The sequence below is a fragment of the Panthera leo genome, chromosome B2, assembly GCF_018350215.1.
Source record: "Panthera leo isolate Ple1 chromosome B2, P.leo_Ple1_pat1.1, whole genome shotgun sequence".
Taxonomy (NCBI): Eukaryota; Metazoa; Chordata; class Mammalia; order Carnivora; family Felidae; genus Panthera; species Panthera leo.
In genome coordinates this window covers 47,118,186-47,190,274 of record NC_056683.1, presented here as the reverse complement: position 1 = coordinate 47,190,274, position 72,089 = coordinate 47,118,186, and the positions used below count along the sequence as shown (strand labels likewise).

Here is a 72,089-nt window from a genome sequence, read left to right as displayed (position 1 = left end):
AATAACAATAAAACAAGCAGAAATAATTTCAATTGCTTTTAAAAATTTTTTACTTGGTAAATGATAGTCATTAAGTTTCATTTTGTGCTTTAGTACTATAACAGACATATAAGTATGTAATTAATTAATTTTGAGCCATTTTGTGCTTTATTCTAAACATGAGAAAGTAGAATTCTAGAAAATTTGTTATTTATCAATATCACAAATAATAAGAGAACTTAAGTTCAGACCTCCAGTTTTTAAATATTTGGTATTTTTTTTAATTTTTAAAAATGTTTTAGTTTATTTTTGAGGCAGAGAGATACACACAGACACTGTGAGTGGGCAAGGGACAGAGAGAGAATCTGAAGCAGAATCTGAGCTGACAACTCAGAGCTCAATGCGAGGCTCAAACTCATGAACCGAGAGATCATAGACCAGAGCCGAAGTTGGGCACTTAGCTGATTGAGCCACCCAGGCATCCCATACATGCAGTTTTTAAATCCACTAAGGATAAGTATTATTTGTATTATATCACACTGCATTGAGTTAATAGGTTATTTGAGTTATTAGCTTCATTGAATTATCATATATTATATAAATACATACTCATATATATCATATATATTCACTTTGTCTTCTGCATAATAAATGAATAATAATAAGGGAAATGCCAGTCGTTTGAAAAAAACATGATAAAACATTCTATATACATTATATTTTCATTGCATAAATAAACTATTGAGCATATACATAACAAAAATAGACTTGAAGGATATGAATTAACTGTCAACATCAATTGTGTTGGATGCTGAACATACCAGTAGTCATTAGTGACATTTTACACTTTTTATTAACACCTTTTTCTTAGTTTGTACTTACATATAATAAACTTCACAAATTAAAAAGAACTTTTGAAGAGTTTTGATATATGTGTGTATCAGAAAAACATCATAACCTCAAGATAATCAACATGCGTATCACCTTAAATGTTTTCTTTGTCTTTTATTTAATCAATTTCTCCCCTTCTGCCATGCCTGAAAAATCACAGATCTGCTTTCTGTTACTGTACATTTATCAACATTTTCTGGATTTATGTAAATGGAATTATATGTGCTTTTATTTGTCCTACTTTTTTGCTAAAAAAATCAGAATTTATTTCTTGTTGCATACATCAGTAGTTTGATTTTATCATTCCTGACTAGCATTCCATGTACAGATATACTATAGATTTGTTTTTCTTTTTATTCGTTCATATATCTATGGATATTTGATCTCTGGCCAGTTTTTGAATATTAAAAATGATGCTACTGTGAATATTCATGCACAAGAGTTGGGGTTGATCCATGCTTTTATTTCTCATGTGTAAATACAAAGTATGGATGTGTGGAACATATGGTAAGAATAATTTTAACTTGTAATACATTGCCAAATTTAAGAGATTCTACCATTTAAATTCCCATGAACAATAGATGAGAATTCCAGTTGCTCCTTACCCTCACCAGCACTTGATATTGTCAGTCTTTTCAATCATAGCCATTCTAGTGTTTGTGGAGCAGTTTCTCCATGTGCTTTTAACTTGCAAGTTTATGATGTCTAATTATGTTAAACATGTCCCATTTGCTTACTGGCTATTCTACATCTTCTTTGGTGAAATGTGTGGTTCAAACATTGTTTGATTTGGTTTGTTTTTGCTTAGCTTCTTACTGTTGACTTTTTAAGAGTTTGTTGCATATTCTAGAAATTAGTATTTGTTTTATGTAATATAACCTCTTTATATTGTTTACAATAGTTTCTTCTGGTCTATGACTTAAGCTTTTACATTGTTACACTCTTTTAACATTTATTTATTTTTGAGAGAGAGAGAGAGACAGAGAGGGAGAGAGACAGAGAGACAGAGAGAAAGAATCTGAAGCAGGCTCCAGACTCAGCTGTCAGCACAGAGCCCAAAGCGGGGCTTGAACTCATTGACCATGAGATCATGACCTGAGCTGAAGTTGGACACTTAAGCAACTGAGCCACCCAGGTGCTGCAGCAATTTTACATTTTTAACAGTGATATTAGAAAACATTTTTACTTTTCACTAAGTCTACTATATTAGATTTTATTTCACAGTTTTCTTTGTATCTTATATTTAGATGTATGATGGTTTTCAAGTTAATTTTCATATGTTTTGTGACATAAGGGGTGAGAATGATTTTTTGAAATATGGCTATATCCAATCGTTTCAACCTCAATTGTTGATATTATCTTTGCCCCACTGAATTGCTTTAATACCTGTTTTGAAAATCAATTGACCAAATGTGTGTTCATCTATCACTGTACTCTTTATTCTGATACATTGTTCTATATGACTATTTTTACTCCAATAGCACAGTTTCTTGCTTATACAGCTTTATAGTAAGTCTTGTACATCAGGTAGTATAAGTTCCCCAGCATTGTTCTTTATGTCAAAATTGTCTTGGCCTTATTCAGTGCTTGGGATTTTAATATAAATTTTATTTTTTTCTGCTTTTAATTTTTTATTATGAATTATTGACAACAAACAAAAAAATAAACAATGTATCAGAAATACACATTCACCCATCACTAATTCTATCAAATCATACCATGTGGTTAATTCTTTAATTTTAAAAATACTCAATTACTGCAATTGTTGAAGTTTTTTCTTCTATAATCCTACAATCCTAAAATATTTTTTTGTTTTTTTATTGAAAAATCAAAAGTTTACTCATTTCCCCAAAAAACACCAATGCTCAGTCAAAAATAGAAGCTGCTGAATTGCCTCGTGTACTAGAGCCCGTATTATCATTCTCTTGATTTGTCTGTGTAATTGAGTAAAGTTACATTTTTCTGATTGAGAATTTAGAACTAAAATAATCCCGTGGGCATACAAAAGGGAAGATTTGTGAACCAGATGTGTTGACTACTACAGCATATCTTACAAAGGAACATACTTCTTGTATGTTCTAGAGCCTGTATTATCATTCTCTTGATTTGTCTGTGTAATTGAGTAAAGTTACATTTTTCTGATTCAGAATTTAGAACTAAACTAATCCTGTGGGCATACAAAAGGGAAGATTTGTGAACCAGATGTGTTGACTACTACAGCATATCTTACAAAGGAACATACTTCTTGCAATATATCATGTGAAGAATTGAATCATGCCAACAAAAAAGTACCACTTTAGCTCTTAGGTACTCTGATTTGAAAATATAACTTCAAATTGTCTTCCTATTTCTTTGAAGATTTTAATGACACCACAGAAAGTGTAAAACAAATTGTTGATATCTGTCGAACATTGCTTCTGCTCCATTCTCTCTTTGCTTCGTTTGTGGGACCCCAACCCAGATTATGCCAGACTCTTTAACCATGTTCAACATTTCTAACATGTTTTTCATGTTATATTTTTTCAGCATTAGTTTTTAAATTTTAAATTTTAATTTGTGTCTTTTTTTCCTTTTTAAAAAAAATTTGGTGATTTATATTTGTCTAGAAAACTATTCTTTTTTTTAAATTTTATTTGTTTTAATTTATATCCAAATTAGCAGTATAGTGCAACAATGATTTCAGGAGTCAATTCCTTAATGCCCCTTACCCATTTAGCCTATCCCCCCTCCCAACAACCTCTCCAGTAACCTTCTGTTTGTTCTCCATATTTAAGAGTGTCTTATATTTTGTTCCCCTCCCTGTTTTTATATTATTTTTGTTTCCCTTCCCTTATGTTCATCTGTTTTGTTTCCTAAAGTCCTCATATAAGTGAAGTCATATGACGTTTGTCTTTCTCTGACTAATTTCGCTTAGCATAATACCCTCCAGTTCCATCCATGTAGTTGCAAATGGCAAGATTTCATTCTTTTTGATTGTCGAGTAATACTTCCTTGTATATATATACTACATCTTCTTTATCCATTCATCCATCGATGGATATTTGGGCTCTTTCCATACTTTGGCTATTGTTCATAGTGCTGCTATAAACATTGGGGTGCATATGTCCCTTAGAAACAACACACCTCTATCCCTTGGATAAATACCTAGTAGTACAATTGCTGGGTCATAGGGTAGTTCTATTTTTAATTTTTTGAGGAATCTCCATACTGTTTTCCAGAGTGGCTGCACCAGCTTGCATTCCCACCAGCAGTGCAAAAGATATCCTTTTTCTCCGCATCCTCGCCAACATCTGTTGTTGCCTGAGTTGTTAATGTTAGCCATTCTGACAGTGTAAGGTGGTATCTCAGTTTGGTTTTGATTTGTATTTCCCTGATGATGAGTGATGTTGAGCATTTTTTCATATGTCGGTTGGCCATCTGGATGTCTTCTTTGGACAAGTGTCTATTCATGTCTTTAGCCCATTTCTTCACTGGATTATTTGTTTTTTGGGTGTTGAGTTTGATAAGTTTTTATAGATTTTGGATACTAACCCTTTATCTGATATGTCGTTTGCAAATATCTTCTCCCATTCTGTCGGTTGACTTTTAGTTTTGCTGATTGTTTCCTTCGCTGTGCAGAAGCTTTTTATTTTGATGAGGTCCCAATAGTTCATGTTTGCTTTTGTTTCCCTTGTTTCCTGAGACATGTTGAGTAAGAAGTTGCTGTGGCCAAGATCAAAGAGGTTTTTGCCTGTTTTCTCCTCGAGGATTATGATGGCTTCCTGTCTTACATTTAGGTCTTTTATCCATTTTGAGTTTATTTTTATGTATGGTGTAAGAGAATGGTCCAGCTTCATTCTTCTGCATGTCGCTGTCCAGTTTTCCTAGCACCACTTGCTGAAGAGACTGTCTTTATTCCATTGAATATTCTTCCCTGCTTTGTCGAAGATTAGTTGGCTATACCTTTGTGGGTCCATTTCTGGGATTTTAATTTTAATATAAACTTTAGAATCAGATTGTAAAATTCTGTAAAAGGAAAAATCTGCTGGATTTTGAGATTTTAATTGGCATTGCATTGAAAATATATTATATATACATTTCAATTTGTATAAATAACTTCTTAAAAATTTTTTTTACCATCCATGATATCTCCCCTTTATTTAGATTTCCTTATTATCTTAGTAATGTTTTATTGTTATCGCTATTGTTAGAAGGGGGCCATGAGCCAAGAAATATAAACAGCCTATAGAAACTAAAAAACACAAAGAATGGATGCTCTCCTAGACACTGCAAAAAGAATTCTGCTCTGCCAAAACATTTATTTTAGACCCTTAAATCTCTTTTTGAACTTCTGACTTCCAGACCATAATTTGATAAACATTAAAAAAATTTTTAGACTACTGATTTTGTCGTAAATTGTTATAGCAGCATCAGGAAAGCAATGCGTATGATGAATTTCATTGATTAATTTTTGTATATTGACAAAAAATTGTATTTTGAGGTTGCACAACAGTATATCATGATATTTTAACCATTATGTATTATGGTATTTGGCATGCTTAAATTATGTTAAAAATATTAATCTATAATTCTGAGAGGTATTGAACTACAGATTTTTTTTTTTTAATGAAAACTCTTTGGGAGGGTTTTGTATCAGAACAATTTTGACCTCCTAGAATATGTACCAAAGTCTGTCTTCAGTTATCAGGAAGCTTATATAAAATTAATATCACTGCTTGGGGATCCTGGGTGGCTCAGATGGTTAAGCATCCAACTCTTGATTTCAGCTCAGGTCATGATCTGAGCTGGTGGCTTTGAGCCCTGCGTCGGGCTCTGTACTGACGGTATAGAATCTGCTTGAGATTCTCTCTCTCTCTCTCTCTCTGTCTACCCCTCCCTTGCTTGCGCTGCTTGCTGTCTCTCTCTCTCTCCTGCTCTCTCTCTCTTAGGATATATAAAAATTTTTAAAACATAAATAAATAAATAAATAAATAAATAAATAAATAAATAACACTTCTTCATTAAATGCTAGATTAAATTTAGCATAACTAGTAAGGTCATCTAAGCAGAAGTTCTTACTTGGAATGTTTAAAATTCAAATAAAGTGTTTTTATGGGGTGCCTGGGTGGCTCAGTGATTTAAGCATCTGACTTTGGCTCAGGTCATGATCTCACAGTTCGTGGTTTTGAGCCCTGTGTCGGCTCAGTGGTGACAGCTTGGAGCCTTGAACTGGCTTCTGTGTGTGTCTCTCTCTCTGCCCCTCACCCACTCTAGCTCTGTCTCTCTCAAACATAAATAAAAATTTAAAAATATGTAAAAATAAAGTATTTTTAACATGTTTCGTCTCTTTATTATTTCTTCTTGAATGAACTTTAGAAATTTAGAATTTCCAAGAAATGTGTTTGGCTTATCTAGTGATCAAATTTATTGCATACATTGGTTTATATTGTTCTCTGTGTCTTGATATTAAGTGTGTTATGTTTCCCTTTTTAATCTATTTGACAAATTCTCGCCCAGGACTAGTTTTCGTCATTGATTTTTTCTATTGTTTTTTTAAAAGTTTCATTTTTTTTTTTTTTCAACGTTTTTTTTTAATTTATTTATTTTTGGGACAGAGAGAGACAGAGCATGAACGGGGGAGGGGCAGAGAGAGGGAGACACAGAATCGGAAACAGGCTCCAGGCTCCGAGCCATCAGCCCAGAGCCTGACGCGGGGCTCGAACTCACGGACCGCGAGATCGTGACCTGGCTGAAGTCGGACGCTTAACCGACTGCGCCACCCAGGCGCCCCTAAAAGTTTCATTTTTTTTCATTTATTCTGCTCTATTATTCCTTTCCATCTATATGATTGGAATTTAATTTGAGGTTTTGCTTATTGGTTTGCTTATTTGTTTCTTAAAGTGAAAGTAAAGGTCATTTTGATTTGATCTTTTTTCTAAATAATCAGATACTCTCGATATCTACTTGCATACTTATTTAGTGACATCCACAAATTTTGGTATCTCATTTTTTCCCCTTTTAACTCATAATATTTTTTAACTTCCCTCTGATAATTTCTGTAAAATAATTATTGGACTTTTCTGCTCACCACTCAGTATTATTGATTGAAAAATAAGCAACTTGTCATATTGTAGAATGGATGTGCTAGCCAATTTTATGACATATTTTCATTAATATGTTACAAATTCCAACTGTGTCCATTTTAAAAAGGATACAGATTTTCTCTGGTGTAACTGTACTTATTAGAGATTGTAGATTATCTCTACTTCACAAAGAAAAATAAATAGGATCTACAAGATATATTTTAGTTGCCTATGTTTGGCCTTATTTCCTATGGACTTAGGTGGTCACCATCATATTATATCCTTCATTTCAGATAATATGATAAATATTCTGTATCCTGGACACTAGGAAAGCTGATTTAAGGAGTCAACTTTATAAAGAAAATTTATAAAGAAATGCATATACTGTGAAAGGGACTTGAAGAAATCAAATACTCATTTCACTTACATAGAGGAGTATTTCAACTATAGACCAGGAACCTTGAATGGACTTAAGTAGGAATTATCCTTCAGGATTCCATTATGATTCCTACCATATTTTTCATGTTTAATTTTTTAAATAGGAAGTTTTTTAAAAAAATAATGTCAATTAAATTCTTAACTAGATGATTAAAGAGAAAATTAGAAATAATAAATGATTTTTTTTCAGGTGAAAAATGCTATTAAAAAAAGCATTTCCCTAAATACCACTATTATTTTAAAGAATCTGCTAAATATTTTCAAAATATGTTTTTAAAATCCAGGCTTTTTATATTTGCTTCGTTATTATTTATTAAAATATTTCACAACTTTTCCTATTTCCTATTGATATATAATATGCATAGAATCACATTAGACATAATAATTGTAACTCGTTTAGAAAATCCAAGTGAAGTTCTATGAGAAGAGTTGGTGCATAAGGTGATGAGCAATTTCAAAGTGTAACATTTTGCCAAAGTCACAAAAGGGACACATCATATACATTAAAATACTGGTTTAATTGATACATTCATCTGCTGGCATTGAGATGCTGTTTTTATGACTAGAAAAATCTTAATTTTGCCATACTTTTAAATAATATAAGAAAGAATGAGCTGCCTCTCAAAAGTATCTCCCAGAGGGGTCCTCTGGGTGGCTCAGTCGATTAAGCGTCCAACTTCAGCTCCTGTCATGAACTCATGGTTAGTGGGTTTGAGCCCCGCATGGGGCTCTATGCTGACAGCTCAGAGCCTGGAGCCTGCTTGGGATTCTGTGCCTCCCTCTCTCTCTGTCCCTCCCCTGCTTGTGCTCTGTCTCTCTTTGTCTCTCAAAAAAATGAACATAAAAAAAAAAAACGTATCTCCCATAGTTATCAAATGCTTTAAATTATGTCCTTTGTCCCAAAAACTGCATTAAAGCTTTCTCTTGCCCTACAGATCTCCTTTGTGGAAAATACAAATACCCATCAAAATAGTTCAGAAAAGTCTATATGACAAAACATTGATCACAAAATTGAGAATAACTCTAAAATTATTAATTTTCTTTCAGGGTGGCAATAAAATTTTTCTTGTTTTCGCCTGCTGTTGTCTTCCTGCCTGCCTGATGATAAGAATATGTGCAGATTTTATGTTCCATTATTAGTTTCAAGGTAAAAATAAGAGTTAACACTTAAATAGACCTTATTATGCTACAAATACTGTTTGGCATGAGACACACTATTCACCAATTCTCATAAGTGTTCTATCAGCCAACTTCTCCTTGTCTTATTCTGCAGTTGAAGGAACCAAGGCAGAGAGAGTCTAAGTCATGTATCCAAGGTCACACAACTTTAACAGTCTGGCTCTACAGGCCCATGTCTATTTAATAGAGCTCCTCTGTCTAACACCAAAGTGCTAAGAAACTCAGAAGCTACTTCATTACCAACTGGTCCATGAATTTTCCATGACTAAATGGACAAAAATACATCACTTTTTTCTTCTCTGAGAGGATTAGTATTTATCAGGTAAATACGGTAGGCTCAAACTCACAAACCATGAGATCATGACCTGAGCTGAAATCAAGAGTTGGATGCTTAACTGACTGAGCCACCCAGGTGCGCCTACAAAACATATTTTTAAGAGAAGCTTCAGTCAGTAGTTTTAATAGAGAAATGACTGGTATTTATACTTTCAAATGCCAAATAAAAAAGAATAAATTAAAAAGCCATTAATTATCTGGATGCAAGAAAATCCACCATGTGTTAGGTTATTGGATAGATTTTGAAGATTTCATCATTCAACTCTTCCCAAAACAGGTGGCTGATGGAGCTCTTGGCCAATCCCCCAAATCTTACAGTAACTGGAACGGGACCCCTTGATGGTGTTTCTCCCTACAGAAGAAACAGAGGCCCAGAGGAGGTAAATAACTTCCCCCCAAATTATACAGTAAGTAAAGGACAGAGCATTAATCCCAACTCAGACAGGCTAGCTTCATTTTTTTTAAGTTTATTTATCTATTTTGAGACAGAGAGAGAGAGAGAGAATGCACACATGTATGCAAGCAGGAGAGGTGCAGAGAGAGAGGGAGAGAGAATCCCAATCAGGCTCCATGCTATTAGTGCACAGCCCAACACAGGGCAGCATCTCATGAATGATGAGATCATGACCTGAGATGAAATCAAGAGCCAGATGTTCAACCATGTAAGCCACCCAAGTGCCCCTAGACTAGCTTCAATCTTGATGTACCCTAGAACAGTGCTTCTCAAACTTGAGTGTGCTTTAAAATCACCTGAAGAACTTTGTTAAGTCACAGATTCCTGGGTCCCACTCTCTGAGGTCCTGATTCAAGAGATCTGGGATGGAGACCATGCCAGTGTCTCAGCTGATTCTAATGCTGCCCGTCAGTATCATCAGTGTAACAAACTTTAAGTTGTAGAGGCACTTCATAGCTGTCTTCATTGGGCAGGTAAATATTGGCAAATCTATATTCCAGTTTCTTTGTATCCCATACAATGGGAGAGAAACTGTCTTTTCACTCTACACCTGCTATGTAAGTGGAATAGATGATATAAAACAAAAACAAACTGAAGGAAGTGCATGTCGTTGATTAGCCTAGCATTTATTATCTCCTCAAAGTATCACTTAGGTTTTGGGATCCTAAGGCTGCTTCCTTAACCCTAGACTGTCATAGACCAAGATTAGAAATAGTGCAGACTCTAGATGGTGACTCTGAGGGACTGTTTCCTCCCACAAATGACAAAGGGGAGAAAGCAAGTGAATAGAAAAATACTTCACAATTTATTCCTTGGTCATCTTAAAAGCCAATGTGTTATTTAAACAAACAAACAAAATAAAACCCAATAGTGATCACAAGCATTTTTGCATTGTGAGTGTTGTTGCTGACATGCATCTGGTGCTTATTAAGAACCTTATTACAGTCACTCATTTAATTCCTTCAATAATCCTGTAGGGTAGATAATATATTATCTCTGTTTTACAGATTATAAATCTGAACCTCAGAGAAATTTGGTAATTTATTCAGTCGTTAAGTATTGGAACCCAGACTCCAGTGTAAGTAGGCCAGCTCCAGGGATCCTGCTCTTAACTACTCACTTCTCTTAGGGCAAAGGGTTTAAACTGTTGGGTTTTCAGACGAATGAATTAGTGTGCTAGGAGGTGCCATACAGTAAAAGAATAAAAGGACAGTATAGTTCAGAAACCTTAACATTGGGGATTAAAGACAAATGCAAAGAAAACATTAGGAAATAATAAAGGAATGAATTTATTTAAGTGGTAAGGTGCAAAGGTAGGAAAGATCAATAAGATGATAGATTAAGTGCACAGTAAAACTGAGTAGCATTGTAAAGGGAAAAAGAGACCTGAGTTCTTCAAGGAATAATGCATGGGCATGGATATAAAGAAGCTGATAGAATTAGCAGCAGATAATTAAAGGAACAGGAGTAGAAATGAAAAGGCAAGCTTAACTGCCAGGCAGAGGTTAAAAAAAAAAAAGGAAAAAAGATCAATACATAGAGTTAGGAGGTGATAAAACAGAACCATCCATTAAGACCAGATTTCATGGTTTACTACAACCATAAATACTCACTTGTGATTTTAAATATGGTTGTATCACAAAAAGGAGTTTCATACTAACATTAATAGAAGTAATATGAACAGATCTTTTTTAAAGATATGTGAACTGCGAACTATATAATGCATATTATAGGTAATTTGTCCAATAAGATAATCAGACTCTGATAGAGATTAGCATGCATGATATTTATTGGTGGAAGCTCTCCAGTTTTACAACTTCTTGTGGAGGTAGTGAGAGAAGCAAGATTGGGCACGTGAGGAAGATGACTTAGGATGGAGTCAGAGACCTAACAACCCCCACAGGAAGACACACAAAAATATATATAGCTTGCCATTTATAGTTCCCACTTCTACCTGTCTTGAATGTGGATTTCTCAAAGGAAGGGATTACTGTCATGGATAAGGGCAGTTTTAAGAGCGGGCAGACAGTATAGCTGTCTGTGAACATGGCTTCCATTGGCCAGAGGAGTAAGTCTTGCAGAGCAGAGAGGGACCCACCTGGGTAATGTGTCACTCCATGCATGGATGCAGTCATCTTTGAGCTAGCCGGATAAGTCCCAACACATAATCTACCAAATAAATAAATGCCAAATAAATGATACCCTGATCATAATGGGCATGATTTCTTTACTAGTGAGTGAATGAGTATTATTATTGCCAGGAGATCCCATCCCTGGATGGGGTGTGTTCTCGCATCTCTACTTTTCGGTTACATATAACCAAGACAGAAAAACGTCCTTTGTGTGAAACAACTAAAAGCTGCAAAGCCATGATATTGTTCTGCGCCAGGCTGTGGAGTTATTAATTCATCTCATGACTTAGAATATTCAGTAACATGAAGGGTAATCCTGGAAATGAGCACAAGATGGCAGCATACACATACGATAGCTACACTGATTTGACACCAAGGAAAATAAGGAATCTCTGTTAGATGAATATCCTGAACTTATTCTAACGAATAGATGGATGACTGGCATGAAAGGTTATAGTAAAAACAACCTGCACACTTTATTGGGAGTATGTTTCAGTCCTTCAAGGGGACATACTCAAAAAGGGGATGAGAGCGTTGGATTATTTGTCCCACATCATCTGATAGAGAAGTTCTACCTTTCATCTTACCTATAGAATAGCTGTTGCTGACACCCACCTGATAACATCTGTGCCTAAGTTTTCTTGTTGGTAGATGGGGATAATAATATCAATACCTCCCTCGCAGAGCTGCTGTGAGGGTAAAGTAAGAGAAAATATATACTGAATCTATAACCGATCCTGGTATGTTATATTAGCTATTAATTTTTATTCTGTGCAATTTTCCAATGAGATGTCTGACACCATACTTGCTTCTAATCTAAGCTGTCATTTACTAACTGCATGTGGCAGAAGGTTTAGCATGTCACACTTGTATTGCATGTGGTACCTCATTAAGTATTTGGAAAATTTTGGGGTGTGAAAATGGGTCACATTTACAGATGCAGAAACTGAGATACAAAGAGACTGAATATTAATGTGTCTGGGGTAAAATTGCTAATAAATTACTACAATGGATTGCTAACCCTCATCTGATTCACTGGAAGCGTCTCCTTTGAATCTTTACTGCATCTGAAAGAAAAGCTACATCTGTATGTTACTACCAAATTCCCAAATTTTGATTTTGTGAATCAATCGCTGATACATGAAATTGAAATGTTGTTCTTCTTCTTCCAGTCAGAATATTTAAGAATCGTGTCATTATTTAAAAGTTTAGCCTGCACAACTGAGCATCCTTTTTGAGTTTGCATTACACCACTTCACTTGTGTCGAAGACCTACATTACTACCCATTTTCACTAACTAAAAGAAATCCAGAGGATTTTCCCTTTACCGAAAAAAAGACAAGAACTGAAAATAACATTCAGCATTCATTTTGCATTAACCCTTTATGAGGCAGCTCACACCCCAAGTGGTGAGAGTAGCACCTCCACGCTCCTTCCTGGGAATCACATTCAACATTTCAGCATCAAGCTGCCATAGCTCTGAACGTTGTCTATGAGCATCTGGGCTTTATCTCCATTTATTACTGTAGATGCACCCTACAGTATCAGAAAATCCTAGGAGAGGTTATTTTTTAGGTCTGGGGATGCTCAATTTTTTTTTCCATATAAATTAATGGTAATGCTTCCTCCCTTTATACCAGTTTGGCTTACAAAAAGTTTCATAGTAACTCTACTTTCAGGTATCAGAAGAAACCTATATTGCTGGAATTGAATTTTTAGGGAAAAAAACTGGAATCTTATGGAAATTTTAATAAGACTGTGTGCTTGGTTTTTAATCTTCTACTGTAGAGTGGAGTGTAAATGCACAAAATTCCAGAATGTTGTCTAAGCAGTGTGAACTAAGAACAACACAAAGGAGTGGCAAGCTATAAGTAGGTAGGTGTATGGCGTTTGAGCCAAGTCTTGCTCAAAAATCACCAGCAATTAAGTCACCTGCCCATGATGAAGTCAGCCATCCAGTATTTGCCTTTGCACCCATTCATGACTATGAATGTGACCTAATACACTGTTTCATTGTTTTTTTTTTTTAATTTGGGTATTTAAATCTTATAGGTCTTGATCAACACAAAAGAATCTAAAAGAAAAGTCTAAAAATGACAGAACGCTTTGAGTAATGCAATGATGACAAGATTGATGACAGATAGATAGTAAATTACCACTCTGTATAGTTTTCTCAGCTGCCCATGATATCACTGTGGGGATTTCTTTTGCTTTGGGAAATGTGAGATATGCAACCATATTAAGCTGCCCATAAGAACAATTTTCAAGGCTGTAAAATGAGCCCATCTCATGGCAATGTGAAGACTATAAAAGTAGGTATTTACTGCTTAGTTCCAGAAAATCCATTAGCATTTTCTATGTAAGCACTCTTTAATAACTTTTTCAAGAATATTTTATTATAACATAATACAAAATTTACTGATGTAAATTTCACATGTATATGTTATTGGGCACCTTAGCCCAATATTGCTGAAGATCAGTTTCCAATAGCCAAATAGAAAACTAAATTGTTTTAGTCACTCACCACAAAAGAATTTTTTAATACTGTATACTTGAGCATACGTCACATGTCAAGTGTTTATTTAAAATTTTTCAAATTTACTATGGTATACAGCACATAGATGGCTTTCCCACTCCCTCATTTACCCACCTTATAAATACACAGCAGAAAAAATGAGCTCTTACAAAACTTTAGAAAGTAGCATTGTGTGCAGAAGCCAGAAGACTGATGTCTTTATAAGCATCAGGTTGTTAAAACTTCCCACTGGGTAACAATAATAAAACATAGCATTATAAAAATTTCACTACTTTAGAATTTCAGCAGAAGCATGATATTCCAAACCTTCTCAGAGCAAAAATGCCTGGAGTCTGGATGAAAATGGAATAAACCTTAATAAACGTATTGAAACCACTTCCTGCTTCTGTGGTTAACAGAAATGGGCACTGCTGAGGGACTTTTCACCAATCTGTATTTTAAAACCATACAAGTGGATATTTAGCTATGCAAATATCCATGTAAGTGACACGCAGTGTATCTACAGAAAATTACATACCTGAATATACAAGCACTACTATAAATTATACGATAACTAAAAGCATATCTGGTGCCTTGATACGTAGTGTTTTATTTTTTTTACATTGTTCTTGGCAGTTCCATCCTTCACTATTTAAATATTTGATACATTTACTGAAAAATAGGTTTTTGACCTATTAGTATTCCTTTCTGAAAGAACAGAATGTACAAATTAATAATAATAATAATAATAATAATAATAATAAAATAGAAATAATTTCAGTTGCTTTAAAAAAATATTTGGTAAATGATAGTCATTAAGTTACTTTTTGTCCTTTAGTACTGAAACAGACATAGAAGTATGAAATGAATTAATTTTGAACATTTTGTTCTGTATTCCAAGGATGAGGAAGTTGATTTTTAGAAAATGTATGACTTATCAGTGTCACAGATAATAAGAAAACTCAAGCCAAACCTCTAGCATTTTAAATCCAGGATTAGTGTTATTTTTATTATATCACAACTGCATTGAGTAACATTTATAAATATGTATATGTTTATACACATGTTCATATCTGTATGTATTTATACATTTCTAAATATGTATAATACTGTCTAATTTGTTTTATCTCATAGTTGGTGTGCTTTATGTCTAATATTTAGATCTATGATGAATTTCAAGTTAATTTTCATATGCTTTGTGAAATAAGAGATGAGACTGGTTTTTTGGTGTATGGCTAAGTAACTGTTTTGGCTTCATTCGTTGCAAAGGTTATCTTTCCTCTACTGAATTGCCTTGACACCTTTTTGAAAATAAATTGCCCACATATGTGTTCATTTATTAATGGACTCTGTATTTTGATTCATTGATCTACATGACTATTTTTATTCCAGTAGCACTCTTTCTTATTTATATAGCTTTATAATACATGTTAAAGTCGGGTTGTATAAGTCCTCTAACTTTATCCTTTTATGTCAAAATTATCTTGGTCTTACCCATCCTTTGATTTTCAATATAAATTTCAAAATCAGGTTACTGATTTCTAAAAAAGAGGTACTCTCCTAACATTGGGATTATTGTTGGTGTTGCAAAGAAAATCTGTATATACTGGTGCAGTATTGAGTTTTACCATCCATGATATCTCATCTTTATTTAGGTCTACCTCAATATCTCATAGCAGTATCTTATGTACAGGTCTTGATTATCTTTTGTTAAATTTATTAATAAGAATATCATATTTTATGCTATAATACTTAGATTATACAATTTCAATTTCTGATGAGATGGGGCCAGTATATAGAAATATCATAAATTTTTGCATATTGATATATATTTGTAACCTGTCTAAAATCACTTATTAATTCTAGTTGCTTTTGTATATTGGTTTTGTAGGATTTTCTGTATAGATGACCATTTTATCTGCCAATAGGTGTTTAACATTTACCTTTTCTATGTCTATGCCTTCCCTCCAGTTTTACTGAGATTTAATTGGCATATAACATTGTATGCCTTTAAGGTATATAACATAATTATTTGATATGTGTGTGTTATATATATTTTTTCTTTTCAAATTTTTATTTTATTTTATTTATTTTTTTATTTTTTTTAATGTTTATTTATTTTTGAGACAGAGAGGGACAGAGCATGAACGGGGGAGGGTCAGAGAGAGGGAGACACAGAATCCGAAACAGGCTCCAGGCTCCGAGCTGTCAGCACAGAGCCCAACGCGGGGCTTGAATTCATGGACCGTGAGATCATGACCTGAGCCGAAGTCGGCCGCTCAACCGACTGAGCCACCCAGGCGCCCCTCAAATTTTTATTTTAAATCCTAGTTCATTAACATACAGTGTAATATTAGTTTGTTATAGAATTTAGTGATTAGTCACTTATAATCACCCAGTGCTCATCACAAGTGCCCTCCTTAATATCCATCACCCATTTAACTTATCTTCCCCACCTCCCCTCCAGCAACCCTCAGTTCGTTCTCTAGCTAAGAGTCTGTTTCTTGGTCTGCCGCTTTTTTTTCGCTTCTCTCTGTTCATTTGTTTTGTTTCTAAAATTACACATATTGGTGAAAACATGCCATATACATATTATGTATGTATATATATAATAAATATGTGCATATAATATACATATATATCTATGCATAATATATGTATTATATGTATAATATACATATTATATGTATATGTATATATGTATAATATACATATTATATGTATATGTATATATGTATAATATACACATTATATGTATAAATATACATATAATAAATATGTATATATTTATATAATATGTTTTCATATGTATACATATGTATTCATACATACATATATGTATTCATATGTAGACAGATATACCATATATAATATATATATTTACTACATAAATTTAGTTAACAACCATCACCTCACATAGTTACAAAGAACCAATCATTTATTTAAAAGCCCTATTCACAGATTGTCCGGTACATTATGCTTTGGACTAGTGTAATGCCAGGCTGATTCAGAAATTCTCAAAACTAGTACTATAGAAATGAATACTAATATACTGAGAAATCATTAATTAAGAAATACTCTATATTACTATTTATTAATTTTAAATGATTAATTCAAATTGCCTATAGGTATCCAAATTCTATATTTAATGTGATAAATTCTGTCTGAAAAAAGACTAATTAGCAATATTCCTGTAACAGGCAAAATTGCTAGAAACCTATATAATACCAATTCACCAATTGTTCAAGCAGAAATTGTTACCCTATGTAACATTGTCAAGAAATAAATAATTCCATCAGCCAGCAACATGCTGAAGAAGATTAATTAAACAGCAACAGTGATGCCATAAATATAGTAATATTTTAACTGATTCTTTTTAAGTTCTAAGCACTTTTAATATATGTGGGAAAAAGAACACCACAATGACCACAGGCACATATTTGTTCAGGCTCCAAGATCTCTGAGAAAACTCAAGATCATAAGGTCAAAAATAACCTGAAAGGACTTGAGTGAATTGTCCTTGGGAAATGTGGTCTGTTCTTTAGCATGCAGGTAGAGATGTTTTGCTTAAAGGAAGCCAGATGTGTGTGTGTGTGTGTGTGTGTGTGTGTGTGTGTGTGTGTGTGTGTGTATAGCACAGTGCATTCGCTCCCTTGTCTTTGCTTCTATCGTAAAGATTCTTATCCGAACATAGGTATCTTCAAGACTGCTCTCCTATGCAAGGTACATATGATAGCTGAATCAGATGTACATTGTTGACATGCTTTGCTAAGCTTCTGTTGTTAACCATTGCTGATTTGTTTTTCCTGAAAACGTATATAAGAAGATGTACAATAAACCTCGGTACCTCGGGCTGTTGGCTCCGGGTGTCCTGTGCCTCACTATACTGTCATCTCTTGTTCTCAGTTCCTTTGCCACCCCAGGTCCATGGCCCATTGAGGTAGACAAATATACAAAAAGTTTGCTTTCCATAAACAAGCCTATAACGCAGCAGAAGAAATGGAGACACAGAGGTAGTAAACAACATCCCCATAATCATACAGTTATTAAATGACAGAGCAATAATTCCAACTCAGACAGTCTAACTCCATTCATAATATACCCTGGGACAGTGCTTTATAAACTTGAGTGTGCTAAGAATTACTTGAAGAACCTGGTAAAGCACAGATTCCTGGGCCCCACTGTCTGAGATCCTGATTTGGGGAAGTCTGGGGCAGAGACCACTACAAGCTCCCAGCTGAAGCTCATGCTGCCAGCCAGCATTGTCAGCATAGTGAGCTTTAAGTGAGAGAGGCGTTTCATAACTGTCTTCATTGGGGAGCAGCCCAGAGGCTAGACACTCACCTGAGAAGCAAGATGTCCAGATTCTAAGTCAGGGGGTGCTGCCAGATAAACAAATATTGACAAATCTAGTTCCCAGTTCCCTTGCACCTTAAAAGATAAGATAAATGGTCTTTCCACTATAAACCTGCTGTGTGAGCAGATTAAATGCTATAAAACAAATTTAGGGCAGGCTCAGATGTACCAGGTGATTAGCCTTGTATTCATTATCTCCCTGAGGTATCCCTCAGGTTTTTAGGCAATCTTATCCTGGTTCCTTTAACCCTGGATGGGCCTAAAGTATAAGGATTAGAAACCGTATAGGCTCTGGAGGTGATTATAAAAGACACTTTCTCATGCAAATGACAAGAGGAGGAAGCAGTTGAATGGAAAAATTATTTTGAAATTTATCTCTTGGTCATCTTAGTCTAAAAATTACTGGAACAAAACATTTAAAATCACTAGCTATCATAGGCATCATCGTATTGCAAGTATTGTAGCTAACACACATATGGTGCTTACTACTGACACTCTTCTAGAACCTTATTCCGTTAACTCATTTAATTTCTTCAATAATATTATAGGGTAGATAATATATTTATTTTACAGATTATAAATCTGAACCTCAGAGAATTTAGGTAGCTTATCTGAAATTACAAATCCTGGCACCCAGATACAAATGCAAATGGACCAATTCCCAGCAAATGGACCAATTCCCAGCACCTGCTCTTAACTATTTACCTCCTTTAAGACAAATAGGTGCCAAACCCCTTGGTTTCCTGATGAGCAAATGTGAGTAGGAGGAGCTTAACAAGTAAAAGAATGAATGGACAGCATAGCTTCTGATTTAAAAAAATCTGAATATTGGGCAATCAAGACAAACAGAAAGAAAATATTAGAAAATGATAAAGAAATGAATTAATTTAAATGCTAAACTGCAAAGGAATGAGATGGATGAGATGATTCCTCGTGTACTAGTAAAATAGAGAAACATTTCAAAGGGAATATGGAAGCTGAGCTGTTCCCATAAACAAGGCATAGGACGAGGATATGAAGTGATAGAATTACCAGCAGCAAATTTAAGGAACAAGAATAAGATTGAAGAGAAAAACACAACTGCCAGGCAGAGATTTTCAAAAGAAGAAAAAAAAAATGTCAATACATAGGATTAGGAAACATGAACATAGAACCACCTAGGAAAGCCAGATTTCATGGCTTACTGCAGTAACAATGAATACTTATTTGTAATTTTAATCATGGATGAATCATAAAAAAAGGAGTATCATACCAACATTAATAAGAGGTGACGCCCTAGAGAGCTTCTTCCGAGATGTCTGAACTACAAATACAGATAATGAGTGTTACTATTAGTTTGCCTGATATAATAAGCAAACTTTGACATAGAGATTAGCATGTAGGATGTTTATGGAGGCAAGATCTCCAGATTTACACCTTCCTGTGGAGGTAGGGGGGAAAAAAGCAAGAAATTTATCTTGCCACACAGAGAAGTTGAAATATGATATAGTCACAACAGAGTCTAAAAAATCTCAGGGGAAGCAGTAAAACTCTCTCTACATATAGCTTATTTTATTTATATATACCACATATAGTTTATTTACATATATATAATGTATAGTATGTAAAACATATATATTCTAACTTTACACATATATTTTTATATATGTGTATCTTTATATATATATATATATATATATATATATATATATACTCTCTCTCTCTCTCTCTCTCTCTCTCTCTCTCTCTCTCTATATATATATATATACACACACACACACACACACACTCTCTAACTTTACACATCAAGGAAATAGAGAAGAACAAACTAAGCCCAAAGTTTTCAAAAGGAAGAAAATAATAAAGATTAGGACAGAAGTAAGTGAAATAGTGAGCAAGAAATTAAGAGAAAAGATTAATAAAACTAAGAGTTGTTCCTTTGACAAGTGACAAACCTTTAGTTAGACTAATGAGAAAAACAAAGGGTCCAATCAGCAAAATTATAAATGAAAGACGATACCACAGAAATACCACTGATACCACAGAAATAAAAAATAATGTTAAAAGACTATTGTGAAGAGCTAAATGCCAACAAACTGGACAATCCAGAAGAAATGATAAATTCTTAGAAACATACTACTTATCAAGACTGAATCAGGAAGAAATAGAAAATCTGAACAGACTAATTAGTAGTAAGAAAATTGCATTGGTAAGCAAAATCCTCCAAAAGAGAAAAGCCCCAGGGCAAGATGGATTAGCTGGTGAATTTCACTAAATATTTAAAGAAGAATTAATACTAATCCTTCTCAAATTCTGCCAAAAACAAAAACAAACAGAAAAAAAAAGAGGAAGAAACACTCCCAAATTCGTTTTAGCACACCAACATTACCCTGATCCCAAAGCCAGATGAGGACACTACAAGAAAGGAAACTGCAAGTCAATATCCCTGGTGGATATAGATGCAAAAATGTTCAATGTAATACTAGCAAACCCAATTTAGCAACACATTCAAAGTATCATACATGTGATCAAGTGGGATTCATCCCTGTGATGCAAGAATGATTCAACATATGCAAATTAATAAATATGATACATCATATTAATGGAAAAAGATAAAAGTAATATCATATTTCAATAGATGCAGAAGAAGTATTTGACAAAATTCAACATTCTTTCATGATAAAAACTCTCAACAAATTAGGTAGAGAAAGAACATACCTCAACAAAATAAAGGTGGTATATGACAAGCCCACAACTAACATCTTAGTCAATGATGAGGTTGGCAGATTTTCTTTACTCTAAGATCAGAAACATCATGAAAAATTATATGCCAACAAACTGGGCAATCTGGAAGAAATGGATAAATTCCTAGGAACGTATAAACTACCAAAACTGAAACAGGAAGAAATAGAATATTTGTAAAGACTCATAACCAGCAAATAAATGGAATCAGTAATCAAAAATCTCCCAACAAACAAAAGTTCTGGGCCAGATGGCTTTCCAGGGGAATGCTACCAGACATTTAAAGAAGATTTAATAACTATTTTTTCGAACTGTTCAAAAAAACAAAAAAAATAGAAATGGAAGAAAGACTTCCAAATTCATTCTACAATGCCAGCATTACCTTGATTCCAAAACCAAAGATCCCACAAAAAAGGAGAATTACAGGGAAATATCCCTGATAAATGGATGCAAAAATTCTCAACAAGATACTAGCCAATCAAATCCAACAGTACATTAAAAGTATTATTCTATTCCTTGTCTATGGGAGTGGTTCTACATCTGCAAATCAATCAGCATGATACAACCCACTGATAAGAGTAAGGATAAGAACCATATGATCCTCTCAATAGATGCAGAAAATTCATTTAGCAAAGTATAGCATCCATTCTTGATAAAAACCCACAACAAAGTAGGGAGAGAGGGAAAATACCTCAATATCATAAAGGCCATATATGAAAGACCCACGGCTAATACCATCCTCAATGGGAAAAACTGAGAGCTTTTCCTCCATGATCAGGAACAAGACAGCAATGTCCACTCTCACCATTACCATTTAACATAGTATTATTGGAAGTCCCAGCCTCAACAATCAGACATCAAAAAGAAATGAAAGGCATCCAAATTGGCAAGGAAGAAATCAAACTTTCACTATTTGCAGACTACATGATACTCTATGTAGAAAACCCAAAATAGTCCACCCAAAAATTGCTAGAACTAATACAATTCAGCAAAGTTGCAGGATATAAAATCAACATGCAGAAATCTGTTGTATTTCTATACGCCAATAATGAAGTGGCAGAAAGAGAAATCAAGAAATCGATCCCATTTACATTGCACCAAAACCCATAAAATACCTAGAAATAAACCTAACCAAAGAGGTAAAAGTTCTGTATTCTGAAAACTATAGAACACTTGTGAAATAAATTGAAGAGGACAGAAGGAAATGAAAAAAACCTTCCATGCTCATGGAATGGAAGAACAAACATTGTTAAGAGTCTGTGGTCATGAATAAGGGCGATTTTTAGAGAAAACAGACAGTAGAGCCATCTGTGGTCAGGACTTCCAGCTCATAGAGGAGTAAGTATTTCAGTGCATTAAAGGGACAATGCATTACAGGATGCATGGATGCAATCATCCCTGAGTTAGCCAGTTAAATTTCAGATCTAAGCACTTGATAACCTGGTCATAACAGGCAAGATTTCTTTGCCAGTGAGTGCTTTACTTATTATCATTGCCAGGAGATCCCATACCTAGATTGGGTGTTTCCTGTCAACTATAGTTCTTTTAGTTATATAATTTTTATATAAATATGTAACTTTTATATGAAATCATTAAAGCTGCAAAATCATGTTGTTTTTTCTCTGTGCCAGGCTATATTAATTCATCTCTGGTGTAGAAAATTCCTCATGTGAGAGATAATTCTAGAAAATGACCACAAGATGGCAGCATATACATATGATAGTTAAACTTTAGCTGCCAAGGAAAATTAAACTCAGACTGATATCCTAAAACCATTCTAAAGAGTAGATAAATGATTCCATAAAAGTGTAACTTACAGTAAACAAACAAAAAACTTCCAACGTTGTTGGCAATATGTTGCAGTCCTTGGAGGAGACGTACACAATGAGGGAGGGATGGGAGTGCTGGGGACATTATTTGTCCCACACCTTCTGATAGAGAGGTTTTACCCTCATATCACTTGTAGAATAGCTCCTGCTGACACCCAACTTATCCGTGCTTCAGTTTCCTCATTTGCAATTAGGGACAATAATACTACTGCCTCCCTTGTAGAGAAGCTGTGAGGATAAAAGTGAGGGAAAATATATACTGAATCTATAACAGATCCTGCTAGTTTGTATAAGCTATTATTTATTATTCATAATTTGCAATTGAGCTACCTGACACTATACTTGCTTCTAATCTAAGCTGTCATTTATTAATTGTGCATGTAGTAAAACATTTAGCATATCACATTTGTATTGCATGGCGTTTTCATTAAATCTTTGGACCAAACTTTGGGTGTGAATAATGGAACACATTTATAGATGCAGAAACTGAGATGCAAAGAGATTAAATAACATGTCTGAGGTAAAACTGCTAATAAATGACTAGGATGGATTTCTAAGCCTGCTCTGACTTATTGGAATCATATCCGTCAACTCTTTACTATATCTGAACATGATTACCAAAATTTCATTTTGCGATGCATTGGATGATACGTTAAATCGAAATATTTGTCTTCCTCTTCCTACCAAAATATTTAAGAGTAATCTCATTATTTAAATTTAAATTTTTAGTTTACATGGCTCTAAGAATGGGACACGGAGCAGAAACAACATAAAATGCAATACCTGCATGTGTAGATGTAGTCAGTCTAATGCTTGTGAAATAAAATTCACGAAAAAACATTCCTACTATAAAAATAGGGGAAAGTATATAAGTTAAAATTAAAGGATAAAATAAAGAGATAAAACACCTTAGAAAGTAAAGAAAAATATGTTACTTATAAAGGGGGGAAAAAACATTTGACATCATATTTTCCCAGAATATTACATCACAGAAGATATTGGAAAAATGATGGTTAACTGATTTAGAAAAAGTGATGTTTGTGTGTTCCTGTCCATGGGAAAGAGCCAGGATAGGAAAACTACTGCAGGGGTGCTTGGGTGGCTTAGTCAGTTAAGTGAGTTAAGTGTCCAACTTCGGCTCAGGTCATGGTCTCATGCTTCATGAGTTCTTGCCCCATGTTGGGTTCTGTGCGGACAGCTCAGAGCCTGGAGCCTGCTTAGGATTCAGCATTTCCCTCTCTGCCTCTCCCCTGCTCGCACTCTCTCTCTGTCTCTCTCTCAAAAATAAACATTAAAATAAGTTATAAAAAGAAAAGAAAAAACCTGCAATGTTAAAGACACAATGAAGTATATTATTAGTGCCAGACAAGCATAACCGTCTTTTCTTTGACAGTCAGAAACCCACAGGTTAGAATGAGAAAGATTTTACAAGCACATGGTCTACCAACTTAAAATGCATGGAAGGCTTAGGGAATACTGAGGGTTTTGATGTGGAGACAGTGAGTGCTAGAAATATTTGCTCACATTTTAACATTTTAAGATAAATCAATACTTATTTTTATATTTCTTTACTCATTTCATTTCAATATTTGGATACAAGGAGATTTTTTTTTATATTTCTTTACTCTTGTTTTTATATTTCTTTACTCATTTCAAGGATACAAGGAGATTTTTTTTATATTTCTTTACTCTTATTTTTATATTTCTTTACTCATTTCAATATTTGGATACAAGGAGATTATGTGCATTACAAAAGTAAGACACATCTCTCTCCCATCCTGTGACATACATAAAATACAGTCAATGAATAGACTACCCATTGGTTGTATTGGACCTATCCATTAATTGTATTCGGTTTACCCATTATTGGTTTATCCATATAATGATCTTTTGAGTAATTGTCAAGTGAGTCATCAGGCATACTAATGTCAGAAGAACATTTATCTTCATCCCTGGGATGCTATAAGTAGGATGGTACTTTGGACCTGACATATTTAATAACTGGAACTCATTATAAATTTTATAAATTTAGAATTTGTTCTTAGAAATTAAGTGCATGTATGATAGGAAATCTTAACTCACCTCTGTATTATCAGGTGCTGTGATTGGTCTTAGCTAACTAACCAAGTTAGCATTTGGTTATGGAAAGTTGCAGCCCAGTTTCATACTGGATAAAAATTGCAGGTGTTGTAAGAGAAAATTCCTACACTATATGATCATTTGCAAATCAAGCTCTTCTCTTCTTTCCAATTGTTTTCAGAAAATTCTGAAACACTGAAGCTGAATATCAGCTTTAATGATACAGTATAAATATGGACATAGTCTGTTGGAAAAAATTATCTCAAAAATGACAGGATGCCACACACATGCACATACACACACACACACACACACACACACACACACACATACGTGCACACACACACGTCTTCCTTACAATCAAAACCAAGGCTATATTTTTAGCAAACAATATCTAATTATGTTTTTTATGCAGATATTGATGTGACCACATGTGAATAATTTTGATATTTAAAAAAAAAATTTAAAACATGGACATTGTTATCCACTTGGTAATTATTAATTATATAATAATGTTAGTCTCTCAGGTTTCATCCTCCTAATAGGTGACATTTATTTGTGGGAAATAGGGGTGCCTGGGTGGCTCAGTTGGTTAACTGTCTAACTCTTGGTTTTGGCTCAGGCCATGATCTCACAGTCATGAGGTCTAGCTCTGAGTCAGGCTTAAGATTAAGGTTCTCCCTTTACTTCTGCCCCATCCCCACATGCCTAAGCGCTCTTTCTCTCTCTCTCTCTCTCTTTCAAAAAAAAAATTTGTTTAATTAAATACATAAATACAATAAAATATTTGTGGGAAATAACTTAACCTTTCTTACATAAAACACTCTATAGGGTTAATAGAAACTCCTACATCCCCAGCCTCATTTTGTCCTGAATTCTTTCCTAAAAAATATTTTTTATATTAAAATATTTTCAAAAATACTTTAGATAACATAGGATCTATATCTTCCCCTGAGAGTAAACCAATTTGTCAGAAACAATTTCTATATCAATTGTTTTATTTTCCCACTAATATTTGATACAAATTCTGTTATAAACAAAGTGTCTAAATACACAGTGTTTGTCCCTGAATTTTCTTTTCTGCTGTCTTGGTTTATTTATACCACCCTGTGACTTTTTCTCAATAATGGCTTAATATTTGTCTTAATATCTGATAGAGTAAGTGGCCCTTCTTTTATCTTCTTTTAAAAAATTATCTATTAATGAACTCTTCTGCTTAGTAGTTGAAGTATCATTAGAAAAATAACTGCTACTATGAATTTGAACTCTTTGGCTTCTAATTACTTTGTTAAAATTTTAATTTAAGGGATCACCTTTGAATCACCTACAAATCAAGAAGTTTTGGAAAACAATTTTGTTTTCCTTTAATTTTTTTAATGCTTTTTTTTAATTTAAAAAATTATTTTAATTTTTTAAATTTATTTTTGAGAGAGAGACAGAGTACAAGCAGGGCAGGAGCAGAGAGAGAGGGAGAAATAGAATCTGAAGCAGACTCCAGGCTCTGAGCTGTCAACACAGATCCAGACACAGGGCTAGAACCCATGAACCGTGAGATCATGACCTGAGCTGAAGTTGGATGCTTAACCAACTGAGCCACCTAGGCAGCCCTGTAACACAATTTTCCTTATTTCAGGAAATGAAACTACATGTTGTGCAAGAATTTAGTGTGCAAGATCTTACAGAAAAATAAAATATTTGTGATCTGGGTGGTTTAGTCATTTCATTTTGTCCCTATATTTATCTGAGGTCCTTTGCATTTATTAAGAAAACAAATTTGGTGCTCAGACACCAGATTTAAACCTGAAAAAAATAGATATCATCAGTGTAACACCACAAACCATGTGGGGCATTTTCCTGGTCTCTACTTTGCTTTGGGAGGTCATGATCAAGTCATCTGTACTGACAGTGGGGAAATGTGTCCTTGCGGTTAGATGTCTAACAGGTGAGTCGCTCACAATCCTCAGGTCAGCTCTGCCACTTTTGACATGTGCTCTTGGGAAAATTGTTTATCCTCTATAAATCCCAGCTATCTCATCTGTAATAGGTGACTGTGAACAGACTGCAGCAGTTTCAATGTGAGAATTAAATGAGATGACATATGTTAAACTGCTGTCAGGATGCCTAGAACATCAAAACTGCTCAATAAATCATGGTTGTGGCTATAGCATGTCTTAGAAAAAGAACACAGAAAGAAAAGAACACAGAAGAACCCCACATTTGACAAACAAAAATTAAACAATACTAAATTGTCTTACTATTTAGTAATTTGTTCTAATATTTATGTAAGAGTAGTATGTTACTGAAAAACATAGACAAACAGATAAAATTTTAGATAGGTAAAACAGGTACTTTAAAATGCTTGCATTGTTCATCTATCCACAGTGTTACTGTAGGATTCTACAGTAACTTGTTAAAACTAGTTCTACTTAAATAAGCAGGAAAGAGGATTATACCACTATTTTTTTACCTTTATTAACAATGAGAAAAGCTCATGGAAAATTTTTTTTACAATGCCAACTTAGTAGATCATGGCTATTTTCCTAATAGAGTTTATGGCTTTGTAAAAGAGAAATGTTAATATTTAATAAGAGATTGATTCATTTTGTTCATAAAACAAATGATTAAATTGGCTTATAGGCATACAGACTATTGGGCAACTTAGCACCCAGACTCTGTGGAGTGCACATTCCTTATCAGTTTTCAACAGAAATGTGAATCGAAGCTAAAATGCACTAAATTTTTAACCACTTACTAATAGGACAGATTATAGATTATTTCCATTTCTTATGTTGTATTTCAAAGTTGATTTTTAGGCTACTTTTAAAAGTTACCCCTTTGTGATACAAATACACCCTATTTTTCAGTATAAAGAGATATTTATTAACATAGAATATATTCTGGTTCTTATAAGACATTTCAATGTTTCAAAGTGAATTCACAGCACACAACATCCGACCTTTGACTGCAATGGAAATAAATTATAAATCAATTACAGAATTTATCTGGAACATTCTCAATTGTTTTCTGACACTAGATAACTCACAAATAAATAGGTCACAAAGCCCGAGACAATAATGGAAAATTAAGAAACTACTGGAACTAAATGAAACTAAAACCAAATATCCAGTAATTTGGTTAAAAATTAAAGCAGTGCTTACGGGGAAGTTTATATTACTAAATGCCTATGTTAGAAAAGAAGGAAGTTCTTATTTTATAATTCTAGGTAATCAGGACAATATGGTATTTTCATCAAGATGAACAGAGCCTAGAACAAACATAGACATAAGTGACCAAGTTATTTTCAACAAAGTTGAAAAACATTCTGTTGGAAAAGAAAAGCCCCTTCAACAAATAATGTTGCAACAGTATGGTATCCATATGCGTAAAAACTGAACGTTGATCTATACACTGAAATTTATGCAGAAATTAACTCAAAATGGATCCTTGACATAAATGTAACATCTAAAACATCTGGAAGAAACAAAGACATGTGTGAGTTGGTAGGCAGTTTTCTTAGAATCAATTAAAAATAAAGTTCATAAGTGAAAAAAATGATAATTTTGCCTTTTTCAAAATTAGAAACGTGTAATTGATACACTGTTAAGCAACAAAAACACCATTCAGGGGCGCCAGGGTGGCTCAGTCAGTTGAACCTCTGACTCTTGATCTCGGCTCAGGTCATGATTTCCCCATTTGTGAGACTGAACCCCATGACAGGCTCTACTCTGACAACTCAGAGGCTTCTTGGGATTCTCTCTCTCCCTCTCTTTCTGCCTCTCTCTCAAAATAAATTAATAATAATAATAAACACAATTCTTCAAAATTGCATATGTGATACTGAAATTGTTTCCAAGTTTACATAAAAATTCTGACAACAAAAAGACCTATATGTATGTATATATATATGTATAAATTTGCAAGGTTTTGAACACATGCTTCACTGCAGAAGATACAGACAGGAAATAAACACATGAAAAGATGTTCAACATCATTTATTGTTAGAGAATTCCAAATTAAATGATGAAATAGAACTATAAACCATTAGAACAAAAATTAAGAAGACTAAGTAAAAGAAGGTATAGCAGTTGGAACTTGAACACACTGTTGTTGGAAATGTTAACTGGTACAACCATATTTGAAAAGAGTTGGCAGCTTCTTAGAAGTAAAAAAATTTACAACTATCAGTCTTGTCCATTCCATTCCTAAGGATTTAACCAAGAAAAATGAAATCGTATATCCATACAAATATTTGTACATGAACGTTCATAACAACTTTTTCTTTGATAGTAAAGAAACCAGAAACTATTATAAATACATCAATAAGTGAATAAGAGCCATCCAATGTTCTAGGTAATAAATAATTAGGAGTAAGTTTTCCCTCGGATCAACTGAACAAGGATTTGAAAAATTACTAGGTACACATAGCTGTGATTTGGAAGCGCGGGTAAGAATACATCAGCTTGCCAAAAAGTAGCCATAGTGTCCCTGTTTGTGATTAAAATTGGAGATACAATAGAAATGTTGCTGAGACCAAGATTTCCTGGATTAGGGTGTAGAAAGTGAGTGGTGGAAAAGTAAGCATGACAGTGTGTATTCAGAACAATAATTGGAATAAAAATTAACCTACTTAGACCACTGCAAAGTTGTGAGATACCCATCCAAACAGAGTGACTTAAATAAATTGTCATTAGAATATTAGCAGAAGCTGGAGTTGAACCTACATAAGCGTTATGTAGTCATGTTATCTAATTCTCTATGCACACTCATCCTAAAACAATAGCTTTTTAAACAATTGCAAAAAAAAATTATATGTGTATGTAAAACTTGAAGATCTCTAGATTCTTCCCAATAATAGAGAAAATACTATATGTTCTCAAAGGAATTCCTTCTGAAATAATTAGAGCTCATTTTTAAGATGTACTTTAAATATATACCTGTGGATTCTTAAATCGTTAAGCAGATTAAACTTTCTAAAAAATAATGCCAGTAGCTAACTCTCTATGGAGAGTTGGTGGTGTCTTCCAGTGCTTATGGTCCTATAGTCTAGTCTATATTCCATAAAGTTCCATATTAACTTACCCATAGATTTCCAATCTGGGAATGTAGTTACACATTGATATCCTATATAAGAACAGACACAAAAAAATATACTATCATCTCTATAAAATGATTTTTCCTTTCCCTACATACTCAAAGAATTTGAGAGTAATTTCTGGTTGAAACAATATTGTTATCCTTTAGAGCTACTCCTCGAAGTTTTAGCTCTATCAAAAGCTTTTATTTATAATTGATGAGATAAATATTTAAAAATAAGAAAATTGAAAGGTGCCAGGAAATGTAGTTGTGGATATTCTCATATGTTTTACACTCACAAAGTGAACCAATAGAACTCTGAGTATCAATTTATTTATTGTTAAATCTCTACAAATCCATGAAACTTAGTTCTGCATAAATTAATAGAATGTGTTTTCCTTCCTTATCAAATCTCTTTGTACTCATTTCTTGCTTAACTTCTGTGCTCTGTCTTCTCTCTGCAATCCCTTGGTATAGAATGTGCTCAGTTCAGGCTTTTCAATTACTCAGATTCATATTTCCTGAGGCAAGGCAGAAATTCATGTGGACTAGATTACTAAAGACTTATATTGCCTGCCCTAGAGAAGCAACTCAGTACCTAAGCTGGCCACTGCTGATGTCTGATGCAGTAAGGACAAGAGATGAATACATTTTCCTGGGTTTCCAAAGCTGCATTAATATCCTTGGTGTGGAAAGTTCAAATAAGAGTTAAGGTATTTTTGAGACGAGACACAAGACACAATGCAGAGGAAGGCAGGCATGATTGTCGGGTGGACCCCCCTGGATTTGGTTTCCACATATTTTGGGTCACTCTGAACTGGAATTCCTGGCCACTGTACTGTAAGGACCTGAGATGCAGGAGGGGGTTGGATTTGGAGTCAATAGGTGAGTAAGGGGCTACCCAACTGTAGACCTGGGGGACAATGTGGAGCTCAGAGCAGTGAATTAGCAATGTGGCCTTCTTTGTCCCAGGGGAAAGGCTGATCACTCCTGAATACCGTGCTCCATCAAAACCCATGCCATGAATGAATGGCTAATTGAACAAATGTTTATTTTAAGGTCTTTGCTTTATGAACACCTCTATGTGGTTCCTTTCAAGTCATACCCATAGGCTTCTCTGATTTGCATTCACCCTTCTCCATCAGCTTGAAGTGACAGAGACTCAAATGTTAGTTCATTTGATTTCAGAGTTTGCTCATCATCTGTTACTGTCAATTTCTCACCAAATCTGAGCACCACAAGTTCACTCACAAGTAAGACAATACTGCCAACAGAGATACTGCTGAATCTGCCTCCTTTCATAGGGTGTTTTTTGTATGATCAGTGATGCATTTTTTTAAAGAAAATTTTAATGTTTATTTATTTTTGAGAGAAAGAGAGAGGGTGCACACATGTCCGAGGTTGGGGAGGCCAGAGAAAGAGGGAGACAGAGGATCCAAAGTGGGCTCTGGACTAACAGCAGAGAGCCCAATGCGGGGCTCAAACTCATGAACCCAAAGGTCATGACCCGAGCCGAAGTCAGACACTTAACCTATTGAGCCACCCAGGCACCCTAGTGATGCATTTTAAAAAGTAAAAACAAGGGGTACCTGGGTGGTTCAGTTGGTTAAGCATCTGGCTCTTGACTTCAGCACAGGTCAGGATTCATGGTTCATGGGTTTGAACTCCACATTGGGCTGTGTGCTAACAGTGTGGAGCCTGCTTGGGATTCTCTCCCTCCCTCCCTGTCTCCCCTTCACCTGATCATGTGCTCGCTCTCTCTCTCTCTCTCTCTCAATAAATAAACTTTTAAAAATAAATAAATAAAAAGTAAAAACAAGAAAATATCTTGGAACAATATGTACAAATAATTATTATAAATGGGTAACCTGTGTGCTAGAAAATATACACTTTATTTAAGGGATACAAGTATGTGTGACAAAAAGATAGGAACAATAAAAAATCATTCTACAATCCTATTGCACATGTACACTTGGCTCACTGAGTTCTTCTGATAATTTGGAACCCAGGTAAAAGTAATTCCCTCAACATATGGCTTAGAGAAGATAGTTAACCTCTTCAGTTCCTCTCCTTACACATTTGATTTTATAGGAAGTCACAAAACCATAAAGTATCAATCTCATTTGTAAATTGCATTTGTGATATTTGTAATAATAAAAAACAATAGCCTCTACTCCTTTTGTAGCACAGAGATCCCCTAAAATATACGACATTTACCTTTTTTTTTAATTCTGTGGCATTAGTGCTGAGAAGCATCACATACATTCACATAATTGTGAATTAAGTGATGTCTCTTTTTTGTTGTTGTTGAAGCCACAGTTGTGCAAAACCACCATTCATCTCCAGAAATTCTTAGTCTTCCAAACTCAAACCATACCCATGAAACCATCACTCCTCATTTTCCCCTGCCCCCAGCTCCACATTCTACTTTCTGTATTTACTAGTTTGACTATGTTAAGCACCTCCTATAAATGGAAACACACAATATTTGTCCTTTTTCAACTTGCTTATTTCACATAGTAAATATCCCCCAATCTGTGTTAATCCATGTTATAGCATGTGTCAGAATATCATTCCTTTTTAAGGCAAAATTCTCTCCCATTGGATGCATAGACCACATTTTGTTGATCCACTGATCTGTCAACAGCCATTTGGCTTATTTTTACCTTTCAGCTATTGCAAATTATGTTCCTAGGAACACAGGTGAGCAAATATCTCTTTGAGTTTCTGCTTCCAATACTTTTATACACAAAATGAAAGTATTGGATTATTAGTAATTTTATTTTCAATATCTGAAGAAACTACCATACTCTTTTTCACAGCAGCTATATAGTTTTACATTCCTACCAAAAGTTCACAAGCATTCCAATTTCAGCACTTCCTCACCAACACCTGTATATTGTTTTGTTTTGTTCTGTTTTGTTTTATAGCAACTTGCTAATGGGTATGAGTTGGCATCATATTATGGTTTTGATCTGTAGTATTGAACACCCTTCATGGGCTTATTGTCCGTTTGTGTGTATTCCCTGGAATAATATCTATTCAAGTCCTTAGCCCATTTTTAAAAATTTATTTTTAATTCCAGTATAATTAAAGTGCAATGTTACATTAGTTTCATGTGCACAATATAGTGATTCAACAATTCTATGAATTACTCAGTGCTCATCAAGATAAGTGTGCTTTTAATCCCCTTCACCTATTTCATCCATCCCCTCACCCCCCTCTCCTCTGTTTATCATCTGTTTTCTGTAGAAGAGTCTGTTTTTTGGTTTATCTCTTTTTTGTTGTTGTTCACTTGTTTTGCTTCTTAAATTCCACATATGAGTGAAATCATATGGTATTTGTCTTTCTCTGACTTATTAATTTCATTTACTTTGGCCCATTTTTTAATGAGATTGTTTTTTTTCCCCTTAATTATACTTGTGTTGCAGGAATTCTGTGTTTTGGATACTAACCCCTTCTCAGGTATATGTTTTGCACATAGTTTTCCCATTCCGTGGGTAGCATTTTCACTCTGCTGACTGTGCCCTTTACTACTCAGAAAATTTTAACTTGATGTTATCCAATTGCCCATGCTTTCAGTCTCATGTTCAAGAATCATTACCAAATCTAATGTCATAAAGTGTTTCCCTGTTTTCTTCTAAGAGTTTTACAGTTTTAGTACTTACATTTAGGTTTTTAATCCATTTTGAGTTAATTTTTTTAAATGATTATTTTTGAGAGAATGAGAGAGTATGAGCAAGGGAGATGCAGAGAGAGAGGAAGAGAGAGAATCCCAAGCAGGCTCCACACTGTCAGCGCAGAGACAAACAAGGGGCTCAACCTCACCAAACGTGAGATTATGACCTGAGCTGAAATCAAGAGTTGGACGCTTAACCGACTGAGTCGCCCATGTGCCCCTTGAGTTCAATTTTTATATGGTATAAAGTCAGGGTACAACTTCATTCTTTGTCATTTGGATATTCAGTTTCCCCAGCACCATTTGTTGAAAACACTGTTTTCCCCATTAAATGGCTTGGGACTCTTTCTGAATATTATTTGACAATATATGTAAGGGTTTATTCTTGGGCTCTCTATCCTTTCCACTGGTCCACATGCTTGTCTTTATGCCAACACTACATGGCATTTATTACAGTATGTCCCTTGATTTTTATGAAACAGCCAAGCAGACCTCTTTGTTACCTGATTTTCCACACAGGTTTGACAAGAAAAAGGGAAGGAGTCAGGGTTGATGATAGCCACTCATGTTTCTTAGGGAAAACTCATAAATAGACTTTCTGGTTTCAATAAGAATGAGTCAGGGAAGGTTGACACATGATTATGATTGTCCCTGAATATATTAGGTAATATGATTGAGAAATTTGTCTCATGCACAGCCATGCACAGCCTCTGTACAGAATATCAATATTCAAGTTCCCTTCGAACATTGGCCTGTTCATTACAAAGTAATCAATGCCACTTCTTTTTTTACCTATAGTTTCCCTCTACTCATCACTCATATCCCATAAAAAATGCATGTTGGGATTTTTAAAATAGATAAATCCAAAAGCCAACTTATTTCCAAAGAAAAATAAAAGGACAATAAATAGAAAAAATGGCAATAATCAAGTCACCTTCCTCTGCCAATATTATTTCCTCTGCCTGGTTGCCATCATTTCCAGCTGTGAGTGTGCATAAACAAGTTTAACTAACAATTGTTGGTGAGGATGTGTTGAAATTGGAGCCCTTGAGCCCTGTTGTTGGGAACGTATAATGATGCAGTCACTGTGATAGGCAATATGCCAATTCCTCAAAACATTAAACATAGAACTAGCATATGATTCAGTAAGTCCACTTTCAGGTATTATTCCCAAAAGAATTGAAAACAGAGACTAGACTAGAGGTTCACACAATCAAGTTCATAATAGCATCATTTATGATAGCAAAAAGGTGGAAGCAACCCAAGTGTCCATCAATGGATGAATGGATAAGCAAAAGGTGATGTGTACATACGATGGAATATAATTCCACCTTAAAAAGGAAGGAAATTCTGAGCCTTGCTACAACACGGATGAACCTTGAAGACATGCTAAATGATACAAGCCAGTCACATAGGGACAAATACTGTAAGGTTCCACTTAGATGAGTGACCTGGAGAAGTCAAGTTCAACAGACAGAGAGTAGCATGGTGGTTTCCAAGGGCTGGGAAAGAGTGGGATATGGAGAACCATTGTTTAAGGGATAGAGTCTCAATGTGATAAGATGAAAAAAAAATCCTAAAGATGAATGATGGAGGTTACACAACAATGTGAATATACTTAATGCCATTAAACTTCACACTTAAAAATGATTTAAAAAATGGTAAATTTTCTGTTATGTATATTTTTTCACAATAAAGAAAGGAAAAGAAAAAATCTTAATCTAGCTTCTGTCTTCATACAGCAAACTGTGAAGAAATCTTCCCCATTTTTTTTTTTTTTTGGTTAGAACATCCATTTACTAAATTAACACTGTTCTCAACATAGAAATAAATAACACTTCAGAAATTTTGTTTTTACAAGTATTTTTTAAATGTTTATTTATTTTTGAGAGAGACAGAGACAGAGTGTGAGCAGAGCAGAGGCGGAGAGAAAGGGAGACAAAATCCGGAGCAGGCTCCAAGCTCCGAGCAAGCTGTCAGCACAAAGCCTGACGCGGGGCTTGAACTCACAAACCGCGAGAACATGACCTGAGCCAAAGTTGGATGCTTAACCAACTGAGCCACCTAGGGGCCCCTGTTTTTACAAATATTTTAAACATTGTATTACAAACATTACACAATGGTGGATACATCCATTCACTGAAATAACACTATTCTAATGGAGGGGAACATGCAGTACTTACAGTCTTTCCTTCAGCTTTATCGAGGTGTAATTGACATATAGCATTGTGTAAGTGTAAAGTGTACAACATTATGCTTTAATACATGTATATATTGCAAAAATGATTGATACAATATAAGAAGCCTATTTTAAGGTTAGAGTTGTAACTTTTCTTTTGATAACTGACTTCATTTAACCCATTACATGTGTTCAATACAGATTTAATTAACTCATGTAAATCAGATATAGTTACCTACTGTTAATAAAATTAAAGTTTTATATCTTTAAGACCAGTCTATTTTCTCAGTGACTGTGGCTTTTTTGAGACAATGTTGTATAACCATGCTAATTTCTTTCAGTTAGCTCCTGTTCCTGAGCTAATGAAGGCATTAGCTGTCATGAAAAAATACAAGGTCTTGAATGAGGTCACATGGTGGTAGAACAAGCCTGCAAATCCACTTGCTATTTTACTGAGATAAAATAGCTCATTGTTCACGTACTATGTTGTGGAGATAGATGTTTATTGGATCATATCTTTTACCTTATTTTTCCCCAGTAGCACTTACTGAATTTTGTTTAATTGGTACCTGAAATCCTAATTTATAGTAATCAACAGGGCCTCAGTTTATTAACATCAATGTCATCTACTCCTCTCTTGATACAGCCTGAGCTAACACTGTTGCAACCTTTGTTAATGCTAGAGCTAAAGATGGAGTTCAACATAACCTCATCAAATCATGTGAGTTATAGCTGTTAAGGTTGACATCATTCAATGGATGGCATAACTGAAAACTTTTTAGTCATTTTTCATTTACTTCTCCTCACTTTTTCATTTACTTCTTTTTCAAATCAATCACTAAAGCGATCTACAAAACAGAGTTTCATTACTTAATAATTAAGGCAAATATTACTTAATTGAAAGTGGTTTATATGTGTCATGTATTCATTGTAACTTCCATAAACATATGAAAAGCAGGAATAAACAGCATCGCACGTCCTTGATTTACAAATATTTGTTCAGCAGTGACTACAAAATATAATGCATATAGATGGGAGGTCGTCCCTTCATGTCAAAGGAATCACAGAAGATATATGAACAATATGACCTAGTATTAAAAATAAATAAGTTCCAAAAGGTACACTAGAAATATAGGACTAGTGCCAGAGCAGCATAAAATGGATTCTGTTTAGAGACTTGGTAAGAGTACAACAAGTAGACTACAGGATATTAGGGATGTGACTGGTTCAGGAATGTGCAGCTAATTCACAGCCACTTGGTAAAAAAAAAATATATATATATGTATATATATATATACATATATATATATACATATGTATATATACATATATATATATTCGTATAGAACATATATATATATATTTGTATAGAATCCCACATTTCTATCAAATTTGTATTCATTTTATAAAAATGTGAATGGCATGGTAAATAAATAAAAAGTTCTTTTCATCCTCATCAAAAATTAAAATTGACATTTTGTTGATTTTCTCAAAAATATTTGTGTCATGAGTACAGTTGGGATATAACATAAGAACGGGGTGCTTATGTGCAAGGAAGTGCCTAAGATAGTAATGAAATACTGTATTAGGTATAAAAGATAAGTAATATGTAGTCCCAAGGGGTGCCTGGGTGGCTCTGTTGGTTGAACGTCTGACTTCGGCTCAGGTCATGATCTCCCAGTTTGTGAGTTCGAGCCCTGCATCAGGCTCTGTGCTGACAGCTCAGAACCTGGAGCCTAGTTTGGATTCTATATCTCCCTCTCTCTCTCTGCCCCTTCCACGCTCATGCTCTGTCTCTCTCTGTCTCTCAACGATAAATAAACATTAAAAAAATAAATAAAAATAATAACATGCAGTCCCAGGATATTCAGAGGGGAACAATGTCTAATGCTCATGAAGGGCAAGAGGCAAATACAATTTGACCTACCACTCATGGGAGAACTAAGCAAGTTAGTAGAAAGTCAGGGAATCTCGTGTCCTGGGGGTGCAGCAGAGAGGGTGCTAGAAGACTTCAGGGACCACACACATCCAGTCAGTCAGGGCCATAAATGGATATCACTGCATGTGAGTAGGAGGCTTCGAGGCTGAAGAAAACAAAAGTCAGGACACCTAGTCGCAGGAGTACTGCCAGCTCATAAGACAGTGGAGTGTTTGGTTTGGATAAAGGGATGTAATCTAAGACAAGACTATAAACAAGATAGAAAGGAAGGTCTCATCCAAGGAGAGCCAGACACAATGCTGGTCTATATTTCTCAACAGTAGCTCAACAGAGACTCTTCTTGGCCTAAGTAACGAATAAGAGGGCCAAAATCTTCACAAAGGCTGAGGCTCCACATGCTCTTTGTGGATGGTAAATTGCCCTACAGCCCACACCCTAACCTGAGGCCCCAGTCTCTTGAATCAACACCATTACCAAGAACTTTCCTTAATGGAAAACTCTGCCCCAGAAAAGGAAAACAAAAATGACACAGCCAAACAAAACTCAAAACTAAAAGAGATAATCACAAATTTTAATGCTTCCTATTTCCCCTATGCTTCTCCTGTCCTGTTTCTGAGAACAAGGTCTATCTTGTCATTTTTTTTTTTATTATTTAAAAAAAATTTTTTTTAACATTTATTTATTTTTGAGACAGAGAGAGAACATGAACAGGGGAGGGTCAGAGAAAGAGGGAGACACAGAATCTGAAACAGGCTCCAGGCTCTGAGCTGTCAGCACAGAGCCCGACGCAGGGCTCGAACCCACGGACCACGAGATCATGACCTGAGCCGAAGTTGGACTCAACCGACTGAGCCACCCGGGCACCCCAGTCTATCCTGTTATTTAAACTGATTCATCATTGCAGAACATAACAAAATATCCCCTCACCCAAAAATGTAAACAAATACCACCCAAATTATAAACTTACCCTAAATAAAAGTCAACATCAACTTAAAGATCCTACTATAATATTGTACTACCCTAGGGTATTATAATCTCTTATGACCTATTTACAAAACGTCCTAATTCTGGGTGTTCTGGAAGTATTACACTCATTGTTATTCTCTTCTTGTGGTAGTACAAAGTCTTGAAACACAACAAATTGACCTGCTTTTCTACATGACCACTGATTAATAATTGTCATAAAAGGCCTACAACCAAAATTCTCATCCTTCAATTCTCAGATCAGATCATATAAACCTTTTTCCCTCATATCCATACAAATGAATCTAAAACTGGAAATACAAAAAGATTGAAAGTCATAAAAAATAAAACAGAAAAAAGAAACATAAAAAGGAATCTGTGAGTGGAACCACACAAGTACTCCAGACTTTGCTAAAGACAAAAAAAATTCACTTTGGTTTACAAAAGATTCAAGAATTTTCTAAAACATTCAAGAAATAATATGGCAATGCGAAAGAATGAAATTCTGCCATTTGCAACAATGTGGATGGAACTGGAGGGTATTATGCTAAGTGAAATAAGTCAGTCAGAGAAAGACAGATATCATATGTTTTCACTCATATGTGGAACTTGAGAAACTTAACAGAAGATCACGGGGAAAGGGAAGGAGAAAAAGTATTTTCAAACATAGAGGGAGACAAAAACCATAAGAGACTCTTAAATACAAGAACAAACTGAGGACTGATGGGAGGGGTGTGGGGGAGAGGTGATGGGCATTGAGGAGGGCACTTGTTGGGATGAGCACTGGGTGTTGTAAGGGATGAATCATGGGAATCCACCCCTGAAACCAAGAGCACCTGTATACACTGTATGTTAGCTAAGTTTACAATAAATTATATTTAAAAATAAAAAACAAAAATAAATAAAACCAACATTTTCACACAAAAAAGAAAATCTTTAGAATATAATTTTTATTTTTAGAAGTTTGTAGTTCACGTCTATGACCATACCATCCTGAACGCATCTGATCTTGTCTGATCTTGGAAGCTAAGCAGAGTCAGGCCTGGTTAGTACTTGGATGGGAGAAATTTATAGTTCACTAGCAATTTTTAAAAGGAGATTGATTGCTTTATAAAAATAAGTATAATATTACTGAGAGATTAGTCTACTCTGATAATAAAATAAGTAACTACATTTGCTTATATTAATATAGATGATCACCTCAGCACCCAGAACTCTGTACACACCATAGGTCAATATAGATTTCACATACATCATCAACAGGAAATTCAAATGAAACTAAACTGAACATGACTTCTTAAATGACTTATTAATGGACTAAATGATAGATTATATCTTGCGACTTACTTCAAAGTTTTTTTAACATCTCCAAAATTTAATAACCTATATTGAGATCTTCTCCCCACAGGGTTCTTGTTTCTCTAGGAAGATACACTCAGTCAGGCAGTCTTTCATAGACTTCCTGGATTTCTGAGTAGATGGTGTTTTCCAGGGTCTGGGTGGGAGGTATTAGTCAAGGGGTACAAAATTTCAGTGTACAAAATGAGGTGGTATTAGTCAAGGGGTACAAAATTTCAGTGTACAAAATGAATGAGTCCTAGGATCTACTATACACCATAGAGTTTATAGTTAATATTGTGTTATATACTTAAAAATGTGCTAAGAGGATAGATCTTATGTTAAATGTTCTTATCTCTCACACATGAAATAATAAATACAGAGAGCAGTAAGAAACTTTGGAGCTGATGGATATGCTTATGGCATAGATTATTGTGACAGTTACACAGATATATACTTATCTCTAAATTCATCAGGTTGTATACGTCAAATATGTACAGCTATTTGTATGTCAATCATACCTCCATTAAGTGGTTTTTTTAAAAAGAAAAAAAAACTATAAGAAAAAAAGACTTGCTGGAGAGGCAGTTAAGGGCTATCTGCACAAATAAAATCTAAAACACCTGGGCAAGAGAAATAGCAAAATATAGAATTGTGTGCACATATGTAAACATAGGTGAAAATTAATTTCAATAAAACAGAAATTTCAGGTTGACCTACATGTGGGGTGATATGGATAAGCATGGTGAAAGCATCAAGGGGGTTTCCCCATATAGGTCTTCTTCACATGCTGGCTAGACTTTTCTCCCATACCAACAACTATTAAGCATGACCCTCGCCCCTAAAAAATGCATACTTCCTGGTATGCATTGTCAACCTCTTCTACCACTAATATTATAATGAGAGATCAAGTTTTTCAATGTATTGGGTGATCAAGATTGGTCACTTAGGAGTGAATGGTAGTGTTGTCATATGTCTAATCTAATAGAAGATGTCATCAATTTTATAATACATACTTATTATACAGGTCAACAAAAGGAAAAACAATACTGCTGAATGTCTTCAATTCCAGGAGCATCCTGATTTCAGAGAAATTAAATTGTAAGAAAAGCATAATGTATTTAATATGCCTGATATCACTGCAAGTGTTCAAAATATTTCTGGAAGACCATGTCAAAACAATATATTAAGATACGTGTAAGTAAAAAGATAAAAGTAAAAAAACCTGATTTAATTATGCTGAGATTAAATGATCCCTTAAGTCACGTGTATATTTTTTTTTTCTTTGAGTTTCTATTTAAACTAAAGAAGTTTAGCAAGGAAGCCCAATGTAAAATCAACCTATTCCCATAAACAGTGTCTTTTTATATAGGCAATAAATACGAATAATATAGAAGTCAATTTATCATTTATAGCAATAAAAACTCTAAAAACTGTGACCATTATCATTAATCATCATGGGATTACAAATTGAAACGACAATGATATATGACCTTACACCTGTAAGAATGGCTAAAATCATAAAGACAAGAAACAACAAGTGTTGGAAAGTATATAGAAAAAAAGGAACCCTTGCTGCAGTGTCAGTGGGAATATAAATTGGTGCAACCACTGTGGAAAACAGTGTGAAGTTTCCTCAAAAAATTGAAAATAGAAATACCATACAATCTAGTAATTCCACTACTGCATATTTACCCAAGGGAAACAAAAACACTAATTTGAAAACATATATGTACCTCTATGTTTATTGCAGCGTTATTTACAATAGCCAAGATTCAGAAGCAACCTAAGTGTCTATGGATAGATGAATGTTTAAAGAAGATCTGATACATACATACAATGAAATATTACTCAGCCATAAAAAAGATGACATCTTGCCATTTATGACAATATGGATGGGACTAGAATGTGTTTTGGTAAGTGAAGAAAGACAGAGATAGATAAATATCACATGATTTCACCTATATGTAGAATTTAAAAAACAAAACAAATAAACAAACAAACAGATGAAAAGCAGAAATAGAGCCATAAATACAGTGAACAAACTGATGGTTGCCAGAGGGGTTGGGATGGGGAATGAGTAAAATAGATGAAGAGACCTGGGAGGCACAGGCTTCCAGTTATGGAATGAATAAGTCACGGGATTAAAAAGTACAGCATAGAGAATATATATAGTGACTGGTATTGTAGACAGAGGGTAGATACACCTGTGGTCAGCATAGCATAATGTATACAGTTGTCAAATCACTATGTGATATACCTAAAACAAATATAATATTGTGTATCTGCTATCTTTCAATAAAATTTTTTTCAATAAAAAATAAATTAAAAAAATAAACTACAAACTGTTATAAAAGTTCCCTTGCCCAATACCTAGCCTACAGCTTCCATAAGATTACTGGTAAGGAACAAACACAATTTTTTTCAATTAGAAAGATATAAAACTGTGATCATTACTTATTTAGAAAATGAGTTTTACTAAGATTTTAAGTCATACTTAGCTTCCCAGATTCATTGCTTTGTTTTAGACTTAAATTGCTGCCTGGCAGAATAAACTTTCCCAGAGCTGTTTTTTTTTTCTTTTTTAAAATAATAGCCACACTGAGATTAACATTCTGATATTTTTTAATGACTTAAAATACCTTTAACTCTTCTATTTACATTATATGTTAGCTAGAAATAAAAGTTTTTGTAAAAAATCATTTTTTGTTTATTTTGATAAATGGGATCTCGATAAGAATCTTTTCCCTTGTATTTCATCATCTTTTTCCATTCTAGAAACTTAAAAAAATATTTTCTTGGTGTGAATTCAGCATATTAAAATTAAATTTTAATTAAATTTTAAATATTAAAATTCAGTATATTATTTCTAGGATGTTTGTTTGTTTCCAATGTTGGCTATTCTGCATATCATGTTATGTCTTCTTTTAACCTGAGATCTTATGTCCTTATTCTATCATAGGATTTTTTTTCAAATGTTTTATCACCTTCATACATTTTCTCTCCCTTTATGACTTCTCTGTGATGGATACTGTCACTACTGTTAATTTTCCACACCCCTTGGCTTTGTCCTCACTCTTCTTCTTCTTGTCCTCACTCCTCTTCTTCTTCTTCTTCTTTTCTAGTGCATTATGTCAATATTCTTCTACAAATGATCTGATCACTAATTCATTCTTTAGTTATATGTATTTCTATTTTATTAAACAGCCCATCCCCTTGAGTTTTGTATTTCAACTTTTTTTTTGTCTAGTATGTTCCAGGGGTAATGCTTCCTACCTGCTTCATCATCCTTCATATTTCCACTCTTTTTATTTCCCTAAGGTTAGTTTCTCATTTATTTTAATCTTGTGTTGAATTCCCATTCGTTTGCCTCCTTAGATACATAGTACTATTTGTTGCCTTTCTCTCATAATGTGGAAACTCCTCAGATATATTGAAATTTTCCCCTTATAAATGCTTTTGCTGCCTTGGTTACTAATGTCTGTGGGGTGAGCCAAATCTCAGGCACTAAGTTCACTTGTGTGTGTGTGTGTGTGTGTGTGTGTGTGTGTGTGTGTGTGTTGAAACTGGAAGAAAATATCAATTAAGAGAGTCTCCTATACTGCAGTGGATGATTCCCTGTTCCTTGTTCCTATTTATACCATGGATGTTATCTATACTCTAGGAAATATTATAGTTCATATACTTCAATACATTCTTCTTTCCCAGATTATCAGTTGAGAGATAGAAACTGCCACACCTAAACATAATTGTCCTTGGCTCCACACTTCACCTAGACAAACATTGGCCTTACATTACAACTGACACACTTAAAAATGTGGGGGAAGGAGAGATATTTAAAAGTAATCTTTAAGGTACTGGTTTCATGCTTCTTGTGCACATTTATTTTTTTTTCTTTTTTGCCTTTGTCTTTCTTTCTTTCTTTCTTTCTTTCTTTCTTTCTGTCTGTCTTTCTGTCTTTCTTTCTTTTTCTTTTTTGCTTGAACCTTTATTTTGCTGAGCTGTGAAACCAAAATTTCAAGACTGTCCAGCACTTATCCTATTAGATAGAATTCACAAGATGTACTCCTTCCAACTACTATTCCAATTAAGTCCATCCTGATTGTACTCCCTGCTTTGATGTCAACAGGACACAAGGGAAAGGTGAATAGTGCAACAAAAATCCTCTACAGAAGCCTAGTCTCTCTCTCTCTCTCTCTCTGGGCTTTGGAATTCCAGAAGGCTAATTCTTCTCTACCACCCCTTCCCAAGAAAAGCAGGAATTCAAAAATCTTCAACTCTTATAGGACTCCTGTAGGTTTTATAGTTGCTAAAGGAAATCTATCTAATCACTACTGGCATCCCAAGACCAGGAAGGGACACAGAATGAAAATCAATTGCGCACATTTCCATCCTGTACAGAGATTAGTGATGTGTGGTCACATTTTGAATGTATATATTCTTCAAAACTATTTCTATTATGATAGGATTTCAAAATCAATTTTCCTTGTCCCTTGCAGTATTATAATAACTCCCAATTTCTCTAATTTGTGCTGGAGATACAAAAACACATTCTCATTATTTGTCTCTCCTTTGGCTAGAGCTTATGCAGACTACAGTAGTCTCCTTCCTCACCTGTATCTCTTCTCTATGTCAGTATCTTCAACATGTTATAATGGATGAAGCCCCAAGAAATATTACAAGGCAAACATTTTTATTACATTAAAAATCAATCAACTAGATGTAATTTTTTTAATTGCTAAATAGGTTTTATATTATGCAAATCACTACAGATTCATCACAACTATGATAAATCAGTGGTCTTAAGAGATAAAAAGCTTTGATGAAAATTCAGTAGATGATTGCTCAAGAAATACCACATTTTCATTTTCTATTAAAAATTTTGAGACAGCCAGACCAACACTAAACCTTCCTGCACACTTAGAAAGCTGATCTGAGGATTAACACAACAGTCTGCACAACCTGAACCACAGAATTCAGCAGGTAAACATTGCTGAGAAGTGAGCTGGCGGAGACAGAAGCCATGGAGGGCAGGGAGCCGCTTTTGTGTGTGGAGTTAGGACGGAAACGTGGAAGGGGGCGGGGGGGGGGGTGGGGGGGGAGGGGGAGAATATGGGAAAAGCTTCCACCGGAAAGCAGCTAGAGAGAAAGTGGAAAAGTGGAAACAGCTGCAGAGACTGAACTAAAAAGGAGAAAGGAGAAAGGAGAGGGTTTAAATTCCATTAAGACTGTAAACAGGGAAGTGCAGAGTCTGAAACGCCACAACACAATACCTGGTGGTGCTCTGGTGGGAAGGGCGAATCCCCAGGAGCAGAGTGGAGTCCAGGGTTCTTCAGGCCACACGGGGAGAGGCGGTCCCCTGCTGGGAGGACACCTGGTAGAGGCTGTGTGGGTCACCCAAAGGCAAGGCTCCAGCGGACCCGAGTGAACAACCACATTTGCTGGTGCTGGAACAAGGTCATTAAGGGTGAAGCCTGGCCCCAGACGTGTGTTGTGATTTTTTCATAATCCCTGAAACGCTGCTGCTACACTATCTCGCGAACTTTTTCTGGACCCGGCTGGCACCCGGCTGCAGTCTCTGGGCACCGGTAGCAGCATGGTCCTGCAAACATTCCTGAGTGCAGCCGGCACCCGGCCATTGTTCCGTGAGACCCTCCTGCAGAGGGGCAGAATGGGTCGAAGCCACGTCCCTCAGAAGTAAGGAGTCAGGAAAAACAGCCGCATCTGAGACAAAACTCAGGAGGGAGGTGCTGCCTGGGGCTTGGTCACGGACTGTGCAAAAGCGGGAAGTGGACGGAAGCTGAAGACAAAGGATGGATGTGCAATTGCTGACTGGGGAGAACAAAGTTCCGAAAATGGAGAACTGGGCGAGAGCTGGGCGACTCCATGGAGAGCTCCAATGGAGAGCTGGGCGACTCCATTGTCACTGCTCCCGCGCATGCGCATACACACCTACAAGCACCACAATCGTCCACCCCAGTAAGCTAAGCAGCGCCATCTAGTGGAGAATGGAGTTATTACACTAAGCCATGCCAAACTGGGCCAACCTCGCACTTCAGGAACACAAGTCTTTCCGCCTACTTAGTTTATGGACTATAAAATTCTTCATAGTTTGACTTCTAGGGGAAAATGAAGTAATTTCAGTCATATTTCAGTCTGTTTGCCAGTCCATCTATTCAATTTTCTTTCTGTTTTTTCCCCATTTTTCTTGTCTCTCATTTTCTTTTCGTTTTCTGAATACAAAAAGAGAAAAAATTCATTTTTATTTTTAATTATTATTAATAGTATTTTTGTTTAATTTTTTCTACTATATTTTTACTGTTGTGTAATTTTTTTCAAATTCTATTTTACTTCCATCATTTCATTTTAGTCTACTTCAGTGTATTCATTTTTTTCAAATTTTCAATCGATTTCCTTTTTTTTAATTTCCTCTTTTTTCTCTAATCTATTAAGCCATTTTCAACACCCAGATAAAAACACACAGGATCTAGCATCATTTATTCTATTTTTTTGCATATGTGTTTGTTTCTAATTTTTTAATTTATAATTTTTTTAATTTTAATATTTTTTAATTTTCATTTTTTTACCACATTAATTCCTTTTCTCCTTTCAAAATGATGAAATGAAGGAATTCACCCCAAATAGAAGAGCAGGAAGAAAAGACAGCCAGGGACTTAACCAACACAGATACTAGAAAGATGTCTGAACCAGAATTTAGAATCACAATAATAAGAATACTAGCTGAAGTCAAAAATAGATTAGAATCCCTTTCTGTGGAGATAAAAGAAGTAAAAGCTAGTCAGGATGAAATAAAAAATGCTGTGACTGAGCTGCAATTTCAAATGAAGTTCACGGAGGCAAGGATGGATGAGGCAGAACACAAAATCAGTGATATAAAGGACAAATTTATGCAGAATAATGAAGCAGAAAAAAAGAGGGAGATGAAGGCAAAACAGCACGATTTAAGAATTAGAGAAATCAGTGACTCATTAAAAAGGAACAACATCAGAATCTTAGGGGTCCCAGAAGAGGAAGAGAGAGAAATTGGGGTAGAAGTGTTATGTGAGCAAATCATAGTGGAAAACTTTCCTAACCCAGGGAAAGACACAGACATCAAAATCCATGAAGCACAGAGGACTCCCATTTGATTCAACAAAAACCAGCCATCAACAAGGCATATCATAGTCAAATTCACAAAATACTCAGGCAAGGAGAGAATCATGAAAGCAGCAAGGGAAAAACAGTCCCTAACCTACCAGGGAAGACAGATCAGGTTTGCAGCAGATCTATCCATGGAAACTTGGCAGGCCAGAAAGGAATGGCAGGACACATTCACTGTACTGAATAAGAAAATTATGCAGCCAAGAATTCTTTATCCAGCAAAGCTGTCCTCAAAATAGAAGGAGAGATAAAAAGTTTCCCAGACAAATAAAAACTAAAGGAGTTTGTGACCACTAAACCAGCCCTGCAAGAAATTTTAAGGGGGACTCTCTGAGGGGAGAAAAGATGAAAACGCACGCGTGCACACACACACACACACACGCACACGCACACACACAAATAAAAAAAGACCAAAAGCAACAAAGACTAGAAAGGACAAGAGAACACCACCAGAAACTCCAACTCTACAAGCAACATAATGGCAATAAATTCATATCTTTCAGTACTCACTCTAAACATCAATGGACTCAATGCTCCAATCAAAAGACATAGGGTAATAGAATGGATAAGAAACCAAGAACCATCTATATGCTGTTTACAAGAGACCCACTTTAGACCTAAAGACACCTTCAGATTGGAAGTAAGGGGATGGAGAACCAGCTATCATGCTAATGATCAACAAAAGAAAGCCAGAGTAGCCATACTCATATCAGACAATCTAGACTTTAAAATAAAGACTGTATCAAGAGATGAAGAAGGGCCTTAAACCATAATTAAGGGGTCTATCCACCAAGAAGACCTAAAAATTGTAACCATTTATGTGCCAAATGTGAGAGCACCCAAATATGTAAATCAATTAATCACAAATATAAAGAAACTCATTGATAGTAATACCATGATAGTAGGGGACTGCAACACCCCACTCACAGCAATGGACAGATCATCTAATGAAATCAACAAGGAAACAATGGCTTTGAATGGCACACTGGACCAGATGGACTTAACAGATATATTCAGAACATTTCATCCTAAAGAGCAGAATATAAATTCTTCTCCAGTGCACATGGAACGTTCTCCAGAATACACCACATACTGGAACACAAATCAGCCCTCAGCAAGTACAAAAAGATTGAGATCATACTGTGCATATTTTCAGACCACAACACTATGAAACTCGAAATCAACCACAAGAAAAAATTTGGAAAGTTAACACATACTTGGAGACTAAAGAACATCCCACTAAAGAATGAATGAGCTAACCAAGAAGTTAAAGAGGAAATTAAAAAGTTCATGGAAGCCAATTAAAATGATAACACCACAACCCAAAACCTCTGGAATGCATGAAATGTGGTCATAAGAGGAAAGTATATAGCAATCCAGGCCTTCCTAAAGAAGGAAGAAAGACCTCAAATACACAACCTAACCTTATGCCTTAAAGAACTGGAAAAAGAACAGCAAATAACACCCAAAACCAGTAGAAGACAGGAAATAATAAAGATTAGAGCAGAAATTAATGCTATTAAAACCAAAAAAAAAACCCAAAACAAAACAGGAGAACAGATTAATGAAACCAGATGCTGGTTCTTTGAAAGAATTAACAAAATTGATAAACCAGTAGCCAGTTTGATCAAAAAGAAAAGGAAAGGACCCAAATAAATAAAATCAAGAATGAAAGAGAGATCACAACCAACACAGCAGAAATAAAAATAATAATAAGAGAATATTATGAACAATTATACACCAATAAAATGGGCAATCTGGAAGAAATGGACAAATTCCTAGAAACGTATACACTACCAAAACTGAAACAGAAAGAAATAGAAAATTTGAACAGACCCATAACCAGTAAAGAAATCGAATTAGTAATAAAAAATCTCCCCCCCCCCCACAAAACAAAACAAAACAAAACAAAACAAAAAAAACAGGAGTCCAAGGCCAGATGACTTTCCTGAGGAATTCTACCAAACACTTAATGAAGAGTTAACGCCTATTCTCTTGAAGGTTTCCCAAAAATAGAAATGGAAGGAAAATTTCCATACTCTTTCTATGAAGCCATCATTAACTTGATTCCTAAACCAGACAGAGACCCCACTAAAAAGGAGAAATATAGACCAATTTCCTTGATGAACATGGATGCAAAAATCCTCAACAAGATATTAGCCAACCAGATCCAAAAATACCTTAAAAAATTATTCACCACAACCAAGTCGGATTTATACCTGGGATGCAGGGCTGGTTCAATATCTGCAAAACAATCAATGTGATTCATCACATCAATGAAAGAAAGGACAAGAACCATATGATCCTCTCAATAGATGCAGAGAAAGCATTTGACAAAATACAGCATCCTTTCTTGATAAAAACCCTCAAGAAAGTAGGGATGGAAGGACCATACCTCAAGATCATAAAAGCCATATATGAAAGACCAAACGCTAATATCATCCTCAATGGGGAAAAACTGAGAGGTTTCCCCCTAAGGTCAGGAACAAGACAGGGATGTCCACTCTCGCCACTGTTATTCAACATAGTATTGGAAGTCTTAGCTTCTGCAATCAGACAACACAGAGAAATAAAAGGCATCCAAATCGGCCAGGAGGAGGTCAAACTTTTACTCTTTGCAGATGACATGATACTCTATATGGAAAACCCAAAATATTCCACCAAAAAACTGCTAGAACTGATTCATGAATTCAGCAAAGTTGCAGGATATAATATCAATGCACAGAAATTGGTTGCATTCTTATACACCAGCAATGAAGCAACAGGAGAAATCAAGGAATCAATCCCATTTACAATTGCACCAAACCATAAAATACCTAGGAATAAATCTAACCAAAGAGGAGAAAAACTACACTGAAAATTATAGAAAGCTTATGAAAGAAATTGAAGAAGACACAAAAAAATGGAAAAAGATTCCATACTCCTGGGTAGGAAGAACACATATCATTACAATGTCAATACTACCCAAAGCAATCTACATATTTAATTCAATCCCTATCAAAATGACGCCAGCATTCTTCACAGAGCTAGAACAAATAATCCTAAAATTTGCATGGAACCTGAAAAGACCCCAAATAGCCAAAGCAATCTTGAAAAAGAAAAACAAAGCAGAAGGCATCACAATCCCAGACTTCAAGCTATTCTCCAAAGCTGTAATCATCAAGACAGTATGGTACTGGCACAAAAGCAGACACTCAGATCAATGGAACAGAATAGAGAACCCAGAAATGGACCCACAAATGTATGGCCAACTAATCTTTGACAAAGCAGGAAAGAATATCCAGTTGGAATAAAGACAGTCTCTTCAGCAAGTGCTGCTGGGAAACTGGACAGTGACATGCAGAAGAATGAACCTCAACCACTTTCTTATACCACACACAAAAATAAACTCAAAATGGATGAAGGACCTAAATGTAAGACAAGAAGCCATCAAAATCCTCGAGGAAAAGCAGGCAAAAACCTTTTTGATCTTGGTTGCAGCAACTTCTTACTCAACACATCTCCGGAAGCAAGGGAAACAAAAGCAAAGATGAACTATTGGGACCTCATCAAAATTAAAAGCTTCTGCACAGTGAAAGAAACAATCAACAAAACTAAAAGGCAATGGATAGAATGGGAGAAGATATTTTCAAACAACATATCAGATATCCAAAATCTATAAAGAACTTATCAAACTCAACACCCAAAAAGCAAATAATCCAATGAAATGGGCAAAAGACATGAATAGACATTTCTCCAAAGAAGACATCCAGATGGCCAATGGACACATGAAAAAATGCTCAACCTCACAACTCAGGCAACAACAGATGTTGGTGAGGATGCGGAGAAAGAGGATCTCTTTTGCATTGTTGGTGGGAATGCAAGCTGGTGCAGCCACTCTTGAAAACAGTCTGGAGGTTCCTCAAAACATTAAAAATAAAACTACCTTACGACCCAGCAATTGCACTACTAGGTATTTATCCAAGGGGTACAGGTATGCTGTTTTGAAGGGACACGTGCATCCCAATATTTATAGCAGCACTATCAACAGTAACCAAAGTATGTAAAGAGCCCAAATATCCATCGATGGATGAATGGATAAAGAAGATGTGGTGTATATATATACAATGAAGTATTACTTGGCAATCAAAAAAATGAAATCTTTCCATTTTCAACTACATGGATGCTAAGCAAAATTAGTCACTCAGAGAAAGACAAACATTATATGACTTCACTCATATGAACACTTTAAGACATAGAACAGATGAACATAAGGGAAAGGAAGCAAAAATAATATCAAAACAGGGAGGGGGACAAAACAGAAGAAACTGTTAAATATGGAGAACAAACAGAGGGTTACTGGAGAGGTTGTGGGAGGGCGGATGGGCTAATTGGGTAAGGGGCATTAAGGAATCTACTCCTGAAATCACTGTTGCACTATATGCTAACTAATTTGGTTGTAAATTAAAAAAATAAAAATAAATTTTAAAATTTTGAGCTTTGCACTAATAAAATTTATCTAATAAGCTGAATCTTCTGAATGTGTGTATTTTAAGGCAAATAAGCAGGTAGTTTGAAATTTTTTTGGTTATGATGAAATAACATATTATTTTATTTTAGAATAAAAAATACGCTTAAAGCTAATTATTTTAAGTTTTTGAAATAGCTTTAGAAAAACAACTCCTATATTATTAATAAGTTAAAAATAACTTGTTATTGTGAATTTAAACTCTCTAGCTTTTAATGTATTTTATTAAAATTTTAATTGATGTGTTCCTTTTTGCAACATTTTTTAAAAATATAAGTTTCAGAATACAATTTTCTTGTTACATAGGATAACAGTATCTACAGTTTGGACTGTTCAGGGAAAATGAAACAAAATCTAAGTAACACATCAATCCTTTTTTAGAATTATTTTAAACTGGTGATGAGTTATCTTATTTATTTAGTATTTACAATGTCTTTATTTATAATGTCTTATTAATCTCATTGTAATTAAAGTTGCTATCTTAGCCCTCACATCAAGAATTTGTCTTATAAGTGCTTTCCTCTATTGATGATTAAAACAAAAACAAAAACAGAGATCTGTAGGAATTCAGTGTGTGTGAGTTCTAAAAAAATTATCTGTTTGATATTTGGACAACTTGACCATTTAATTTGGGGCATATTTGTGTATGTCCTTTGTATGTTCTATTAAAAAAATTAGATTATAAAAACAAAATGCGAAATAGTAAACTTTACCTAATATTTATGTAATAGAATTATGTTAGAAGATAGATGAATAGATGGAGGAACAATAGGATAATATACAAAACAGTAAGAATATCTTTTAAAATCTATGTATTGGCTAATCTGTGCATGATGTAACCATGTGAATTACTTCAAACTAATTCTGCACTCTATACAAAGCTACATTGCATTGCACAGCCCCTACTTAACCTTTTAGAGTGATCCTAAGTGCTCTTGGACCTTTTTTAGAGTGAAAAAATAATAGTTTGCTGCTAGTATCAAAAGGAAATTTACTAATTCATAAATGTTTTTAAAATATTATTTAAAGGGGGATTGCTTTATTTTTAATTCATAAAAATTAGTGACTAAAGTAATTTGCATGACTAGGTTATTGGTCAGGTCAGCACCAAAAACTCTGCATAACATAGACATAGTGGAATAGATAGATGGATAGATAGATAGATAGATAGATAGATAGAGGTAGATATATAGATATATTTTTTAATGTTTATTTATTTATTTTGAGAGATAGAGAGATGGAGGGGGAGGGACAGAATGAGAGGGAGAAAGAATCCCAAGGAGGCTCGATGCTGCCAGCACAGAGCCTGACACGGGGCTCCCTCTCAAGCAAGAACCATGGGATCATGACCTGAGCCGAAATCATGAGTCGAATGCTTAACCAACCGAATCACCCAGGTACCCCTATATATTATATATTATATATTATATATTATATATTATATATTATATATTATATATTATATATTATATATTATATATATGAATATTACACATATATTATATATATTTATATAAATCATATTTATATATTTGTATAATATATAAATATTACATATATATTATATATCATATATATATCTATATATATATCTTTAATATACTCACCCTCATTTAAACTTAGGAACAAGCAAATTAACACCAAACAGATATTACACATCAATAACCTGGCAAAAATTAGACATAGTATCAAATGTAGGTGAAAGTCTGAAATGCTAGAAACACATATTTTGCTGCTATGAAAATTCTTATACTTTAATAGATCATTCAAAACTGTTTTTTTCCAGCAATTTCATTCTCTTTTCATATAGCAGCATAAACTGGTACAATCATTTTAGAAACAGTTTACCATTATTCTACTAAAGCTGAAGATTGGCATACCCTAAAACCCAGCCATTTCATTCATAGGTATGTACCCTAGACAAAAGGACCTAGAGAAATTCATGGACATATACATAATGTTCTTAGCAAGAGTATTAATAATAGCATCAAATTGTAAATAATCCAAACATCCATTAGCAGTAGAGTGAATACATAATTAGTGGTATGTTCACAAAATAGCATCCTATACTGTAATTGCATGAATATAAAGAAAAAGCAACACATAAAAATTATATACAGCATAACTTAATTTATATGAATTTCCAAAACAGGCAAAACTAAACTGTATCATTTAAATATGCATAAATAGCTGAGAAAACTAAAGAAAACCAAGGAGAGGATTGTTATGAAAGTAAATTTTATGATTACTTCTGAGTGAAGGGGATAGGTTATGACTGGGAAGGGGTACAAGGGAAGGCTTGTGAGGGTCCAGAAATGAACTTTCTTCAATTGAGTTTGGTTGAACAGTTGTTAACTTTACATCTGCTTGTTAAACTGTGCATGTTTTATATATTTATATTTATCTCAATAATCACACCCACCACATTCCACACTACACACACACACACACACACACACAGCATATGTTGATCTTGCCATAAAAATTTTAGCTGTTATCTTTGAATAATAATTCCTTTCCCCCATTTTTACACTTTACAAAATTTCATTGAAAAGCAAATATTACTTTTAATAATGGGAGTAAATATCTTCTCCCAATAACATAATGAACCCTGCAGAAAAATTCTGGCAGCTTATGTTTAGTGAATTTCTTTTGTGCAACACAGTATACTATACTCTTCACACACCTTAACTCATTTAAGATTAAAAACAACCCTACAATGTAGTTATTAACAGTCTCTTTACAGAGGCAAGTGTCAATGTGCACATAATTATTAATGTGAGAGCTAATCTGCCCAAGTCTGACTGGAACTTTCCCCACCATTCTATACAAATTCCAATAACGGAGAAAGTTTGTTAACTATCCATCTATTCACCTTCCCCTTATGATATTTTGTAAAATTTTCTTCATCTGATATTTAATTCATTCATTTATTCAATAAATATTTATTTAGTACCTATTACATTCCAAGTACAAGATATATGAAGGGGCAGGGAGGGGGAAGGAGCAGGGAATTTTGTTTTTAAAAGATACACAAGGGCACCTGGGTGGCTCAGTCAGTGAAGCATCCAACTTAGGCTCAGATCATGATCTTGTGGTCTGTGAGTGCAAGCCCCCCGTCGGGCTCTGTGATGACAGCTCAGAGCCTGGAGCTTGTTTCAGATTCTGTGTCTCCCTCTCTCTCTGCCCCTCCCCAGCTTGTGCTCTGTCTCTCTTGCTCTCAAAAATAAATAAAACATTAAAAAAATGAATAAAAATAAAAAAATTTAAAAAGATACACAAAAATGAAAAGAAATGGCAAAGTCTAAGCTTACGTTTTAGTGGGGGAGACAGACAAATAATTTCAGATACTAATCAGTTCCATGAAGAAAAAGAAACAATTGGACAGTGATTGGGGATAGTAGAAACATTTGGGCTGAGTTTTGAATGCTAAATAAGCCATGCAAACTAATGGAAGGGGTTCCAGACAGTGGCAGTTATAAACATCAAAGCCCTGAAAGGGGAATGAGCCTTCGTACATTCAATGAATAGAAGTAGAAGTAGAAGGCTACTCTATCTGTAGTACGGTGAGCAAAGAGGACAGAAGGTATATCTTACAGAGCCAGGTCAGTCCAAGAAAAGAATTTAGAGTTCATTTTTGATACAATGGGAAGTTACTGGAGGTTTTTAAGCAAGGGAATGTCACAGTACAATTTATCTTAAAAACAAACAAACAAACAAAAAACTTAGACCTATGTCAAGAAACAACTTTGAGGGAGAGGGGGTTGAGTTGAGAAACAGCAAAAGTAGAGGTGGGAAGACATTAGTTTTTAGTAAGAAATCTAGGGAGGAAATGAAGAAGCTTAAACTAGAGTGGTAGCAATCAAAATGGAGAGAAGGGTTCAGCTTCCCAGTATTTTCTGCGGATGGATAAGATCAACTGAGTGTATATTTCTTCATTAAACAACTCTTCATTGCATGCTGTAATACATCAGGCCCCCTTCTAAGTGCTGGGGACATAGAACTGAACAGGACAGGTAGGATCCCTGAACTCAAGGAGATTATCTACTACATACTGCAATGGGGGAAACAGACTTTACTAGGTAAATAAAAATATCTTATAATGTCAGCTAATAAGTGTTATGAAAAAATAAAGGCAAGAGTGATAGAAGTGGGGTAACATTTTAGATAAATCAAGGAAAGACTTTACATAGCATGTGACACTTAAGCAAAGACTCCAAGTGAAGCACAAGGCACACAAATTTTGGGAGTAAAGGACTCTAGAGGACGGAACAGAAAAAAAAAAAAGACCTTGAGGTGGGAATGCCAAAGAGGATTCTTGGGGTTTTGGCTCAAGGAACTGGAGAACTGAATGTAAAGTTTACTGGGATGGGAGAAACTAGGGAGGAACAGGTTGGAGGACAGGGACCAAAAGTTAGTTTTTGAGAATTTATTGACTCAATTCTTAGGAGCCTGTATTGGTACAAATTTATTTCTCCTATGGGTATACTGCAGTAATACAATTTACCAGTATACACTAAGTGATAAACTCTAACCATAAAATTTCGTATGTTCTTAGCTTCAGACCAAGATGATTAATTTTATAAATTACAAAGAAAAAGGAATACAGGCCTCAACTTAATACATTAAAAAAATAAATTTTATCACAAGAACAAAGTCTTAGTAAATCTGATAGCAAACGAACTAGGAATCAGATCCTTTTCTATCATGGTTTCTTACTTCTCCCTCTTTTATTCCCTACCACCTAGAAGCTTGGTCACCAGTAAGTCCACAGAGTTAGCTATTCATTTTTGAAATAGAATTTATTTGTGTAATAAAGAATTAAAATATGGCTGTGAACGTAGAAAATAATATAGAATAAAATTTAAAATGTGCAATAGTAATTTTAGAGTAAAGGTAGTTAAGCACAGTTAAGCACTAGGGTTTTATGCTCAACTTCTACTTGAAAGATCAATCGTTATTTTATATATTATTAACTATAATGGAAAAAAATGTACTTACTTGCAATTTTAATTAGCAGTTATAATTCAAAACAGGTTTATTTATATACTGTGTCAGGCCCTTGCAAAAACAAGTACAAATCTTGAAGATACATTTTTTGAAGTTGGCTTCACATAATAGACTGATATATCTACTTTCCAAAAGTCATAAAAATTGCTTTTCTTACTAATCTACCCATATAATTAAATCAACATGGAGGAAACATGTATTTTCTGTATGAAACCAAAATGATGGTTGATTTTTTTTCATTAAATTTTTCATTACATTGGTATAAAAGCTGGTAAGCTCATGTATTCCCCAGAGCTTGGTTTCCATCACATAGGTCTTCAGATACCAAACACAAAATGAAGAAACATCTAATGAATTCTATCCATCCCTCCCCAAAAGCTTTACTTACAATGAAGATATAGGTATTGTTTATATGAAGAACATACAAAAAGAATCGGAAAATGTTTGGCTAGAAGGAAGATAACTCTTCAGAGACTAGTGTTTGCAGTTTGCAGAACAAGATAATTTTCTCTAGGAAGAATAATGTCAATACAGCAGCACTATATTCACCAGGAATCCAATGGATCTCTCATGTGGCAGGAAACCAGGCCTTCTGGCTGCTCACAACATCATTCAGCTTCCCTTTACTCTTCAGGAAGTGTCTCTTAAATGCCAATCCATCACCCTTAGAAAGCTGAAAGTCAACCAAGAACTTCTCAACCATTTGTACCAAATTCACTTTGAAAATCAATTTATTGTTTCTCCTATCAGTTGATACAGTAACCTGACTCATACAACTCTTTTTCTACTGATAGTCTAACTTCTCACAAGTTTCTTTCAGGGGGTCTGGGGGGATCCTGGGGTGCCAAGTAACTATTTAGAAGCATACGATCAGAACATGTGGATGAGGAAAAACTGATCTCTTGTACCAGTTTATCAATATTATGAAGGGCCAGTGTCCCATACGAAAAGACCTGTCCATGATTCTTGCTGGGAGCTAGAGTACTTCATATTTTCTTCACTAGAAGCACTGCTTACCACAGAGAAGTCCAAACTGGATTGAATGTGTTTAGAAAATCCACTAGGAGACTTATGTACACCATCTGAAGTGACTCAGGGCCTTTTTACCCATTTCTTGAGTGGTTTGTTATACCATCTATCTTTTTTGATGTCTGGGGTAGTAATTCTTACTGATGGATTCTCAACTAGGACTTTATGCAGCCAGGCTGGATAAACAGAATCAATTTTTTCCAAGAGTTGAGGTATGTATTTTTCTTTCTTTCCAATCAGACTATTCCTGACAACCATCACTGGGCTGGTCCCATGGCAACATTGCCATAAGTACTATTCCATAGGACCAAACATCAATGAGTCCTGCATGAAATCCTTTTCTCTTTAGAAGTTCTGGAGCAATGTAAGGTAAACACATCTTGTTCAATAAACACTCATGCCATTGTGCCAAAACACTGTTGCCAAGCCAAAGTCAGAGATTTTGAGGTAATCCCTTTCATCCAAAAGGATATTTTCTGGCTTAATATCCCTGTGAGTTATCCCAATACCATGCAAATAAACCACCCTGCCATAATTTCATGGAAGAACCTCTGAGCATCTTCTTCAGGCATGCCGATGTCTGGCTCTATGCTGTCAAAAAGTTCTCCACCACTACAGTACTCCAATAATAGATACTGAATATTGCCTTCTCTCCTGTGACAGTAGAATTTCACTACACTCTCATAATTTAACACGCTATTGATACAGATCGTTTTCTTAACATTTTCTAGACAGTCTATGACATGCTTCATGTCTACAATCCTGACTGCAACTACTCCTTTAATTCTTCTCTTCACAGCAAGTTGAACTTCTCCATAGACACCTTCTCCCAAGTCTGCACCAAGCCCCAGTCTTCCACAAAGGGCACTTCCATTACTTCATGGTGGACCATGCAGGCCATTCTTTGCCCGCCACCACAAGAATTCCAAATCTGGAATGTATATTCTAAGGTCAACAGAAAGGTAAAGTTAAGCTAAACTCCTCCACATTTTTCAAAAGTTTCTACTAGAGATATTAATGGATTATACCCATAATATGCATCAATTTTTATAGGATTTTTTTAATATCTCCAAAAGTTAATAATCGGTAATGAGATCTCTTCGCCCTAGAGTTCAATCAGCACTATGGGGAAAAGCAGTCATGCTAGCAGCAATTTAAGGACTTGCTAGAAAAATAGAGGATATTTGCATAAGGAAAACCAAGAAAACCTGCCCAAGAAAAGCAGGAAGATGTAAAGGTTTGTAAACACACATGAAAACTGGATTTTGTTAAGAAGACATTTCAGATTGACCTATAAGTGGGGTGATATATGCCATCAGGATTTTTAATTTTGGGAGAAAATATCCTCAGGGCTTGATCTCATTACATGAAGGAAAACAGGAGAGACAAAAAGCCCTTGTGATTTAGCTCAATGCAACATACACCGCAAGTTGTCCTTACAGAAAGATGCCAATACAGAACAGCATATTTCATCTTTTGGTCTTCAATACCTAAGAGTTACAACTAATATCTCTTACTACTCTGAACAATCAGAACCTATTTATCACTTTAATGACTGATGTTTATCAGTTATTTTATTGATCCAGGCAGCCTTTCACAGTAGGAGTTATTCCTGTTACACAGATGACTCATGCAAGAATTGACACTTTCATGTAATTTTCCAAATGAATGCAAAGCAACAAATTCAGGTCGCATAATTATAAAACATTTCCAAAAATAAATCCTGCACTGGTGAAGTGGTTTTGACAGAGAAGGTCATGTTTCATTATGGAGGGAAGTTTAGAAAGTAAATTTGGGAATGGGACAAAGAAATACTGTGTGAGAATGAAGGAACAAAAGTGACAGGCATCCCCTGTGAGTCTCTTACACACTCTGGCTAGACTTTTCTCCTGTAAAAACAACTATTAACTTTGTCTCTAAAAATACAAACTCCTTGCTACGCACTGTTAACATCTTCCACATATAAAACATGGAAAATTCAAGTGTTTCAAAGTGTAGGCTAATGAAGCATGATAACCTTGGAATGGATATCAATGGCTCGCTAAACCTCATCTAAGATGTACTGTTTTATAAGTCGCTAAAAAGAAAACAAAACAAAAAGAAAACAACCATGAACCATACTGGTTCAATGCTAGAACCATACTGGTTTAGAAATAGTTAAATGTTAAAAAATAAAATGTGTCCAAATATTAAATACAACGAACTCTGTACTTTCTGACTCAAAATTTCCATTTATTCATAGCAGCTATTTATATTTACAATATTTTATTTTCCTTAAAAGCAAATCAACTTAAGACAATGATAGTTCAGTCTTCACCCTGCACTGCTTCCCTCTCTTTCAACCACTCCAGAAATAGGAGTCAAGCTTTCTGTTCCATACTTTTCCAGTGCAATTTTTCTTTGAGTTCCAGTTATAAATTCATTAGGCCTAAGTAAATAGACTGGATCCACTCCTTGCTTCTGAAACTTACATTTAAAGAGCACCAACTATATATCTTTCTCATAAAAACACAAACAACTATATTCAACTATGCAAGTCTTCCATATTTGCCCTTGGGATTTAAGTGTAGTTCTAGAAAATTACATAGCTGCACATACAAGTACTACTGTAAATTCTAAAATGGATTCCAAGCAATTTCAACTTAAATTTTTTTTGACAATACTCTTTTTATGGTCTTGTTCTTCACATGTAAATATAAATATTTAATGACTTCAGGAGAATTACTAATAATCAAAATAAACATTAATAAGTTGTTTTGTTTTTTTTGAATTTTGTAATTTTTCAAATAAACAATAAAATTGAAGAATTTCACAGAAAATGCCTGTATACACACCACCTAGATTTTATCATTGACATTTTACTACATGTTTTATCATTTATCCATCCACTTAGCCATCCTTCTACCCATGCATTACTCCAAGTTACTTTTGATGAATTTCAAAGTATTTTGCAGATTTTTGAGGATTTTTACAAACATATATGTGTAACTCAAACAATTATTAACATATAGAAATGTATTATCATTCCAGAAATTTCCTCATGTCTCCACTAAGTCCTCCTACTTCTACCCCAGAAGTAGTCACTCTTCTAATTTTTTGTTCATTATAATTTTTCTCTTTTATTTCATATAAATGAAATCATGCAATATGCACTCATTTACAGAAGAATTCTTTAACACCACAATGCTTTTTGAGTTAAAGTCATATTATTGTATTAACGGAGTTTATAAATATTATTTCTCTAAGTAGCATTCCAACTTATGACTATACCTGGAATATTTCACATTTTTTGGCTACTATGAACAAAGCTGCTATGAACATTCCCATACACCCCTTTTTGTCATCATATATTTTCAGTTATCTTGGATAAATATCTAAAATTATAACTGATGGGTCACAGGATTGATGTAGGATTTTTATAAATAACTGCCAGATCTTCTTTCAAAATGGTTGTATTCCACTAAGAATGTGAGAATCAGTTTCTCCACAATCTCACCAATGTTTGATGCTAATAATTTTTTTGATTTTACCATTATTGTATGTAATAGTTTCTTATTGTGGTTTTAATTTTCATTTTCTTGATGGTTATTGAAATTAAGCACTTTCTCATGTCCTGACCAGATACATATATTACACACACACATACGCACATGCGCGCACACACACACACACATCTTATTTGGGAAATGTCTGTTCAAATTTTTGCCTGTTTTTAAAGTTGGGATGTTTGTCTTTTATTTTTAAATTTTAAATGTATTTTATGTATCTTGGATAACACTGTCATTAGATTCATGTTTTATGAGTGTGTTTCTCCCAGTGTATGCTTGCCTATTCATTTTCTTTTTTTTTTTTTTTTTTAAATTTTTTTTTCAACGTTTTTTATTTATTTTTGGGACAGAGAGAGACAGAGCATGAACGGGGGAGGGGCAGAGAGAGAGGGAGACACAGAATCGGAAACAGGCTCCAGGCTCCGAGCCATCAGCCCAGAGCCCGACGCGGGGCTCGAACTCACGGACCGCGAGATCGTGACCTGGCTGAAGTCAGACGCTTAACCGACTGCGCCACCCAGGCGCCCCACCTATTCATTTTCTTGATGGTGAGTTTGATTTAGAATGTTTCTATTTTTTCCAAATTTTTTATGGCAAAATACATATAATGTAAAATTTACCATCTGAATAATTTTTAAGTGTACAGTTCAAATGATATTAAAATACATCCATCATTGTTGTATGACCTCCACCACCATCCATCTCCAGAACTCTTTTGTCTTGTAAAACTGAAACTTTGTACTCAGTAAACAATAATTCTCCATGCCTACCTTCTTTCAATCTTTGGCAACCACCATTCTATCCTCTGTCTTTCTGATTCTGACTACACTAAGCACCTCATATGAGTGAAACTATAAAATATTTGTCTTTTTATGACTCACTTTTTCACTTGGCAGAAAGTCCTCAAGTTTCATCCATGTTGTAGCTTGTGCAAGAATTTCATTTCTTTTTATTCCATTATATGTATATAACACATTGTATTAATCCACTTATCTGTCAATAGACATTTAGGTTGCTTCTATATTTTATTTTTTTTAATTTTTTTTAACGTTTATTCATTTTTGAGACAGAGAGAGACAGAGCATGAATGGGGAAGGGGCAGAGAGAGAGGGAGACACAGAATCAGAAGCAGGCTCCAGGCTCCGAGACATCAGCCCAGAGCCCAGACGCGGGGCTTGAACTCACGGACCACAAGATCGTGACCTGAGTCGAAGTCAGATGCTTAACCGACTGAGCCACCCAGACGCCCCTATATTTTAGCTATTGTGAATAATGCTACTATGAAAATAGATGTACAAATATCTCTTTGAGATGCCATTTTCAATTATCTTGGATAAGTACCCAGAAGAGGAATTACTAGATCATATAGTAATTATATGTTTAATTTTTAGAGGAAGCATCATACTATTTTGCACAGCAGGTATGTCTTTTATATTCCCACCAACAGTGTGTAAAACTTCCACTGACTCTACATTGTTGCCAACACTTCTCCTTCCCAGCCTCTCTTTCTTTCCTCCCTCCGTCCCTTCCTTTCTCCCTCCATCCCCTTCTCTTCTTTTCTTCCTTCCTTCCTTCCTTCCTCCCTCCCTCCCTCTCTTGCTTTCTTTCTTTTCTTTCTTTTCTCGTTTCTTTTCTTTTTTCTTTTCTCCATGAGGAGTAGCCCTCTTCATGGGCTCAGGTGCTATCTCACTTTAGTTTTGACTTACATTTTCCTAATGATTAATGATATTGAGCACCTTTTTAGGTGCTTATTAACAAAGTGGCTATTTAAGTCGTTTGACTATTTTTATAAAGTTGTTTTTCTGTTGTTGAGTTTTAGGAGTTCTATGTATATTCTGGATGCTTACCTCTTATTGGATACACAATTTGCGAATACTATCTATTTTGTGGGTTGCCTCTTTACTATGTTACTGTGTGATAGTGTTTTTTGATGCAAAACTCCTTTAATTTTCATGAAGTCTACTTTATTTTTTTTCTTTTGTTGCCTATGACTTCAGTGTCCTATCCAAGGAATTATTGCCAATGTAATATCATGATGCTTTTGCCCTATTTTTTTTCCCTGTTTTATGGTTTAAAATTTTACATTTAGATCTTTGACTTGTTTTGAGGTATTTTTTGTATATGGTATTAGATAAGTGTATAACTTGATTCTCCTACAGGTGAATATTCAATTTTCCCAGTACCGTTTGTTGAAAAGACTGTATTTTCCACATTTAATGGTCTTGATACTCTTGTTAAAAATGATTTGACCATATATGTGAGGATTTATTTCTGGGCTCTTTATTCTAGTCCATTGACCAGTATGTGTGTTTTTATGCCAATTCCACAGTGTTTAGGCAACGATAGCTTTGTGGTAAATTTGAAAGGAAGTCCAATTCCTGCAGCATCATTCTTTTCCAAAATTGTTCTGGTTGTCTGGGGTCTCTTTCAATCCCATATGAATTTAAGGATAGTTTTTTTTCTATTTTTACAAAAATATCATTGAGAACGTGATAGGGATTGCTTTGAATATGTAGATAACTTTGGGTAGCATTGACATTTTAATGATACTAAGATTTGTAATCTAAGAACACATGATATATTTCCATTTACATTATTTATGTTTCTTAAATTTTTTTAATGTTTATTCATTTTTGAGAGAGAGAGAGAGAGAGTTAGCAGGGGAGGGACAGAGAGAGAGAGGGAGACACAGAATCCAAAGCAGGCTCCAGGCTCCAAGCTGTCAGCTCAGAGCCCAAGGCGGGGCTCAAACCCATGAACCGGAGATCATGACCTGAGCCGAAGTCAGATGCCCAACTGACTAAGCCACCCAGGTGCCCCTATTTATGTCTTTTTAAATTTCTTTCAGCGATGTTTTTTAAAGGTTTACCTATTTTTGAGAGAGAGAGAGCGTGAAAGTGGGGAAGTGCAGAGAGAGAGGGGGGCAGAAGATCTGAAGTGGGCTCTGTGCTGACAGCAGCAAGCCTGACTCAGGACTTGAACTCAAAAACCATGAGATCATGACCTGAGCCAAAGTCAGACGCTCAACTGACTGAGCCACCCAGGTGCCCCTGATAGTTTTTATTGTACAAGTCTTTTACCTCCTTGGTTAATTCTCAAGTATTTTATTCTTGCTATTATAAATGCAGTTGTTTTGCAATTTCTTTTTCAGATTGTTTATTATTAATGTATAAAAGTGCAACAGATTTTTAAGTGTTGACTCTGTATCCTGCTACTTTTTCTGGATTCATTTGTTCGTTCTAATAGATTTTTTTGGTGGAGTAGTGTTTTCTACATACAAAATGACACCATCTGGGGGCACCTGTGTGGCTCAGTCAGTTGAGCATCTGGCTTTGACTCAGATCATGATCTCATGGCTCATGAGTTCAAGACCCACGTCGGGCTCTGTGCTGACAGCTCAGAGCCTGGAACCTGCTTCAGATTCTGTATCTCCCTCTCTCTCTCTCTGCCCTCCCCCAACTACCCCCCCCCATCAAAATATAAACATTTTAAAAAAATGACACCATCTGTAAACAGAGAGCATTATTCTTTGTCCTTTCCTATTTAGATAACTTTTATTTCTTTTTATTGCCTAAATTCTCTAGCTGGAACTTCCAGTGCTATAATAATCTTTGCCTTATTACTGATAATAGAGAGATGTTCCTGAGAAAAGAGAAAATATTCCTGATAATAGAGAGATGTTCTTGATAATAGAGAGATGTTCCTGATAATAGAGAAAAAGCAATCAGTCTTTCATTATGGAGTATGATGTTTGCCATGGATTTTTCACATATTGCTTTTATTATGTCAGGTAGTTTTCCTTCTATTCCTAGTTTGTTGACTGTTTTTATCATGAAAAGGTGATGGATTTTGTCAAATGTTTTTTTCTGCATCAACTTAGATGATGTGTTTTCTTTTCCTTGATTCTGCTAATGTGGTGTATTACATTGATTAATATTCATATATTGAACCATTCTTGCATTCCAGGAATAAATCCCACTTGGCCATGCTGTATAGTTCTTTTAATATGCTGCTTAATTCTGTTTGCTAGTAGTTGGTTGAGGAGTGTTGCTTCAATGTTCATAAGAGATGTTGATCATCAGGGGTTTTTTTGTTGTTGTTTTTTTCTTAAGTTGCCTATGTCTGGTTTTGATATTAGAGTAATTCTGAGACCACAGAATGAGCTAGGATGTTCTTCCTCCTCTTCATTTTTCTTAAAAAGTTAAAGAAGAATTGGTGTTTAGTTGCTTGTAAATGTTTGATAGAATTCATCTGTGAAGCCATCAGGTCTAGGGCTTTTCTTTGTAAAGAAATTTTTGATTATTGATTCTAGCAACTTACTAGTTATAAATCTATTCAGATCTTTTATTTCTTCATGATTCTGTCTTGGCAGCATATGTGTTTCTAGGAATTTGTCCATTTAACATAGCATATCTGATTTGTTGATAGGAAATTATTTATAGTACTTCCTTATAATCATTGTTCTTTCTGTAAAATCAATAGTAATGTCTCTACTTTCATTTCTGATTTTAGTAATTTGGATTTTTTTTCTTAGTCCATTTTTTTAAGTTTATTCATTTATTTTGGGGGGAAAGGGAAGAGAGAGAGGGAGAGAGAGAATCCCAAGCAGGCTGCACACTGTCAGCACAATGCCTGACATAGGGCTTGAGCCCATGAACTGTGAGATCATGACCTGAGCAGAAATCAAGTCAGACACTTAACTGACTAGCCACCCAAATGCTCCCCCAGTTTTTATTTTATCGATTTTTTCTATTGTTTTTCTATTTCCAACTTCATTTACCTCTGTCCTAATCTTTATTATTTCTTTTCTTCTGCAACATATGAGTTTGCTTTTTTTTCTAGTTTCTTAAGTTGTAATCTTAGGTTGTTAATTTGAAATCTTATTATTTAACTTAAGCATTATAGCAAGAAAGTTCCACTTTAGAATTGCATTTTTTGTGTGTTCCATACATTTAATTATATTGTTTTTATTTTCATTCTTCTCTAAGCAATTTCTAATTTCTCTGTGATTTCTTCTTTTTTTAATTGGTTGTTTAAAGGTGTGTTAATGTCCACAAATTTATGAGTTTCCCAGTTTTTCTTTTGTTATTGATTTCTATCTTCATCTAGTTATGACCACAGAAGAACTTTATATATACTTTTTAAATCTATTCAGACTTAATTTGTGGCTTAATATGTGGTCTATCATGGAAAATGTCCTACTGCACTTGAGAAGAATGTGTACATTCTTGTTGAGTAGGATGTTCTATGTATGTCTTTTAGATATAATTGGTTTATTGGATTGTCTTCTCTTTCCTTACTTATCTTCTATCTGGTTGTTCTATTCATTATTGAGAATGGGTTATTGAAATCTCTAGCTGTTGTTGGGGAACTGTCTAAACTGTCCCTTTAATGATGCCAGTTTTAGCTTCATATATTTTGATGATCTGTTAAATGTGCAAATGCTGATAATTTTTAGATTTTCTTGCTGTATTAAGCCTTTTTAAAAAGTTTTTTTTATTTATTTTGACAGAGAAAGAGAGGGAACATGTATGCACATGCATGTGAATGGGAGAGGGGCAAAGAGAGAGAGTGAGAATCCCAATCAGTCTCTGTGGGCTGTCAGCTTAGAGCCCAATGCATGCAGGGCTTGAACTCATGAACCGTGAGATCATGACCTGAGCCAAAACTAAGAGTTGGAGCTTAACTGACTGAGCCACCCAGGTCCCCCTGTATTAAGCCCCTTTTATTAATATATACTGTCTTTCTTTGTTGTTTTAATCCTTTTGCATTTAAAGTCATTTTTTTTCCTAATTTTAGTATAGCTACTCCTGTTCTTTTTTGGTTACTATTTGCACGGAATATCTTTTTCCATCCTTCCACTTTCGATCAATTTTGCCTTTGGATCTAAGCTGAGTCTTTTGTAGACTGCATACAGTTGGATCATATTTAAAATATTTTAATGTTTATCCATTTTTGAAAGAGGACAGACAAAAGTGTGGGCAATGAGGGACAGAAAAAGAGGGAGACACAGAAACCAAAGTAGGCTCCAGGTTCCAAGCTGTCAGCACAGGTACCGAAGTGGGGCTCAAACTCATAAACTGCGGGATCATGATCTGAGCCAAAGTCGGTCAGTCACTTAATCAACTGAGCTACCCAGGTGCCTCTGGATCATATTTTTAAATTCATTCTGCCAATCTCTGTCTTTTAATTAGAGAGTTAAACCCATTTACAGTTAAGTAAGTACTGATAAGGAGGAAGTACTTCTGTCATTTGGCTGTTTTCTATATGCCTTATAACTTGTTTGCCCCTTATTTCCTGCATTACTGATTGTTTTTTTCTTTTGTCTTTATTTAACTTTTGTAGTGAAATTTGGTTTTCATTTACTTTTGTGTATATTCTATAACTATTTTTGTTGGTAGTTAGCAACTGAAGTTATAACAGTCTAATTTGAATTTATACCAGCGTAACATCAATAACATACAAAAACACTGCCATTTTATAGCTCTGTCTCTCCTACTTTCAGTTATCACAAGACATAAACTATTAACTTTTTCAAGTGCACTAGTATCTTATATGATATAGAAAACAAAGTGTATAGAGATATAAACCATAGTAACAGTAACAGTAGCTATGAGTTTAGTTATGGAATTTAATATAAGGCATTTGTCTTGGATTATCCATGCAAGCCCAACTTAATCAATGAGTTCTAGCCCACTGTATTTTTTTCTGGCTAAAAGTAGAAGAGACATACAACAGAAGTGAAAATCAGAGATTCCAAGAGTAAAAAGATAAACAAATTTATCAACGGAAGATTACATTTGTGTATGGTTCTTTTTGTCTTCAGCTTTATCAGTTAGAAACCTTTCTTCCAAAGTTACTTAAGTGATCTTTTTTATCCCCAACATTTTTAATGGTATTTGTCATCTATTGTAATAGTTTGGCTTATTTGTCAGTCTGCATTCCAACCTGAGATTTCTCAACATCCTAGTCCATTTTATTTTATTTACATTCACTAAAGTTCAGTCTCTATAATATATAATTCTATGGATTTTGACTTGTACTCAATACTGTAGTGCTATATAGAAAAGTTTTATCATACTAAAAATCTCAACTAATAATAGTTGACCTCCTCCATCTTCCTTTAAGGCCTGACAACTACTGATATGCTTTCTATCCCTTTGTTTCATCTTTCTTCAAATGTCATGTGAATGGAATTTTACGAGGTCTACATACTTTTATGTCTGGCTTCTTTAGTTAGTAAAATACATTCAACTTGTATTCAGGATTTTGTGTAAGTAAATAGCATATTCCTTTTATTTGAGAATATTTCATTGCATGGATATATCTACAGTTTTATAGATGCGACCAATTGAAAAGCACTCAGTTTTTGGCAATTATGAATGAAGTTGATCTAAACATTTGCATACACAAGTTTGAAAGAGTATAGGTTTTCTGTGTACTTGAACAAAAACCTACGAGTAGAATTGATGGCTTGTATTGTAAGTCTATGTTTATAAGAAACTGCCAAATTGTTTTCCAAAACAATGCTGTAGCATACCTCATTCTTCTTGGCAATAAATGAGTTTCTATTGCTATGCATCTTTGACAGCATGTATTATTGTCATAGTTTGGAATTTTAGCCATTGTAAGAGTATAATTTTATCATTGTAGTATATACCTAGGAGTGTAATTGCTGGGTTTTATGGTAACTCCATGTTTAATATTTTGAGGAAGTGTCAAACCTTTTTCCTAAAGTGGCTGCAGCATTTTGTATTCTTACCAGCAATATGTGAGGATTCCAATATCTCCACATCCCTGTCAACACTTGTTATTGTCTGCCTTGTTTTAAATTATAGCCATCCTACTGGATTATGCCTCAAACATATTTTTGTCAATAATATATGCTACGTTCAACTTATGGAAACTGCCATATCAACTAATTACAAAGCCAGTTTTTATTATTAAGCCAATCAGCCATATATTCTTTCCCCCAAAATTAAATCTCTTACTCATTTTCAATTCATATAGACATTTTCATCCTCATGAAAATCATTCCTCTTTTCAGCTCAATTTCTGATTCATACAGGTAATGAATCAAAAAGCCCCCCCCCAAAAAAAAGAGGGCTTATCATAACTTTGTCATCTGAAAGAAAAGTCACTATCACCTGCAGTGTTTAACTGTTACCCTCTTTGTCTCATGGGATTATCCTAAAGAAGCCACCAAGCATTCTCTCACAGTTGTTTGAGAACAGAATAAGCAAGGTAATAAAAACAAATCATTCCCGCTTACCCTAGAATATACCTAAAGCCAATGGCTAACAACAAGCTAGACTGTTAACGGAAATATGTATCAAGGAAAAACAGAAGCATAATATGTTGCCTTGAATAAATAAGGATTTATAGACCCATCATTTCAACCCATCTCTTTATTTGGTACTGCAGTTTTTATATCTCAATATAATTAAGATTTGACATGGTCGAGGGTTTTTTCGTTGTTGTTTTGTTTTGTTTTTAAAAGAGCAAGAGTCAAAAGAGATGTGGAAAAAGAACGTGCAAGAGCCTTAGCAGAACTATTCTTATTCCAAGGTTTCTTCACTGCCCCAGCTCTCACTGCAAGCCAGCTACCAGTCACTACTCGGGGTTCGTGTTCAGCACCGGCAGTTTGACGCTTTACGGCAACACATTCCAAATCAAGATTGACAGCACCGTTAACCAATTGCAGAGCCAAGTTTCCCTCTCCCTAGTTCAATCACGCCTGCCCTGTGGGGGACTTAGTGATGAAAAGGAAGGGGCGGGCCAAGAGGAAAGCCGTTGGAAAGCATCACCCATCCAGCCTGCCGAGAGCAGTAAAGTGGTTCTTCAGCACTGGGATCCAGGTGTCCGCTTCTGTCTTTGTATTATCAAGATGTCTCTTTCTAAGAAGTTAACTTTGGACAAACTGGATGTTAAAGGGAAGAGAGTCATCATGAGAGTAGACTTCAATGTTCCCATGAAGAAGAACCGGATTACAAACAACCAGAGAATCAAAGCTTCCATCCCAAGCATCAAGTACTGCCTAGATAATGGAGCCAGGTCAGTAGTTCTTATGAGTCATTTAGGTCGACCTGATGGTGTTCCCATGCCTGATAAATACTCTTTAGAGCCAGTTGCTGCTGAGCTCAAATCCTTGCTGGGCAAGGATGTTCTGTTTCTAAAGGACTGTGTGGGCCCAGAAGTGGAGAAAGCCTGTGCCAACCCGGCTGCTGGTTCAGTCATCCTACTGGAGAACCTGCGCTTTCATGTGGAGGAAGAAGGAAAAGGCCAAGATCCTTCTGGAAATAAGCTTATAGCTGAACCAGGTAAAATAGAAGCCTTTCGAGCATCACTCTCCAAACTAGGGGATGTATATGTCAATGATGCTTTTGGCACTGCTCACCGGGCCCACAGTTCGATGGTGGGAGTGAATCTTCCCCAGAAGGCATCTGGATTCCTGATGAAAAAGGAGCTAGAGTACTTTGCCAGAGCCTTAGAAAACCCAGAGAGACCCTTTCTGGCTATACTTGGTGGAGCCAAAGTGGCAGACAAAATCCAACTGATCAAAAATATGCTGGATAAGGTCAATGAGATGATAATTGGTGGTGGAATGGCTTATACCTTCCTTAAGGTACTCAACAACATGGAGATTGGTGCGTCCCTCTTTGATGAAGAGGGGGCCAAGATTGTCAAAGATATCATGGCTAAAGCTAGTAAGAATGGTGTGAACATTACCTTTCCTACTGACTTTGTCACTGCTGACAAGTTTGAGGAGAATGCTAAGGTTGGCCAAGCCACTGTAAAATCAGGCATACCTGCTGGCTGGATGGGTTTGGACTGTGGTCCTGAGACCAACAAGAAGTATGCTCAAGTTGTGGCTCACGCTAAGGTAATTGTGTGGAATGGACCTGTAGGGGTATTTGAATGGGACGCCTTTGCTAATGGAACAAAAGCCCTCATGGATGAAATTGTGAAGGCCACTTCCAGGGGCTGTATCACCATTATAGGAGGTGGAGACACTGCTACTTGCTGTGCCAAGTGGAACACTGAAGATAAAATGAGCCACGTGAGCACTGGAGGAGGTGCTAGTCTGGAACTTCTGGAAGGTAAAGTCCTTCCTGGCGTGGAAGCTCTCAGCAATCTATAGTTGACAATATTCCTGTCTACTATTTCCTGTCCATAGGCTTTAATTCAACTTAGTGCTTTACATTTCAACTTGACTTTTGTTAGTTAGCCCCAGATCAAGACCTATGCAATGACTAAGAGATTGGCTATCAGGAACTCTTAACATTAGTACAGCAATGCAACCCAGTTTGGCCATGCATTTGCCTGCTCTCTTCAAGATCTCATTTGAACTTTACCATTGTGATACACAGGAAGGACATAATCTTGCATTGCATATTAAAGTGAGTTGAATAAACTTAATCTCTCTCTCTCTCTTTTTTAATTTTACTACAGCTTTGTTACTGTTTCACTACTTGAAACATGGAAAACAAGAGAAAACCCAAACTGTTGAAGGTTGGGGTAGAAGCTAACAAACTTTTAAACAATAAAATAAATCAAGAAAAATAATTGTGTTTAAGAATTCATGGGTAACAAAGCTCAGCTAAAAGGAAATTTCTTACTAAATAAGAAAGAAGAGAAATAAAATATATTTATTGAATTCAAGAAGTTAAAAAAGGGAAAGAAATGAAACCC

The 72,089-nt window shown here is 35.0% G+C and overlaps 1 protein-coding gene and 1 pseudogene across 1 annotated transcript; one reads left to right on the top strand and one right to left on the bottom strand.

The window, feature by feature from the left end:
• Positions 1 to 57,369: 57,369 nt before the first annotated feature.
• Positions 57,370 to 58,723, bottom strand: LOC122220008 (annotated as a pseudogene).
• An 11,443-nt stretch (positions 58,724 to 70,166) lies between these two features.
• PGK2 (phosphoglycerate kinase 2) lies at positions 70,167 to 71,816 on the top strand. Its single transcript, XM_042939023.1, has one exon. It carries the CDS (start codon positions 70,285 to 70,287, stop codon positions 71,536 to 71,538), a length of 1,254 nt encoding a protein of 417 aa, XP_042794957.1. The 5' UTR covers positions 70,167 to 70,284; the 3' UTR covers positions 71,539 to 71,816.
• The last annotated feature ends 273 nt before the right edge of the window (positions 71,817 to 72,089 follow it).

Excerpts from the sequence above, each read along its gene's own strand:
- PGK2 (XM_042939023.1), top strand. The coding sequence starts at position 70,285 with ATGTCTCTTTCTAAGAAGTTAACTTTGGACAAACTGGATGTTAAAGGG.